This window comes from Beta vulgaris, chromosome 6 (assembly GCF_026745355.1).
Source record: "Beta vulgaris subsp. vulgaris cultivar EL10 chromosome 6, EL10.2, whole genome shotgun sequence".
NCBI classification, from domain to species: Eukaryota; Viridiplantae; Streptophyta; class Magnoliopsida; order Caryophyllales; family Amaranthaceae; genus Beta; species Beta vulgaris.
This window is the reverse complement of record NC_079207.1, coordinates 70964720-71036808: the sequence shown is the minus strand read 5'-3', so window position 1 is coordinate 71036808 and position 72089 is coordinate 70964720. Positions and strand designations below refer to the sequence as shown.

The 72089-nt window shown below is 35.2% G+C and overlaps 4 protein-coding genes, 1 long non-coding RNA gene and 1 other non-coding gene across 6 annotated transcripts; 1 reads left to right on the top strand and 5 right to left on the bottom strand.

Moving 5' to 3' along the window:
* Nucleotides 1-4436: 4436 nt before the first annotated feature.
* Nucleotides 4437-5411, top strand: LOC104897945 (hypothetical protein). The gene has a single exon (XM_010684923.4). It carries the CDS (start codon nucleotides 4563-4565, stop codon nucleotides 5082-5084), a length of 522 nt encoding a protein of 173 aa, XP_010683225.1. The 5' UTR covers nucleotides 4437-4562; the 3' UTR covers nucleotides 5085-5411.
* A 29363-nt stretch (nucleotides 5412-34774) lies between these two features.
* On the bottom strand, nucleotides 34775-34846 carry TRNAT-UGU (transfer RNA threonine (anticodon UGU)). The gene has a single exon. It is a non-coding gene; the product is annotated as a tRNA-Thr (tRNA).
* Nucleotides 34847-34915: 69 nt separating this feature from the next.
* Nucleotides 34916-36838, bottom strand: LOC130591726 (uncharacterized). The gene is made up of 2 exons (XR_008969781.1): nucleotides 36046-36838; nucleotides 34916-35939 (listed from the first exon to the last, which is right to left on the bottom strand). It is a non-coding gene; the product is annotated as an uncharacterized LOC130591726 (long non-coding RNA).
* A 1282-nt stretch (nucleotides 36839-38120) lies between these two features.
* Nucleotides 38121-41083, bottom strand: LOC104897944 (40S ribosomal protein S9-2). Its single transcript, XM_010684921.4, has 3 exons — nucleotides 40924-41083; nucleotides 40107-40488; nucleotides 38121-38573 (listed from the first exon to the last, which is right to left on the bottom strand). Exons 1-3 carry the CDS (start codon nucleotides 40949-40951, stop codon nucleotides 38390-38392), a joined length of 594 nt encoding a protein of 197 aa, XP_010683223.1. The 5' UTR covers nucleotides 40952-41083; the 3' UTR covers nucleotides 38121-38389.
* Nucleotides 41084-43792: 2709 nt separating this feature from the next.
* LOC104897943 (protein GAMETE CELL DEFECTIVE 1, mitochondrial) lies at nucleotides 43793-48429 on the bottom strand. Its single transcript, XM_010684920.4, has 3 exons — nucleotides 47740-48429; nucleotides 46720-46909; nucleotides 43793-44463 (listed from the first exon to the last, which is right to left on the bottom strand). The coding sequence occupies exons 1-3, from the start codon at nucleotides 48303-48305 to the stop codon at nucleotides 44254-44256; spliced, it is 966 nt and encodes a 321-aa protein (XP_010683222.2). The 5' UTR covers nucleotides 48306-48429; the 3' UTR covers nucleotides 43793-44253.
* A 1518-nt stretch (nucleotides 48430-49947) lies between these two features.
* Nucleotides 49948-69995, bottom strand: LOC104897942 (hypothetical protein). Its single transcript, XM_010684919.4, has 9 exons — nucleotides 69135-69995; nucleotides 68187-68273; nucleotides 67585-67674; nucleotides 66341-66421; nucleotides 65991-66158; nucleotides 63741-65894; nucleotides 59246-59392; nucleotides 58732-59018; nucleotides 49948-50398 (listed from the first exon to the last, which is right to left on the bottom strand). The coding sequence occupies exons 1-9, from the start codon at nucleotides 69180-69182 to the stop codon at nucleotides 50308-50310; spliced, it is 3153 nt and encodes a 1050-aa protein (XP_010683221.2). The 5' UTR covers nucleotides 69183-69995; the 3' UTR covers nucleotides 49948-50307.
* Nucleotides 69996-72089: the final 2094 nt, after the last annotated feature.

Sequence of the window (72089 nt, the reverse complement as noted above, 5' to 3'; positions counted from 1 at the left end):
TGAAACCGGTTTTAAGTCATCTGACTTAAAATTGGCAAAAATGATGCAAAGGTTGTATTATTTTTGGATTTTCGAAAGATTGGCTTATTTCTGGAATACGGGACAAAGGTTGGCTTATTTTTGTCAATTTTTCCAATTTTCAATTCCTAGAAATTTTTACTTTTCATGTTTTTTCATATCAACCAAACAATCACTTTTTTTATTATGAGATGGAGTCATGGAGGAAATATACATATCTTTTGTTTGAATTAAGCATTTACGTAAAAAGGTAGTGTGAACAAAAACAATCCATTTAAAAAATTTGTGAGATGGTCTTATGCTTCATTTGGAGAATTTTTCTAAGAGAACTATGGATTTATGATGTATTGTAAACAAAGTGAATCAACCGTAAGAAAAAAGACAAAGGAAAAAGAAAGAAAACCTACTTTCACGAGGTTGATAAAGCAAAGGCCACGACAAGCAAGGTGTTTGTGAGGACGCCACCCAAACAACTTAAACAAGGATAGAAAAATTAAATCTACGTGTAAGACGCAAATACTTCAACCTTATGACTCATTCCTAATATGAGTCGGTATCCAGATCCTGTCATTTTTTTTTTAATATTATTATTATTAAAGAGCATCTATGCATATTTTAAAATTCAATTAATATTTGGGTCCGGATATTATTTCAAATTCGTATTGTCTTTTTTCTATTCCCATTAAAATATATTAAGAAAATAAAATTCAGCATCATTTAAAAGGTACAAATATAATAATATAGATATTTAAAGCGGTAATTATATCATGTATAATAACAAAAAATCATGGGATCAAATCTTGCTGTGAATTAATTTTATTTTTGTCAATTGACATGATTTACATACACATTAAACAAATTTAACAGTGTGATAGAAGTATCACGTAACGTGTATATATTGTTACGCACATCTTTAAATATATTTGTATAGATAAGATTTTAGTTTCTGTAGTAATTTATAAAGTTAGTGGTATCTATCTGCCTTTAAAAAACAAAAATGATAAAGAAGAGAATGAGATCCACACTTGAGTCGAGGTGAAAGCATGGGAAAAAATGAATGTGGGCATGGTACGCTTTTCATAAACACCTCAAACGTCGGCTTTTGTCACATCTATCCCACATCGTCCCGCTCTATGGGCCCACGCTTACTGCTGATGGCGCCACGTGAAGAACCCTCTTGCTCCCTCCATTATTAACTTGTTTCCTACTATAAACTTGTACAGTTGTACCTTCAACCCTGGTTTTTAATTGCACCTTGTCAAATACTTCCTCCGTCCTTTATTACTTTACTCCTTTTGACTTTTGACTCTACTCATATACATGACTTTGACTATCTCTTGTGACTTGTATATAAGGAAAAATATAGTCATATGAGATCTTGTTGGATTCGTCTCAATGTGTATTATCTAAATATCAACTTTTTGTAATTTTTACTTATCGAAAATTAGAGATATTAAGGTTCAAATTAGTATCTCGGCAAATGTGCCCCAAAGAAAGGGATAAACTAATAGAGGACGGAGGGAGTAGTAGCTAGGTTGATTTATTTTTGGATTAAATCTGCTACCCAATGGCTAATTTTGATACTTCCTACGTTCTTTTGATGTAATATTAGCTTTTTTATGTTTGCTGATCGATAATATTTCTAATTGTATAACGGTAAAAATTATAAAAAATATATATTTGAAAAGTATATATCGTGACGAATTAAATAAGATTCAAATAAAGTATATTTTTTCTTATATATAAATAACAATTAATGGTCAAAGTGTATTGGATGAATAATGCATAAAAATAATATTTTACATCGAGAAAAATGAAGGGAGTATATAATAGAATTCAACTTACCATTGATAATCATTACTATTTTCTCTATTTTTTAATTGCACTTTGTACCATTCATCAATTAACTTTATTAAGATATCTCACATCATTAAATCAAAAAATAACATAATCAATTGGAGATAATATTAAATTTATCTCAATGCAAAGATTTCAAATATCAATTTATAATATTTACTTATATGCAATTAGAGATATAAACGTTTAAATAAGCGACTCGACACACGTAAAATATTCGATGGTGCAATTTAAAAAAAAATAGAGGAAGTATTTTTTAATAATCTATTAGAAGCGCCTAATCTACTTATTGGCTAAATATAGTTATAATTTTTTTTTTCTTCGGTGAGGCTCTAGCAGACGTAGACCTGGTAATCGGACCATTCGGATTTGGGTCGGATCAATTCAAATCGGGACGTTTTCAGATCAAGTTATATTCGGGCCAGCCAAGACCATTTCAGATCAGACCGAAATTCGAATTATGTTTCAGATCATCATCGGATTGGGATGTTTTTCAGATCGGACGATTGTGGATCGGATGGTAGATTTTGTCACCTTTATTATGTATGGAGTTGTTACTCCTTTGGTCTAATAGTTTCTTTGACTATGAGCTTCTATTATGTATATATGTAACTGTCACACTTCGTGCTTTCTAAAGGTATACATAACTAATTTGCATAGTCAGAACTTGTGCCAAAGAGTACTTGTGATAATTGTTTTTTTTTTTTAAACGAGACAAATTCGGGTACTTCGAATCAAAGCCTAATATACGTCAAGAATATCTTATTGCTTGAGATCGGGTTACCTTTGGATCGGATTGATTTAGTATCGGGAAAGATCATATCGGATCATTTGAATTTCGGACCAGGCTAGCTCGGATCAAGTTTCAGACATAGATCAGGCCGCGGTTCAGATAATTCGGGCCGAAATTTTGGATAAGAACCAACTTTGCCATGCCTATTAGACGTGAATGATTTTCCTAAATAATACTCCTAAAAAAATTAAACTTCTAATTGTACAAAGATTCTTAATAACTTCCTAATAGTTTTACCATTTTCACTACAATTTATAACTTTTTTTTTAGCAAAAAAATTGTGACACTTTCTATGTCAGTTGATCATCATAAAGGTCTTTTAAGATTTATGTATTTCGCTCAGTCCCATATGGTTTGTTGGGTCCAAAAAATGTAGTAGATTGCGAGAGAGAATAAGAGAAACTCGTAGAAGAATAAGAATGACAAGTGAAGAACGCAATTGTTGGTCTGTAGCTCCAGCGAGTGATTTCAGTTGCTAAGATAGGCCTCGAGTGTTCGGGAAATTCTGCCTCAATGTGTAAGGGAGTGCAGTATTTTGGCTCGAGCAAGGGGACGTGAAGGTGTTGGCTTCGAGATTTTTTTTCACTTCTTTGCTATGTTATTTCTTAGTTAATGTATGTGATGTTTCTTTAAAATATCTTATTTCATCATAAGATGTATATGTATTGGGAAGATGAAATATTTAGCTTCCTGCTAGGATTAGGATCTCAATCGATATGTAAAGAGAGAGAATAATCCTCGTTTATGTATATGAAGAATCACATAAAATATAGAGAAAAATTGCATATACTCTTAGGTTTCTAGATTGAAATTTTGAGATAAATTGTAATTCACATGCTTTATGAGCTTGGGGTTTACTAATATTCATTGAATGATTAGTGGACTTTTGGTGATTTTCTTCTACTTGTTACTAGTAGATTTTTCACATTGCTCTTGTTTTTTTTCTCTTTACATTGTTTATATTATTTTCTTGTTACAATGCTTCCACATAAGTCCTAATACTTGAACAACCAAAAAAGTAAAAAAAGTAATTTTTACTTTTTTTTTTAAAGCGACCACTTTCGATTAAGTAAAATTTCACAAAAAGTAATACTATTTAATTTTTTGATCTACTTAATTCTCATCCTTGTTAATTAAATAAACAATCTCCTACTTCCTTTTAGACTCTTTATATTTTCCATTTCATTTGTATCACATAAAAAAAAAGGAGTAACTTATGAAATTAGTTGCAAGATGAGATGTCAAAATACACCATACATTAAAAATGTCCGAATTTTCATTAACAACCCTAGATGTTTAGTTTAGCTTGTAACCCAAATTCCACATCCAACACACCCACCAATTCCGATCCAAAAGTTATTTCATATACGATGTTAGCTTGTAACCCACATCCACATGTAATCTTATTGTACATTGACTAATAATAACACTAATAATCAACTTTAACTTAAAGTGTACATGCATCTATCTCTTGTATGATTGATTTTGATATTGGAGACAAGCACCAATTTTTTTATTCTTTTTAACTTAAAATAAACAAATTAAAAAAAAATAAACAAAATCTCTAGGCTCACTTTTCGAATCATATTTTAATCTATCCTTGTCACAATCAAAGGGATGACCCAAACCTAAAGTGTAGTAGGGTGCATTAAATATTCTCTTGCTTTTCTTTTTTGCAACTTCAATTTGACCAAAAAACACCCTTACCCCACCCTATCTCCCATCTCTCTATATAATCCTCTTCTTCTCCACCTTCTCTTTCCTCATCCAACTCACTTCTCTCTCTACATTCTATTTCTCTATTCTCTCTAATATATATTCAATCCAGCAGAAAGAAAAAAAAAAAAAAAAAAACTCTACTTTTTTCTTTTTTTAACATAAAAAAAAAAGAAAAATGGAGGAAGTTTCATCATTAAAAAGACAAAGAGATGAAATTTCTCAAGTAAATACTACTACTATTATAGAAGAAGATGTCTTTAAACGCCAAAAGTCATACAAAGACATAATTACCCTTCTTGAAGAAGAGGAAGATTATCCAAACGAGGACTTATCTTCCTTAATCTCCACTCTCCAAGAAGAGATCTCCTCCTCATCATCACCCTCTTCCTCCGAGCCCGACCCGGCCCGAAACCCAGGCCCGGAAGACGGATCAGGGTTGGAGGAGGAGGAGAGAGAGAAGGTGATGAGGCATCTTCTAGAAGCTTCGGATGATGAGCTGGGTTTACCCAGTAGTATTAACAGTGAAGCGAGTAATAATACAACGGATATATTTTCTGATGAAGTTGTAGGAGGAGGAGGACACGTGGACGGTGGAGATTTCTTGTTTCCGTTAGGTGGTGAAGGACTATGGGAGTTTGAAGATCATGAAGCTGCTAATTATTACAGCTTGTTGCAATCTTCTGAGATATTTATTTAATTTAGTGGTTGGTCCTTAAAAGAGAAAAAGAGTTTCCCTCAATTTGCAAAGAAGTCCTTTTTATTGAGGGGTTAGGTGGTAAAAAAAAGAAATTATGTTAGGGGTTGGAAGGGGAAAGAAAAAGAGAAAAGAAAAAGAAGAAATGGAGAAAAATGAAAAAGCTGATTTTGGGTGGTTTTTTTCATTTTGGTCCCTCTTTTATCTCTTTTTTGTAAATTGTTATACTACCCCTCTTTTGTTTGGTAGATTTCGAAAGAGTAGGATGACTAAATTTAGTTGACTTGTTTATTATGGCTCCTAATATATTCTTTTGTTACCTTCACACAATTTTTTTTCCCAACTTTTTTTTTATATGATCTCATGTCATTTGTATATTTGTTCTTTTTTAATAGTTATAACTACTTTAATACTTTTATTTTTGACATTATTTATAAATTTTGTTTTAACTATTATTTGTGATTTATGGCGAAGAGAAAATATAATTACGTGAGATTTTGTTTTAATATATGTACTTTGTTAAAATATTAAATATATTATGTTATTTACAAATATAAGATTAAAGATATAAAAGCTTAAATTAAATAAATATTGAAATACAAATAAAGGTTTAAAATAGTTCATCGACATTAGTAAAAAAATATATTAAAGTAGTATGTGGTACACTAGTATCACCCTTTATATTTTTAATTAAAGAAAAGATTATACGCAGCTCTTAGGGTTCTATATAAAAAGTTAAAAATGAAAATAAGTTGCATTAATTGATCATTTATTATATCGTTTGATGTAAAAAATTTACATAAATTTACAACATATTTTCATCTTGAGTAGTATATTTATGTTTTATATGCAATTTTAAGAGCTGCATATAACATAATTTTTTAATTAATTAAATTATTTATTTGACCAGCAATAATAAATTTTGAATGTTTATCTTCTCTGTATAATTATTGCTAACATATTTCATTTATGTTTTATTTTTTTATTTTAAAGAAACTCATGTAAAGTAAAGAAATATAAATGGAGAAAAAATATTATCAGGAAAGGAAACATCTTAGGCCTTGTTTGATTGTATATGGAAAAGTTATATTTTTTAGGAAGTTATTTTTTCTATGTAGAAATTCCTAGGAAGTGTAAAATTGTGTTTGGTTGGTAATGGGAAGTAGAGCTACTTACCTAGGGGGATTTAGGTAAGTAACTTTCTCTATTTTGGAGGAAGTAAAACTTCTTAGGAAGTGCAAATTTCCATGGTTTTGCCAACCAAATAACTTCATATGTTTCTACTTCCTAGAAATTTGCACTTTTCATGATTTATTTTGTCAACCAAACAAGGCCTTAGGCTATGTTTAGTTCACCTTATTTTTGCTTATTTCAGATCTAATCAGATCAGATCAGAAAAAATAAGTTCAGATCAGATCAGTTCATATCATACTTATATTTAAAAATCACTATATTTTCATTACATATTAGTAAAAATTATAATAATTGAATATTAATAAAGTACTCATTGAGACGAATCAAACAAGACCCCACATGATTATATTTTTTCTTATATCTTGAGAAAAATCTAAAAGATAAGATCTTGTTATCAGATCAGTTCAGATCAGATCAGAAAAAATAAGTTCAAATCATATGAGATCAGAAAAAATAAATTCAGATTAGATCAGATAAATTCAGATCAGAAAATTTCAGGTGAACTATACATAGCCTTAGTTAATGTAAAATTTTAAATAAGGGGTTGTCTTTAAAAACAAACGGAAGTCTTAAGCTTATAATAGATGATTATTTGATAAGGAGTATTCTTAATTTTTTTGGTAAAACTTGGGAAATAATATGGGCTTTTGAAAAGAAGGGCAAGATCTACTTTGTGAGTTGTAACAGTGTGAAAGTTATGATAGTAAAAAAAACAGTAAGAAATTATAAATTTTACAATTTTGACTAATATACAACTTTAATTATTATGAATTTTACTTTTGAATTAATTAGTAAATACTAGTTCTGTTTTTTTTAGTTGCAACGATTTGACATAAAGTAGAGAGGAAAAATGTCTAATCGTTGTAACTAAAAAAAACAGAGGTAGTATTATATTAATATTTAGTAATTAATTATGAAATTTGCATGTGATGTAAAATGTACGGCTCACATAGACTATGTTCAGTTCACCTTATTTTTGCTTATTTCAGATCTAATCAGATCAGATCAGAAAAATAAGTTAAGATCAGATCAGAAAAAATAAGTTAAGATCAGATCAGAAAAAATAAGTTCAGATCAGATTAGATCAGTTCAGATCATGCTTTAAAGTAATAATTGAAACGAATCAAACAAGACCCAACATGACTATATTTTTTCTTATATATTGAGAAAAATCTAAAAGATAAGATCTTGTAAATCAGCTCAGATCAGTTCAGATCAGATCAGATCAGATCATATCAGAAAAAATAAGTTCAGATCATATCAGATCAGATAAGTTCAGATCAGAAAATTTCAGGTGAACTAAACATAGCCATAATCATGTCATATCAGCATAATACATTGGATTTTATTAGGGTAAGTTTATTCTCTGACTCTAAGACTTTGCTCCAAACTCCGTCACATCAGCTTTTCACTAACTTTTTACTTTTCAGACTCATAACAGATTCTCTATATTTTTATACTTTATCCCAAAACTCTAATCCAGATTCTTTAATTTAAAAAATAATGTCTTTAAATTGTACAAAAAAAAAAACTCAATAGAATTTGGACACATGTCCATCACGAGTCTTGAGTTGTTTTGATTTTCAAAACTCAGCATAAAACTCTAATAGGTCTTATACAATATTATCTCTTAAGACTTTAGAGAGTCTCAAGTTAAGACTCATCTCAAAATTAGGGATAAACATATCCTTAAAATTATGTAGTTAAGCGTGTTTGGACAAGAATAATACTGGGATATGTTTATTACTAGAAAGTCTATGTGTTGTACCTCTTTCAAAATTATTTTATTTTCATTTTTGAAAATGAAGGATAGCTCACTAGTTACAGTTTCTCATCTGGTTTCAAGAAAACTTAGGATCATATCCTTCACAAGTTTGCCTTATATCTCCCAACTTGTGAAGACTTCTTACCCAAAAAGTTTTTTATATATCCCCTCTTCCTTTTTACATTTCTTTCCTCTTTAGGGTGTATTATTTGTTCGGTCCTTTTTTGCTTTTACCCTCACAAAACACACCCATGTGACTCCCTTGACCCTATTGTTATCCTTGTACCTTGGTATGAGTGTGTTCTTCACATATTGGTGACTGTAAAACTTAGAACTTTTTTTTTTTTTTTTAACTACCTCCGTTTTTTATTCCATTTTTTATTATGTGTAATGATCTGACATAAAATATAGAGGAAAAATGTCTAATCGTTACGAAAAATCGAAAACGGAGGTAGTACTTTTTATTTTTTTTTCTACTTTGACTGTGGGCGCATGTATATATATTTATTGGATCTTAAATATTTTTTATTATATATTGGTAAAAATTATAATAATTAATATTTAATAAAGTATTCAGACAAATCAAACAGAATCTGTGACTATATTTTTCCTAATATATTGACAAAAAATTAAAAAATTTCTTTTAATTATGAACAATATCAATGTTGTCAGTGATTAAGGTAGAAGAATATAAAGGAAATATAATTTGTAAACCATTAAACAGGTAAACCATCTTCTATACGTTATTTCTTTTACGTCTCTTTCCTCTTTCATTTTTTTTATACTTTTATTACTCAATAATGATTTATATTTTTTATATTCCCTTCGATCCAACTATGTATTTCAATTGTAATTGTGGCTCTATTTCTTAGTAAAGAGAATCTTATAAATTCATTAGGATATATGAAGAAAAAATGGGTTTAATACTTGTTTTGCTCCCATCTAATTGGAACACTTTTGATTTCATGCTTATCAATACACAAGTTACACTACTTAATATATTTAGTGATGTTTTGGTAAAAATTATAAATTAAGACGAATTTCGTAAGATTTCACATGACTATATTTTTCTACACATATGAAATATAAAAGTTATATTTTCTTTTAAGGTAACGCGAAGGCGCCCTAACCGGACTGTAACCCCGCTCATGTCAATCCGACCCGAGTTTGCAGGCTAGGCTCCTTGGGAGTAGGGGGAATGGTAAGGGAAAATCCCTACCCCAAAGTGCCTATAGTGGAGTTTGATCCCCACAACCTCAAGGTTGTGAGATAAAAAACGAACCATTAGACCAAGTACTACTTGGTACATAAAAGTAATATGAGTGATTGTAGATAGTGTCAAAATCGGGTGTGGTGCAATTAAATGAGCGTGGACGAAGTATATATAATGCTTCTTTCGTTTTTTTAATAGATATAACATTTGACTTTTTACACTTGTCGAGACACGACTTCGATCCACAATATCACTAATTTTATAAATGTAAAAATTATAAGGTATACATAATTGGAAAGTGTATATTAAGACGAATCCAACAAGATATCACATGACTATATTTTTCCTTACATATAAATACTAATTGATGATAAAAAGGAGTTAGATGAATAGTACCCGAGTCGAAATGTTACATCTAAAAAAACATAGGGAGTATATAAATGAGTTGGGATATTGTTTGATTCATATCAAAGCATATTACGAAATCAAACTTTTATAATTTCTAATAATATATAGTTAAAGATATTAATAATTTATATACGTTGACAAATATGAAAATGGGTAATAAAAACATATTTTAAGATGGAGTAAATAAAAGTATAACATTACAAGAAAAATCGTTCTCATCACTACAAATTTATGGGAGTCATCATGAATCTACCCTGTTAATACATTGAAATCACAAATATATCAATGGCTATATGTTTTTTTTAGGCCTCTTTCGAAAACTCGTGGTAAGACAAAAATTCTTTGGGCTGCTCTCGCACAGGGTCACTCACCCGGAGGCCCAACAACCCCCTTTTCAGTTCTCACGAGAGTCACAACTCACAAGTATATTTCAAGCACTCTCAAATGGTAAAATATTATAAGAGCTTGTCTTGTAAGAGACCGCCTACTTTTAAATTAAAATTAGGCAATGGTAAGCCAAATATCAAAAAGAGAATTAGCCCAATAGTGACTAGGTTAATTTTTTTCGGTGACTAGTTTAATCCATTTAGTAATTAGATCTACTTTTATATTAGAATTAGACTGTCTCTTTTAATATTTTTTGAAATTAATAATGTTTTGAATTATAGGTAGCACAAGTTAGATTTAATTTACATAATATAATAATTTAGTTTGTTTATTCAAAATGAAACTCTAATTTTTCGTCATCCAAAACTTCTTTTATGTATTTAAATATATGTAAAACAAAATTTGTTTAAAATATTTAAAATAAAATTAATGACATGGCAATCCTATATGTTGCTCTCTACTTCCTAAGTTGTAGAACTATATTGTAAATGTATATTATTTCGAGCACAATTCAATGGAACAAAAATTATAATACTCATAATTACATAGTACAAGTTATATATAATTTACATGATATAATAATTTAGGTTATTCATTCAAAATTAAACTATAATTTTAGCTTATTTAAAACTCCTCATATGTATTTAAATGAATGTCTAACTCTATTTTTGTAAAAAATAAAAATAAAATTTGATGACATGACAATTCTACGTGTCATATATGATTATCATGTCACAATATATTTTTATATTATAATTTTCTTATTGTAATTATTGATAATTAGTTATTTGTAATAAATAACAAAAGGAGTTTGGTCGTTGTCGATAAACAACAAAGTATATGATTTTTGTATTTTACAAACTCACCGTAACTTTAGTTCTATGATTCGTAAAATATTGATTTCTATATCATTGGATTCTGCTTGAAATATACGTCACTATAAGACTCATTAATGATTTAACGATGTTAGAAAAATTATAAGATTATATTAGTGACAAAGTTAACGGTGCGTTAATGATAACTTTATCATAGACATTGATACAAAGTTTTGCCTCACTTCATCAGGAAGAGATTGATAGCACAAATAATTGGATGGACATTACACATTGTCTCTACCAAGATCAGTTCTTTATGCTAATTTCGTCTCAACACAGATATGAAAATGGTACTGCAAAAACCTATATACCTTGCTAGACACTTCAGTCATAAGTCGTAAAGAAGTACGTTATCTTAACTAGGTACTTTCACTATGGATGGTTAATAATGAGTTTACATGGTTGATATAATACATATTTTCTCATAATGCAAAATTTCATTGGCTATACGTGGGTGAAATTTTTTTAACCATTCTTTATTTTATCTTTTGCAGATTATCACTCCAATCAAATTTAACTTTTTCAATTTCTTCAAATACAGTTGATCGATTGTAAAAGAAATAGACTTTGGTCCCTAACAAATTAACAATGTCAACAACGATTAACAATTAAATTTACCATATTTTTAAAAAAGAAAGATGTTAATCAAAGTTACCACATTTTTTAAAAAGAAAGATGTTGTTGTCATGCGTGGTAATACCGAAGAAGAATTATAAAATTTTGTCATAATATAATACACATGGTAATATTTTACTTTTATACTTCATCGATACCGTTTTTGATATTTTGGAGGCTTGAGGGAGAATATACAGATTGAGGTCCTAATTAATATGTCCATCTTACTGTTCGAATTAAAAAACTTGATAGGTTTTCGGTCCTAGGTTTTAAAGTTTCGCTTTTTTGTCCGGGCTAGTTGTATAGACTTTTTTTTACAATAACTTAAATATATATAATTTAATTTTACTATATATTTTAATGTAACTTTTTTGTAGATAATAGTATCCAAAAATAATTTTTACATATTAACTATATTTTTCTAATACTAAATATTACACGGTTAGGATTAGAGTTGATTTAAGCTTAATCATCTTATCTATTGAAATGGTCTGTAATAAGTTATTGAGCTATTTATGTAGCTCGTTGAATATAGAATAAAACAAAAATGAATTGATTAAATCAAATGTATGTTTTTGGACGGTTTTTCTGCAAATGTGCATTTGAATTTTGATTGTGAATCAAACTTCAACAACTTTATTTTGAGTGACTAAAACTGAAATTCTAGTAGATTAAATTGTTTTGTAAGTGAAAGCTAAGAAATTTAATCTAAAACAACATTAATTCGTGAGTTTTAGCGAGTGAAATCAGATTAACGAGCGAATGTTGTTGAAAGTTATGAATTATTCTTAGAGAACGTATTGTGTCGGACTCGTCCGACCATAATCTTGGTCGGACGACTTTCAGGTGGTTCCAATTTTTTTTCAGGTAGTGTTCAGTTTTTTTCAGGTGGTTCCAATTTTTTTTCAGGTAGTCTTCATTTTGTTTTCAGTTAGTCTTCTTTGTTTTTCAGTTGGTTTTTGTGCTTCAGTTAAACTTACTTGGGTTTCAGTTGATCTTTATTCTTTTTCAGGTAGTCTACATTTTTCTTCAAGTAGTCTTCATTTTGTTTCAGTTAGTCCATTATTTCTTTCAGTTGGTCCAACTGAAAGAAAAGAAAGTCCAACTGAAAGAAAAGAAAGTCTAACTGAAAGAAAACAAAGTCCAACTGAAAGAAAAGAAAGTCTAACTGAAAGAAAACAAAGTCCAACTGAAAGAAAAGAAAGTCTAACTGAAAGAAAACAAAGTCCAACTGAAACAAAACAAAGTCCAACTGAAAATGAAAAATAGTCCAACTGAAAATGGAAAATAGTCCATTCACAGAAGGAATCAACCCTTTGGAAACTTCTTCGAACTCCCTGCATTCTTCGACTCTTGTAATGAGGGCTGTCAAACTCCCAAAGGTTCATTGCAACCTCTACCCTTTGAAGTTCATTGCAAAGAAATTGTTGGTTGTGTGGCAAATGAATCAAATCGTTCATTTGCTCTTGTAATTCCTTCATATAGCACAAATTTTGGGATAATGACGATGAAGATCCTACTTGCGAGGCCCTTATCCTGCGCAAGTGATTCTCAATGCTCGCATCGAGTGGGTGAGATGAAGATGGTAAACTGACTGAACGAGTGTGAAAAGAAGATTTTGAATTTGCCATTTGTTGAGCTTAAGAGAAAATCTGAAACTACTGAAGGTTTTGAGAAGATGTGATGTTTGATTAATCAAGAATCCTTGGGCAACCAATATATATATATAATATATATATATATATATATATAAGGTATACTCTGTATCAATGGAGGGTTCAAGAAGAGGTTTGGGCTCAGCCCGTCTGACAGTAAGTATTGGTCAGACGGTCTGACCCAATACTTTCACTTATTCTTATATTTACACATTAAGATTTATGTAAATGGTCTTGGTTAAAAATATATGTAAGACTCAAATTTCGCCTACTTACTCATTGACATTCATATCAACAACAGAGACATAGTTCATTTTCTTATTTTGTTCAATAAATTAGTCTCTTTATGATATTTTCTCAAACCCTATTATGGGGTTTTTAGTTTCTTTTTTGGAAATCTCCTTCTCCCCTATGGGAGTTGTGAGTATGGTTCTTTTGTTTTTAGGTATGAGAAATTATTCTCATTGGTTGAAGTTCGAGACTCAACATAAAGGTATTGAAATCTCGGATGCGGTCAACCTGACTCGATCAAGAATGTTCTTCCCAAACTATATCAGAATGATAGACTTCCTCATCAATAGCTGCTTGATTCAGCAAATACAAGGGGTTGTGCTGTATTGTTCAATCTGGTTCATTGTAGTTTATTCGAAGACGAATTTGATTTAGTCTTTTTTAATTGTATCTTGTTTTACTTTAATACCTATTGTAGATGTCGTTTGGCTTTCAATTAATGAAATTTCTTTTAAAAAAAAAAAAAACAACAGAGACAGAGTTTAAGTCGATAAAATCTGGTGCAAGGTTGAATTTATGGTTGATGAATACGTTGCTGATATTTTTTTGACGCGTGGACACACACCTGCAACATAAGTATAAAGTATGAGATAATAAAAATTCAGATAGAAAAGAAGTAAAAATACGCAATATACAACTTTTTTTTTTTTGAAAGGAAATTTCATCAATTAAAAGCCAAACGGCATCTACAAATGAAATTGAAAACCGAGATACAATCTAACAAGGCTAAATCAAACTTGTCTTCAAACAAACAACAATAATGAGCCAGAACATGCACTTCAGCGCAGCCCTCCTGAAATCGCTGAAACAAGCAGCTTTGAATGAGGAAGCCTATCATTGTGTTAAAGCTGAAGAAGAACGATCGTGATCGAACCCTGCAGATCGCACCCAAAAACCCAATACCATCGAGATGACGCTTGAACTCCAACCAATCAAAAACAGCGCACAAGTACAAACTATAGACAACCCAGGCGCACAGACTCAAGCCTAAGCAAACCAACACGAAAACACACCCCAACCATGGAACAAAAACTAACACAACCGTGGAGTTTATTAATAACCACCAAAAAACAAACAAACACCTGACCCGATTACAGTCGCCGCTGCACAAAGCTACCCCAGCTAGACAGTCCCAAGAAACGGTGGAAGACCCCTTTACTGACTGACCCGAAATGAAAAAACCGACACACAAAGAGGGAAGGGAAAGGGGAGGCCCTAAACAGCAAAACAAACCAATTAAAAGGAGGGGAAAGGAAGGGCGAAGCCCTACAGACCAAAAGGGGAGGGGAGGGGGGAGGCCCGAAACTTTGTTTAGTTTATTCACAAGACTACATTTAGTTCCAATCATAACTCTTATGACTTAAAACTTTGTTTTTTTTCTTGTTGAATTTTATATTATTGTCATTTATGACTTATGTCTTCATTCTAGTAGGGTTTTTCCCGTCGTGATTATGAGATTTTCGAGGCGTAAAGATGAATATACATATTGGGCCCTGAACGAGGTGTTCATTTTCTGGTTAAACTGAAAAACTTGATCGTTCTTCGATCCTAGCTAGGTTTAAAGTTTTATTTTTGGTCCGAGCAAGTTGTATATTTTTGTGTTGGAGTAACTTATATATAAATTTAATTTTACAATATATTTTAATCTAATTTTGAGTAGAAAATATATTCAAAAAAATCATTACATATTATCTATATTTTTCAATTATTAAATAAAATATTATTATAAACCTAAAATTAATTATTTTAAAAAAGAAAAAATAAATAGATCCATACCATCGTATTGGATGAGCTATACTAGTCCAATTTGCATTTTTAGAAATTTTAGCTTTTTCGATCCTCAGTCCAATCATGTACCAATGAACATCCAAATCACTAATGAACAATAACCTATTGACCCAAGGCGTGCTCTCCTTTTGCACTTCATGCGTGTTTAGAAATAGTTTCAACCTTTGCATAGTGTTCATTGTATATTCACATCTTAGATTTTGATTGCCTTTGGTGATTTCTATTTTAGAAAAACAAATTTATATGAGAACTTGTTAAATTTGTCTCAATATATTTTTTATAATATCAATTTTAATAATTTTTACTTATTACTAATTAAAGATATTTATGTCTGGAATTAGGTATCGACAAGCGTGAAAGTGCAACGAAAGAAGTATAAGATGATATGGAGATATTATTTATGTGATTTTTTTTTTTTAAAAAAATAGAAGATTACGTGACAAATAAGATTTATTTGCATAAGGCTACAAGATAAATATAAAGGATGATGAGGTTAAGTTTTTATATTTCCTCTCAAAAGATAATTTTTTTTATTTAATTACAAACTAGATGAAAAATAAAGCATTATAAATATACTTGATTATATATAGTTTTGCTTAATTTATATTGTCACCAAAAATCCTATTATAAACCATATATCCATATATCATCAGAAGAAATAATAAGCTATTTTGGGTTTTACCATGATTTCTGTTAGGTAAGGGCTTCATCATAATAACATACTAATAAGAAATTAAAAGATAGGAGTTAGCTCAAGTTGGTAGAGCGCTCCCCCTTGGCCCTTGAGGTCAGGGGGTTCGATCCTTACCCCCAACATTCTGTTGGGGTATTTCCTTAGCATGCTATACATGCCTTACCAGCCAATGTGTTGGTGTTTCTTACAGGCTAGTAGCTTTGTAGGGGTTAGCCATTGGGCTGACTTAATTTCCTAATCAAAAAAATAAAGTAAAATAATATTAGTAAGAAATTAATACTGCCTATACTCGTACCTTGAGCAAGCTTAACATCGAGAGTAAAATAAAAGTATGCCAACTAAAAAACAAGAACTAAATGATATTGTATTGTCGAAAGATCAATTCAACCAAAGTTTAAACTGAGGTCAGGGGTTCGATCCTTACCCCCAGCATTCTGTTGGGGTATTTCCTTAACATGCTATACATGCCTTATCAGCCAATGTGTTGGTGTTTCCTACAGACTAGTAACTTTGTAGGGGTTAGCCATTGGGCTGACTTAATTTTCTAATAAAAAACAATAAAGTAAAATAATATTAATAAGAAATTACTACCTATACTCGTACCTTGAGCAAGCTTAACATCGAGAGTAAAATAAAAGTATGCCAACTACTAAAAAACAAGAACTAAATGATACTGTATTGTCGAAAGATCAATTCAACCAAAGTTTAAACTGATGGTTGAATCTTAAAAATGGTTTCCACAAATTGTTATATATGGTCGATCGAACCAAATGGTGTGACCGCGCACGCGTGCGTTAACTCCATTAGTTCATTTTCAAAAGGATATATCTCACTCATTTTTAATCAAAATTGAGCTTTTGACCAGTTTTTGAAAAGCTATAGAGCCAAAATTTTATCTCCAACTTGAATCTTCCAAAATATTGATTGTTATGTGAGAAATGGCCATTTGAAGTTGACCAAGTTGTTACGTAAGAGTAAATTGATTAGTATTATTATGCTATAAAAGTAACCACATTTTTTTTATAAGAGTAACTTCTTTTATTGTTAAGAGTAAACCTCATTCGTCATAAACAACCATATTTAATAATATATATGAGTAACTCCATACGTTAATAAGAGTAAGCTCATTAGATTCCCTTTTGTTTATAAAATTAACCCCATTTATCTATAAGAACAACCGTCTTCTATTGTTATGTGCAACCTTAACTTAAAAATATTATATAAGTGGCCTTAATTATTTGTTGGAGTAATCTTGTTTAGTCATACGAGCTGAGTAGCCCTATTTAATCATAAAAGAAACCTTATTGATTTATATCGATAATCTCAATTAATCATACGAGTAATCTAAATGCTCACAAAAGTAACCACGTTTACTAATACTAGTTACAGATTAATTCATAAGAGTAAACTGATTAGTATTTCTTTTATTATAAAAATAACCCATTTGTTTATAAAAATAACCCTTTTTTTAAGAGTAACCTCATCTCTTAGGGGTAACCACATTTGATCATACAAGTAACTCATTTAATTATACGTACAACAACCCCATTTAATAATACAAGTAACACCAAAGGTTCATAAATGTAACCTTATCTATTCATACAAGTAACGTCGATCATTCAGTCATAAGAGTAAATCGATAAATATCCCCTTATAAGAGTAATGTCTTTTTATTATTAAGAGTAACCTCAATTTGTCACAATAACCAAATTCATTTATACGAGTAACTTTATTTGTTCATAAGAATAACCCTTTTTATTCACTAGTATTTTACCTATCCTTTTAGAACTTGATTATGCATCCTATTGTGTTTTTATGTTTTAGGTATTTCCTATATTCTATCATGCACAAAGCTACAAATTTGATCTCAATTGATTTAAACAAAGATAAATTCTAACTCGGATCACACTCTCATCTTCCAAAGACCTAGACAATAAACACCCCATAACTTTTTTCTTAAGAACAAAAAAAAAAAGAGAAAGAAAAGAAAGAGACCTAGACACGTAGTAGGCCTTTGGGCCATGCGAAGAGGTGAATGTGGGCCCACATATAGTATCGTGTCTGGCGTATCCTTTCAGGCCAATATGATATTTCATGACAAATTCTCAGGCTCTACACGACTACACCCCACCCAAAACTTACTTATAAAAGAAGAATTTTTTTTTTATAAAAAAGACAGGTGACCCCACCATGTATGGCATGGTACATGATATGACATCATGACATGTCATAAAACTAATAACAACATGAGGATAATTGAATGCTGAGACTACATCATAGACAAGTCACAAGTGGACTTGAAAATTGCATCAGAAATTGCCATTTACCTAAAATATATGGCAATAGCATGGCTCTTTATCACACTCACCAGTCTCCCATGACATGTAATGACTTACTCTACATGATAATTTCATAACGTGGCCTACTTGAGTAGGACTTCTATGATATTTTATTGTTCTAAACTGATAATAACTACCTTTATTTTATTGGATTTTTAACAAGAATAATACAAATTTTTGCCCGTTCTTTTGCAATAGTACAAATTTTTTGATTATTTTCTAATAATACAAACTTTTGATCTATCTAAGTTCCTCCAGTAGGGCAGTGCCGATTTTTAACTTGTTATAGGAGGTAACAAGCTGATGTAGTTCAGGTGGGTGGGGAGTTGGGGAAGGAGGGAAAAAGAAGAAAGATCATTTTGTAATTTTTTTTGACCTGTTTTACCGATTACAAGTCAATTTAACCTACTGGAGGAATTTTGATGAAAAGTTTGATATTAAAAAACAATCAAAAGTTTGTAGTATTGCTAGAGAACGGGATAAAGTTTGTATTATTTTTGTTAAAAAATCTTATTTTATTTGCAGAGTTTGACTTTTTATGTTGCATAACGTTGACTATTAACATATTTAATTATAAGTAAGTAAAAATTAACAAGCAGTAATAGTTAAAATAAAGCATCGGATAGTTGTCAAAAATTACAAAGTTGGTTAAAAAAAATGAAAGGAGTATGTGTTGTATGAGGCGACTCTTGGTTTTAAGAGCTAATACTTTCATATCTATACAAATATATTAAAAGGCGTGCGAAAACAAGAAACTGTGCCACATGGCGCTCTCCTTAGGGAGTTTTAATTCATGTAATCCATGTACAATAAAAAATTAAGAAATTGCATAGTACAGGGTTTGATCCCAATACCTCAAGTACATATATTAAAGTTTTAACCAATAGGCTAAGTTGTATTAATTTAGTGTTATTATCATAAAGCATTATATTAATAAATAATTTTTTTTCTTACCCGAGCCTAATAACTAGTTCTTAATTATTTCGTGTTAGTCAATGCAGTATCTAATACTTCCTGCATTTTTATAGTTGTTTCATATCTCTTTTACATGTTTGACAATGTACAACTTAGACCTTTAATATCTCTAATTGTACATAAGTAAACTTTATAAAAGGTTCATATTTGAAAGTAGAAAAAAACTCAAATGAACTACCCGGTGCATACTAATTTAGTGTGCACCGGATTGGTAATTGATATTAACTTCATATAGTGGGTTTTATCGAGATATAGTGTATTTATATACAATATAGTGGATTTTATCAACGAAAAACATATAATGATATTATATGCAATATAATAGATGATTTAATTTTAATATAATGTTTTAACATGCAGGAAGATGTAGATTGTATAATATATATTGTGATACATGCTTTAACATTTAGAAGATGTAATTTCTGCATGATATAGTGAATGTCTAAATGACATAGTGAGTTTTTACATGATCATAGAGTAAGTGTGTGAATGACATCCTGTATTATTTAGAAATGATGTAAATTTTGCATGATATAATATGTTTCTGAATGATATAGTGAGTTTTTGAATTACATAATGGATGGTTTAGAAATGATGTAGTTTCTGCATGATATAGTATATTTCTGAATGATATAGTTAGTTTTTGTATGATATAGTGGGTTTCTGCATGAAATAATTGGTTTTTGAATGATATAGCGAATTTTTTCGAAATGATACGTGCTTTTGGCCTGGTGCATACTAATATTAACGTGAAACGGGTCCACGTACGTCAGATTGTTGAAATTATATATTGAGAAGAATATAGCAAAGTCTCACTTAACTATAATTTTCCTTACAAAAAATAACCAAAGATGGTCAAACTACATTAGATGAATAGTAGAAAAGTCAATATCAGGGACGGGAAGAAAGCAAATCCAGATGAACTTGATTCCGTGAACAAATCCATCTTCCCTAATCGAACAGCTAAAAGAATATGAATGCAGTAGTGGATAGATAATTGGGTTATATAGTAAAACTAGTTGTTGCCGTGGGAGAATCTCCGGGTCATTGCGAATAGTTTTTTTTTCAAAATGAAATTAATTGAATTACATGCCCCCATATCAGCGTATACATTTAGATTACACTTGACGACCTCCAATAATTCATAACTTTCAATTAGTATTGAGTATCGAGGTCATAATAAATTAATTGTTATATCATTCACTTTTCGCAAAATGATGAGCCACTCTTATAAGTCAAAATGAGTCATTTTTAAACAAAGAATAATTGTTTACCTTAAATGAGTCACTTGTATATAAGTAAAAGTGACCTATTTAGGATAAAAGGTCACTCAGGTCTAAAGATTAACTTTTGTATTAAATAAAACTCCTATATAAGTGTATATATATTCAAGACGAATAGTTATTCGCTGCATAAACTCATATCTACAATGGATCGGTCCTTCAGATAGTTGATTCAACACGATAAAGTTTATAATATCATATATACATTACAAAATATACAAGATTATAATCAAAGAGATTCTTCTCTATCACACCCCCGCAGTCGAAGCGGGAGGGTGGCAGACGCTTAGACTGTCCCGAAAATCACCAAATAAAATGTGCGGAAGAGCTTTAGTAAAAATATCTGCAATCTGATAACAGGAGGAACATGAAGAACGCATGCATACTTCACCACGTTGCAACTTTGATTCTATGACAAATGGATGTCCATTTCAACGTGTTTAGTACGTTGGTTTTTTACTGGATTATCAAATAAGTAAATAGCACTTAAATGTCACAATACACTAAATTGGCTTTATTCAGCGGGCAATAAAGCTCAAACAACAAATTCCGTAACCAGCAAGACAGATACAATATTGGCAACTCCTCGATATTCGGCTTTGGCACTTGACTTAGATAATGTAGGTTGGCGTTTAGATGACCAAGAAATGAGGTTGTCGTCAAGGAACACACAATATCCGGAGGTGGAACGACGAGTGTTAGGACACCTTCCCCAATCAGCATCCGTTTAAGATATACGAGAATCCGTTGTAGATTTGTAGAGATACAAAACGTAAGTTTTTAATGCCTTGGATATATCATAAAATGCGTTTAAGAGCTTCCCTATTATGTTCCACTCTCGAGTCATGCATATATACACAAACCTGTTGAATGACTTAAGAAATATCAGGCCGTGTAAAAGTAAGGTATTGGAGGACACCTTCTAGCTGTGTGTATTTTGTGGGCTCGTCATATGGGTCACCTTCGGAGGCACTCAATTTACCATTTGTGTCGACTAGGGTCGCACACGGTTTACATTTGGACATTCCTGCTCGGCTAAGAATCTCTTCGGCATACTGCTCTTGTGATAAGAAGAGATTGTTAGGAGTACGAGTTACAATAATGCCAAGGAAGTAACTGAGAGTACCTAAGTCCTTTATAGCAAATTCATCAGCTAGAAGCTTCACGATAGACAAACGAAGAGAATTTGAGAAGGCTTTCAAAATAATGTCATCAACATAGAGTAAAATAAAAGCAAGATCCGAGCCATTATGATATATGAACAAAGAGTGATCACACAGGCTATGAGTGAAACAAATTTTAGCGACATAATCAACAAACTGTTGATACCAAGCACGAGGTGCTTATTTGAGACCATAAAGAGATTTCTTCAATAGACATACATAATCAGGAAAACTCATCTTTAAAAGCCATTGGTTGATGCATATAGACTGTTTCATTCAAATTGCCATGAAGAAAGGCATTTTGAACATCCAACTGATGAATAGGCCATAATTTTGTCAATGCAATGCTTAACACAGTCCGAATGGTAGCATGCTTGACAGCAGGACTAAATATTTCAGTGCAATCAACTCCATCTTTTTGAGACCTACCATCACTTACAAGACGAGCTTTATAACGCTAAAAAAACCCGTCAGATTTCTTCTTATAACGAAAATCCACATAGACCAAATTATATTAACACCAGATGGACGTGGTACTAGTTCTCATGTCCTATTTTTAGTGAGAGCATTAAATTCACCAGTCATGGAATGGGTCATGAAGTGCACTTACCGGATTACAAGGAATAGGAGAGATTGAAAGAGTAGGATGAGATAAGGCACTTAGATTGTGGTATTTGGGATTAGGCTTGTATATACCATGTTGGCTTCGAGTAGCCATACTATTTGGGGGGGGGTTGGGGGTTCTGCCAACTAGGGTTAGGGAGTGGAGAGGTGTATTTGGGTTTGGGAGGGGATAAATGATAAGCCTTGATCCTAGGAGAATATTTGACTTACTGATTTTATAGTAGTTCGGCAAGCTTGGATTGAAAAAATTCATAAATATGCATTACACAACTATTATTCCCTTCATTTCAATCTATAAGGCATGTAAATCAATTTAAATCCATTTTCTAATTTATTTTAGTAGTAGACCAAAAGCTAGAAAAACATGCAATTATAAAATGAGGAAAGGAATATGACTTTTGCAGGATCGTGTGCTTTGTTCTAGACATCACTGATAGAGTATAAAACTATTATTGAGACTCTAACCAGCAGTTTAAACTTGATTGAGTTGATCATTTGACATGTTATGGGAGCCAGCGTGACATAAAGGTCAAAGATTTATATCTCATGTATCTTTCTTTTCTAAGTGGAATATTTAACACCAAGTGACAGGTATAAGGAATCCATGTGCTACATCCACACTTCAAGCCCAAAGAGCTCTCGCATGAGAGGGCGTGATAGAGTATATATAACAATTATTAGAACCCCAACCATCAAATTAAACTTTTGGTTGAGTTGAATCTTTAACAAGTATCAATCTAATATGGTACAAGGTATTTGTGCCTCCGAAGGACCCCTTCAAGAAAAAGAAACAATAATATTTAAGTTTGGATGTATATCAATATACTATTTATGTGAAGTAAAAAACAATAATATGACAAATCTCATTCTAGTTAAATTTTATGTCATTAGATTCGATTTGAATCATATTCTTAAACAAGAATTGACATCCTCTTCAGAATGCTAAAGAGAAAAGGTAGACAAACCCAATGTATTTATATATACAAAAGTTAAGGTTATTGTGAAACATCCAAGTTTTAATAAGTGTTAGACTTACTGCGAAACAATTAGGATACTTTTAACTATAGGGATCTTGATTCAGAATATCCAATTCCAATTTTTACAAGATTTGTCTATCCTATGCCACAAGGCATAAAATAAAAAGTATTTATTAATCAAGAAATGTGAGTAAAGCTTATATAATGCTTCTTAAATGAACTAGTTTAATATTTTTTTTTCCTTATAAACTCTCTCTTTTTCTTGATTAATAAATACGGAGTACTTGTCATCCTATACCTTATGGCATAGAATAGACAAATTCATTTTTTGTGAATTAGAAAAAGTGTTAATTATGACTTGAAATCTTGTGAATGACATAAGGCTAACTTTGAATGCACATATCTCTCAATATATAAATGATTTTGATGTGCTTCAAACTGGAGGTGATAGCTCGTTCAAAGAGCTTTCCAACGATAGGTCATATGCCCAACTCCGATGAGAAACGAGAAAGTTACGCCCATTTTACGAAGGACTGCCGAGAGCATACCGTGACTCGCGGTTTTGAAGATAAGTTTTCGAATTAGTTTTTCTTTTTAGGGTTTTGTGCGGAGTATATTTTAGGGTTTTTGTGCGGGGTTCCTTATGCTATAAAAGGACCTCTTAGTGTTCATTATTTAGACACAACTTATGAAACACTTTTAGCCTCTAGAACCTAGGACTCGTATTATTGTCTCTGATTTTCTCCATTATAGTGAAGAAGCTCTAATCCCCCACCTGTGGACGTAGGTCAAATTTGACCGAACCACATAAATCCTTGTGTTCTTTGTTTGTTCATCTTTATTGTCTTCTCATCTTTATTATTTCATTGATTTTCGGTTCCGCAATAATCAAACTACAACACCTGATTTCCTAACAGAAAGTAAGTAAATTAAGACCCTGTTTGACACTAGCGTTTGATGTAAAGGTTAGTAGTTGGACAAGATTGAAACGCTACTTAAGAAATTATGAGTGTTTGATAAGGTAGTGATTATAATAGTAGGTAGCAATTGGAATAGATTATGAGTAGCGGTTGTGAAACGTTTACCACAAGTTTCTCATATATGGATGTGCACACAATTAATTAATTGCATAGGTCCCCGGTCCCCCATTATCTTTGAGCAGCTCTTGCTAATAATATGTGACATATATCTAGTCATGTTAGTGGTATAATATCCTCGCATCACTCGCATACAATTCAATAATTCATTACCGTTTCTATGCGCTACATCATCATAATATCCTTATAAAACTCAAATTATTGAGTAAGACTTCCTACCTAAGCTTGCTAATTTGGGTTCGTCGGTCAGAACAAAATAATAAGGGAAAAGATGATAGTGTCGTTTGGGGAATTTATATATATAAGTACATGGCGTTATCATTTTGAATTGGGAAATTTCTTGACGTATTTTTGAGGTTTGGCTTAATTTTCAAAATATTCTTATTAAATTTTGAAGTTCAAAGTTTAAGTTTTAAGGGTATCTTTATAAATTAATACACTTGAATTTCGGTGTATGATTGAATTTCGGTATATGATAAGAGTATTTTGAGCTGAAACACAAAGTTCAGGAGCATCTGAGCAATTTTCCGACTATAAAGATCAATTTGAGAATTACGTCAAACCTCAGGGTACTCGAGGAAATTTCCGTTTTGAATTTTATCCCATTAATCTAATCAACTATATAGATATTCTATTTCCACCTGAAAAAGAAAGAAAATAAAAATGTTGCTCCATAGACCATAATGAGTGAAGTATGAAATGTTGATAGTGGGCTCTAGCCTGTAGTGTACTACTGTGGTCCAGAGAGAACAAAAATCTTAAGGGACCATCATGCCACTTGCTAGGTTCAAAATTCCAAAAGGGAGAAGAAAACATGGCCTACTTACATTCTTCAATACGTAGATGACACAAACACCACAATTCAGTACCTTCGCCAGCCTGGTTTATACTATTATAAACTTTCTAACAAGATTATGCATGATAATAATATTTTGATAACGCTCTAGTGAAAAGCGATATCATATGAATAAAGAGATATATTTTATATGGTGTTTATTGAGTTTTGGTTTTATTATATTGCCAAACAACCAATAAAGGAAGTGTTTGGTGAATCAGAAATTATTAAATGCAACTGTCATATTATATCTTATGGTGTAACAATACATAAAACAACTACAATTTGTTTTGACTATAAGACTTTCCATCTAAATGTTCATCACAATTTCTAATCATTTTATAAATTACATTAGTTTGTACTATAATGATTATAAATTACACTTTGAAAATTATATTTAGATGAAATTCATGAACAAATCCAAGCAATCGATGCATACGTCGCGTAAATAAAAGCCTAGTATACCCAGGGTTGGATCTAGGATTTCAGGTTTAGTGGACCCGAAAATTAAAACAAAAAAAGATGCTGATATAATATGGGGTTTCCTCCCCAGCAGCCAAAATCCTTACAAAATTTCGGACACTGTTGTTGATGAACCGGTTCGTTCTCCTTGAGTCGGAGTGCTTGCGGGGAGGGTGGGCACATTCAAAATTTCGAGGATTTACCGATTCGGTTCTTTTAAGGAACGCAATGGTTGTGTTGTGACTTACAACATTTTTTCCACTAATGATACAGTTATAACGGACGTGAGAGAGAAACAAATTATGAATGCAAAAAGCGATAAAAACAGACAACAAATTTACGTGGTTCACCAATTTGGCTACATCCACGGCAGAGAGGGAGATAATATTTTATTATGTGAGGAAAATCAGATTACAGAGAGAATTTAGGCTAATTCGGCGTTTAAAACCTAGGTACAAATAACCTATTTATACTTAAAAACGCGTTTCCGCGTTATCCGCTGACCCGCCCGGGCGAAATCCGCCCGACCGGGCGGTCCCCAACTTTCCCAGAACAGCTTACGCGCCCGACCGGGCGAGGACGAAAACAGTTTCGTCAGTTTTTCGTAAAACTGTCATAACTTTCTGGTTTCTCATCGGAATTGGGCATATGACCTATCGTTGGAAAGCTCTTGGAACAATCTATCACCTGCACTTTGAATCACCTCAAAATCATTTATAGATTGAGAGATATGTGCATTCAAAGTCAGCCTTATGTCATTCCTTCTTCACGCATTCTACCAAACACCTTCAAGGCACCATTCAAGTCACTATTCTTACAAATCTCCACCTTGACTTGAAACCTCTCACACTAAACCAGAAAACCAGATGCATTGATCACAACGCCCAGAATCTCCCAACACCAGATTTGTCCCAAAAGACAACCAGACCAGATTAGTCCCTAAGGACCCCAGAATTGCCCCAAGAGGGCAATTAACAATCACGATCAGCTTGTAAGTCCAAGCAACCTTGGAACTTACCCTGTGGAATCAGATTCGAACAGATGTGTTCCTTATACTCTTTCCTAGCACAAGTAACACCTTCCTTGGACAGCCCAAAATATTCACCTCTCCGACATACAGTGCAAAACCCACCATGTCTTCACAACCGTCCCTTTAGGAAGAGTTCCGAAAGATTTCATGCTGACCAGGAGCCAAGTTTGACTGACCCTTTGATGACAAAGAACACGGAATTTCAGATTCAGATTGTAAGTGTTGACAGATTTCTCCCTGACGTGAACCACCACTCCAACTTAGAGTGCCTCTATGCTCCACCTGTTTCTCAACACTATCACAAACAGCCAATGTAGCAACCCCAGACTCAGATAACGTAGACCCTTGTAACACATACAATGTCTCCTGTTTAACCCCTTTCAGAATCATCTTTGAACCCCTGTAGATATACAACCCTCCACCCTCACCTTTGAAACTGAACCCTTTCTTGTCTAACAGACTAAGTGAAATCAGATTCTTTGTGACCTGTGGAACATGCCTAACATCATTCAAAGTACAGACTTTGCCATCACACGTCCTAATTCTGATGGACCCTATACCAACTGTCTTACAGACCTCACTGTTGGCCATAGTAACACTTCCATCAACCTGTTTATTGTTCATAAACCACTCCCTACGCGAACACATATGACAAGACGCTCCAGAATCTAAAACCCACACATCCCTACAATGTGACTGGCTATTAGCTACTAGGGCCAGATCTTCCTCAGAATCACCTCCAGTTTCTGCCAGAGCAGCAGAACCTTCATTCTTGTCCTCCTGTTCTTTTTCTTAGGACACCCCCTTTTCCAATGCCCCGTTTCCTTACAGTAATTACAGACATCACTAGATTTAGGACCTCTCGAAAACGGTTTCCTGGATTTTTTCCCCGAATTCTCCTGTCCATTACTACTGGCTACTAATCCAGCAGCCTGATCGCCTGTACCTGTACCAGACGCCTTATGACGAATCTCTCTAGTATGCAGAGCAAATCTTACTTTTTCTAATGACAGACTATCTTTCCCAACAATAAAAGAATCCACAAAATTCTCATATGATATAGGCAAAGATACCAACAATATTAAAGCAGCATCCTCATCATCTACTTTAACATCAATATTTCTCAGATCTAGCAAGATAGTATTCAGTTTATCTAGATGATCCCTTAGAGACGTACCTTCCTGCATACGCAGGCTGAACATACGTTGCTTCATCATCAACTTGTTGGTTAGAGATTTTGTCTTATACAAACTCTCTAATTTCAACCACAGACCAGATGCGGTTTCCTCCTCCGCGACTTCAGTGATTATGTCATCTTCCAGACACAACATAATCGTTGAATGAGCCTTCTCCTCCAGAACGGCCATCTCAGCGGTGATTGAATCCGTTGATGCTTTCTTTGCCAACGGTTCCCACAACCCCTGTTGCTTCAGTAACGCCCGCATCTTGATCTGCCACAGACTAAAACTATTCCCCCCAGTAAATTTATCGATTTCGACATTCACCCCAGACATCTTTCTCACACAGATCGATCACCAAAGCTCTTGATACCAGTTTGTTATAACGGACGTGAGAGAGAAACAAATTATGAATGCAAAAAGCGATAAAAACAAACAACAAATTTACGTGGTTCACCAATTTGGCTACATCCACGGCAGAGAGGGAGATAATATTTTATTATGTGAGGAAAACCAAATTACAGAGAGAATTTAGGCTAATTCGGCATTTAGAACCTAGGTACAAATAACCTATTTATACTTAGCGCTCAAAAACGCGTTTCCGCGTTATCCGCCGACCCGCCCGGGCGAAATCCGCCCGACCGGGCGGTCCCCAACTTTCCCAGAACAGCTTACGCGCCCGACCGGGCGAGGACGAAAACAGTTTCGTCAGTTTTTCGTAAAACTGTCATAACTTTCTGGTTTCTCATCGGAATTGGGCATATGACCTATCGTTGGAAAGCTCTTTAAACAAGCTATTACCTCCACTTTTAATCACCTCAAAATCAATTATAGATTGAGAGATATGTGAATTCAAAGTCAGCCTTATGTCATTTCTTATTCACGCATTCTACCAAACACCTCCAAGGCACCATTCAAGTCACTATTCTTACAGATACTTCAACTCCGTTCTTGCTTTTCTATTCAATATGGCTTTATCAATTGAAATTCTTAGTTTAAGGCGAGAAATCTGAAAAACTAAGCTTCCTCGTTTCAAGTAAGTGAATTGCAAATGTAAGATATCAGACCTCGAAAGTCAAGAAAAGCAGACATGTAAAATGTATAGCCAACCTCTAGTAGTACTAAAAAGGTTTGCTGCTCTTCTTATTTCTAAAAGATAGCTATTCTTCACCTCTTTCAGCCATGTAAAATGTAATGCCCCTCGTCCATATGGAGCATTTTAGTAACTAATTTAATTGGTAAAATAATAATTGAAGTCACAATTGTGACATCATTGCTTTTATGATTGACTTGATTCTCCAATTTTTCTACAAAAAAACCTCTACCTTTGCATTACTACACCCTCCCTCAATTATATGTTTTAAAAAAGCAAGTTCTATGTCACCTTTTGTATTATATATGTATTGTCCAAAATTTTAAAATTTAGTTTAACTAATACTTTTCATCTCTTTTTAATTTACTATTGTTAAATATGTTTAATCTACACAATTTGTAATTTTGTATTATGTAGATAGATTTGACTTTGACCATCATTCATGATTTATAAATCAAGAAAATGTGACCGTGTGTGATCTTATTACATCTGTCTCAACATAATTATCAACTTTTTATAATTTTTATTTATTCATAAATAAAGATATTAATGGTTGAAAAGTGTAAATTTTAAAAGAAATGGTGTCGTAATAAAAACAAACAAAGTAATACAAGTATAAAGATATTCTTTTTTGTTGTCATCTCTTTTTCCAAAATAAATCGGGAGGGAGACGAACGGATAATTACATATCTTCTATGTCAAAACAAATTGAAATTTTAGAATAGAAAAATAAAAATAATGCATATTATTCTAGAGGGAGAAAGAATTAGAGAGCATCAAGAGTAATCCACAATTATTATTCCCATTGTGTCAAAATAAGCTTTTCATTTGTTTTTCCATAATTCTATAGCTTTCAAGGCATATATTTGACTATCAATATGTTCAATAACATATCACAAATTTATATTTTAAATTTATATATTGAGAAGAATATATTTATCTAATAATATCTATACCCATCGTGATGATTCTTCGTATCTAGAATTTTTTTGAGCAAGTTTATTTGTCATGTATTAGGTTTGAATTATATTGTACATACCATATGAGTCTTTTAATAGTAAATCAATTTTATGTTTTGAAAAACATCTCACATTTTAAAATAATTTATATAATAATTATTTTTTGAGGTAAAAGAAAGAAAAAAATTAATTGTATTGTCAAATATATCTATGAGAATTTATAGTCAAATTCATTAAGATAACGATGAAAAAGCACATTAAATTTAATTTAAGATAAAGATATATATCTTTCACATGTACTGCATATAAATTGCATTTTGCACTTACCCACCGTTTCTTTTAAAGATCTATATGATTGTAGTAGACTAAGTAGATACATAGTTTAAGGCATATAGGAGAGTGTAAAAAAGTGAGTCTATTTAGTTTCGGTTTATTATCTTTTAAGAGTGATAGAAAGCATGAAAGACAGTACTGTGTGAGTTAATGATGATTAAATTATTGTATATCTTTCGTCAAATAAATAACAAAGCATAATAAGTAGATCTACAGATGAAAAACAAAAAAGGACTAGATATTGAATAAAGGGAGGAAGTACTATATAATAATAATAAGGATTTTTTGACTACAATAATACAAACTTTTGATTATTTTTAAATAATATAAACTTCACATCAAAATTCTTGCAGTAGGTCAAGTTGACTTGTAACCTGTAAAATAGGTCAAAAAATTGCAAAATGATCTTTTTTTCTTTCTCCCTTCTCCCTCCTCCCTCAACTCTCCACCGACCTAACTTACCTCAACTTGTTATCTCCTAAGATAAGTTAATAACTAGTATTGTCCTATTGGAGGAATTTTGATCAAAAGTTTGTATTATTGAAAAATAATCAAAAATTTGTATTATTGCGATAGAACGAACAAAAATATATATTATTCTTGTTAAAAAAATCCTAATAGTAATAATTTGATTAGTAACAAAAGTGGTAGGAAAAAAACGTGGCAGTTGGCAATGAGATACGGCATTGACATGGCGTGAGAGGTAGGTTACTGGTTTTAAAGTCTTTGAGGTGGAGTCCCACAGCTGAAGTCTGTGTGAGACTGAGTATGACAGACAATTTGGTTAAAATTAAAATAAGTTCATTCCAACAATGAGTTTTGATTCTTTTACATATTAATTTGCGCGACTTTTCTCTCAATTGAGTGATTATTATCAATTAGAAAAGGTAGGTAACAAAGCTTATTTAGTGTAGTTGATTTGAGATTTGTGATTATAATCAATTAGAGAAGGTAGGTAACAAAGCTTATTTGGTGTAGTTGATTTGAGATTCGTTTTATAACCTAAGGGTTATAAGGTTGAATCATTTCAAGTCCAATTGCAATACTTGGGATAGAAATTCCTGTTGCCTTTTCCTCTTAGCAAATGCTATACCAGGATATCATGTAGGTTGAAGTCTAAACAGAGTCTTTCTCCTTATTATTAAAAAAATTAACTAGAGAATTTAAGTTATGCAACAAAATTCGAAAAGTCCAATACAAATTGCACCTTGAATTGTAGTTTTTAAAACCATATCGAATTCCAATAAAAAAATTCTTTCAAATAAAAAATATGGATTACGGTTTTTGGATCTCACAAAACAAAAATGGTTGAAACTATTATCACATTTTTTTTTTGTTTATGTTTAGCTGAGTTGATGTTTCTTAATGCTTTTTTAAGAATCCATTTAATTCAACTTATTTTGTCTTATCTTATCGTTGCTAATATTATAAATTAGTTTATTATATGTGTCTAACATCTTATTTATCTTATCTTATAAGATCTTATTTTTTTTTCTAAAATAAGTCAAAATAAGTTGAACAAAACAGCCTATGTCTTGTTATTATGTTGATCATAAGGTTTATCACTTCAGGAAGTTAACTCCTAATAATATGGGTTTGTTCAATCCTTAGAATTAATGTAAAGCTTGTGGGCCACTTTTTATATAAACTAGTGGGTGACCCGGACGTTGCCCGGCCTAGAGGGATATTGTTTAATTTTTTGTATGGTTAAACCATTGTTTATCGTGTGATTTCCTTTCTGTCGTTTGTAAAACCATGTAGTTTGTAAGTTGCGTTATGTAACGGATAATCTTGACCGAAATTCAGTAGGACAATAGAGATTTGTCAAGTGCGTGTCAAAACAATAATCATTACTTTGACATTGGTTAACTAAAGACAAATTCACAACCAAAGTACATGTTATTGATTAACATAATCATAACTTTTTAACTTTTTTAATTGCATGACTTGTTTTACCCACTTACCCAACGTTTAACCCAACACCACATGATGACCAAATTGAATTACGCTACATATCCAGTTAGTTCCATAACTAACTACTTCATACACTGGTATCAGTACAACTATACAAATAAACATAAAAGTGGATTGATTTACTCAAAACGCTTGAGGTATAATCTATCTAAAAAACAAATAAAAGATAAAACATGTGTTCTTATTAAATTTATACCAAAGGAAAAAGAGAGGAAAATGAACATATTACCTTGCAACGTTGATCGATTAGGAAAATTCTCAGACAAAATGAAAAAAACAAGAAAAAACGAATCAGTTAAATAAACAAAAGAGAATTGAAAAATAAATTTCCATCTATCCAAAAAACCAAAAAAAAACTTATGCTAGCTTAACTAATACCTTCTTGAAGAGGAACAACAAAAGTTTGGAGATCATACAATGCATATATATAGAGAGAGGGGTAGATTTGAGTTATGAACTTATGCAATTACTAAATTGATAATGGAACTTCAATGTACAATGAGAATATTAACAGGATTTAGGGAGTGATTAGAGAATTAAATTATATATACAATCAATGGATTTGTGCTAAGATTAATAAGTTTAATGACCTTCTTTATGGGCGTTGCCGTCTGACATTTGAACTCCATCTCTTAATTAATCTGTATTCTCGAACAATAATTTTAAAGTTCGATTAATAGCAAGTATAATTTGTACTACTGACCTATTAATTACGAAGTAGAGGAGTATAACATTTATGGTGAATTTTGAAAGGGGAGATGGAGCAAGGGGATGACTGCAAAGAAAAAACAAATAAGAAAACAAACTTGGCTGCAAGTAGGCATTGACTGTCACATTACTAAATTATTTACAAACATATTCATTATTATGTGGAAATATGAATCATTCAAAGGTGTTAGCTCAGATGGTGAGTATTTAGAAATTCTTACATAATGTCAGGGGTTCGAGGTTGGGCTTGAGCATATGTATTTTTTAAATAAAGATCATTTGTCTTATTGTCGATTAATTATACACGTGGCAAAATTCTAGTGGGAGAAGGAGGATGACACGTGGCGCATAGACCTTGTTAAGCACACCTTTTAATATATTTGTATACATTTTATCATACACCCAGGTGTATCGTGACCATTGTAACCCAATGCTATTATTTGGCCCATTTATAGATAATTTGAAACCATATAAATGAGAAAATGTACTCAAAAACAGGATTTTGAATTAGCAAAAATTAGTGTTCGGCGTACGATACACATGGTACACTGTATGGTACATCCGGGTATATGAGTGAAGATTACATCTAGTATTTATAAGTTAATCCATTATTTTAATTTTTTTTTGTCCTAGAGTACCTTTAACTGTGAAGGTTTTGAGAGAATACCTTATAAAAAATTTGTTGTCTCAAACTACCTTACTTTACCATTTTGTTGTTGACAGCTACCTTACGTCTGTTTCCGACGTTGACTTTTTTTTTCTAGTTTTTTTAATATCACGCAATATCAAACTTTTCATCCCCCTATTTTTCCCATTTCCCTAGGCTCTATCCCTCTCTCATATCTATGTCGACAATTTGTACCACCAATCCACAATCAAATTACTCTTCTAATACTTAAACTAAAATTGAAATAATCATCCTTCTCTCAGTGTACTCGAATGTCAAGCAATTTCCGAAAGGATTTTTTTTTGTCCCACAATTTTGAACTGAAAAAAAGTCAACGCTGAAAACCGACATAAGATAGATGCCAACAATAAAATGGTAAAAGTAAGGTAGTTTGAGATAACAAATTTTGAATAAGGTAGTTTCTCGCAAAAAACCTGAAAGTTAAAGGTACGTAGTTTGGGACAAAAAAAATCCTTATTTTAAAATAAGTTTCATGGCTCATTAGGTATGAAAGAATGAATAATTAATTTACTAGATTTTATGATTGTATCCAAAATCGTTATTCTATATTTAATTGAATTTAAAGAAATTTGAAGTTCGTTTTGAATACATACGCAAATCAAATTCAATTGAGTTATTGTAAATCGAAAACGGGAATCAAATTTAGGTTTTGTTCTGTTCAACTTATTTGAACTTATTTAGAGAAAATAAGTTTAGATAAGATAAGATAAGTTCAAATAAACTTACTTTAGATAAGATAAATTTACTTCAAATAAGATAAATTTACCTCAAATAATATAAGAAAAGTGAAAATAAGAAAAGTTATGATAAGATAAAATAAATAAAATAAGTTAAATATAATTGACCCTTGTATCGTTATTCTTAACTAAAGCAACAAGAGAAAAAATAGATTTATAGTACATAATAACTCCAACATCTTCTACTACCATATCCGACTCCACAATTTCCAAACAACGGTGTCTTTGATAAGCAGTTAACCACCACAACCATCACAATGTTTAATTAATGGATTATTATTGGACTGTCGAATCAATATTTGGCAGATCTAAGCATAGAGAGGACATTTCCAAAAACAAAAAAAAAGTTCAGGTGCCCCCATGCAGGATCGAACTACAGACCTTCAGTTTACAAGACTGACGCTCTACCACTGAGCTATAGGGGCCAAGTTATACTATCTTTAACAGCAGTACAAATTTAGAAAAACATTTGATAACTACTACAATAACAAGTGTTGATACTGTCAAATTAGTTATTTACGGTCTGGTTGATTATTTTTTTTAACATCGGGAAATTGTACGGTAGATAAAGTCATAAAACATTACAATGAGAACAAACATAAACAAGAACAAAAACAAACTAATGGTCCTGCATAAGTGTGCTGGAGAAGTAGCCTGAGCAACCTCTTGACGACTAACTTTCATGATGCGACACCCAGTGAACGTTGCAACAATATTGCGGAGGTCAAGAATATTGTGTTGTATAGACACATCCGGTGCTGAATTGGAACCAATAGAACAAATGAGAGGATGCGAAGCTATATAGACCATAACATGGGAGAACCCCAAAGCTTGGGCCCAAATCAAAGCTAACAAGCAAGCCCTAGCTTGGACCTAGATAGCGGAAGCGGCCCGGATAAGTTGACCTTGTTGCACATGAGAAGCGGAACCTATAACAATCCTCACGCTCGATGCATCCTTTTGTTCCATGAACCATCAATCCTAATACAAACCGGTAGATCAAGTGGAGATGAGGAACCAAAATCCGCTATTACATATTAAGGAGGGAGAGCAGAATGTGATGGAGCACCAAGCGCCCAACCTTGATTTTGTGAGAATATGAGATGTTGTTTTCTACTCTCTACCACATTGTGTTATAGAGCCTCAATGGAAGCTCTAGAGCGACGAAACGTCGAAACACCTAAGCATTACGAGTCATCCACATGGTCCACTGTATGCCAACAAAAGAAGATAAACGATTCTTATGTTGTTTAGCAAGCAGGATGTGATGAACCAACTAGTCAGAGAAAAGCGAAGGCTGATTGTGGACCATAGTGTCAGCCATGTCCCACGAATCCCATGCCTCTAAAGCAAGAGCGCAATCCCGGAATAAATGTTGACACATTTCAGCTTCCTCTAAACATATGAGGCATAATTCATTTGTCCCAATTCCGCGATGGAAGAGATTTGTAGTCGTCGCAATGTTATTATGCCTTAGTTTCCAAAGAAACAATTTTCACTTCGGCAATGATGTTCAAACTACAGACAATGCGAAAGAAACGCAAAGGAAAAGGAGATGTCATGCTACAAATATCATTTGGCTGATGGTGTAAGACAAGCTATCTAGTCTTAATAGTGTTATCACCTGTTTTCTTGAGTGGCCCGTACATAGTGTCATAAGGAGTGGAGAAGATAGGCAGTTGCATACTAGTAATCTGCTGAGCGCTAGCTGGAACAAAGAGCCTGCGAATTTTTTTGAGTATCCCAGTCCCAGCCCCTGCCTGCAGGGAGAATAAGATCCGCAATTCGTAAATGAGCAGGCTCAATTAGAAAGATGTCATCCCGCAGGACCGGAGTGTGACCATTAACCTACTTATCCTTCAACGCCAGAATGCGACTACCATTACCAACTTTCCAGACACACTGGCTGAGTAAGGTTTTGCGCAGCCCGAAACACTCCTCGAAAACCCCATGAAGTGTTACTGAAACGATGAGGCCGAGCATGATCATGAGTTCGGGACAAGTCATAAACCTTGGAAATGAGCAACTGTGGATGATGCTGAATTCGCCAAGCTTTCAGCATTAGTAAAGCTTCATTAAGTGCTCCCACATTACGAATCCCTAATCCCCCAAGCCCTCGAGGGCGATGAATAATATCCCTTTTGCGCCAATGAATCCCTGGACCTTGAGAGTTAGACCAAAAAATCGAGCATACCATCAATCTTGTTCACAATAGTAGTAGGAATCGGAAAGAGCACCAACTGATGCCAAATGGGAGCAACTAGAATTGAATTAATGATAATGAGCTTCGTTGATTGGGAGAGTGTACAATTACGGTATGTTTGATAGTTGTTAATAAATGATGGTAATGGAAATAAATTTTAAGGTTAATGTTACAAGGAAACACCCTTAAAATCTAAATGGTGAGACAATGTCAATTCCCAAATTTGTATCCTTCTCTTCATGGGAAAGTAATCTCACCCCTAAACTTGTGATTTTTCCTCCAAGGGGTAGCAATATTTATTACCACCTCATCACCACCTACAAGGTGGTATTTGACGAGAATGAAAATTTAATAAGAAAAATAAAGACTTTACAGCTATTTAGAGTTACCATGAAAATGAACAATGATTTTCTTCACAAGTTTATTCCCATTAACACTATTTATTAGCGTTACCATGAAAATGAACAATGATTTTCTTCACAAGTTTATTCCCATTAACACTATTTATACCAACTACCAAACAAGCCATATAAGGTAAATACTCATCACATAAAGCTATTTAGAGTAACCTTGCTTTCTTTTTCTTCTACTAAATAGGAGAAATTAGCTTCACGTCTTTTGGTGAGCCGTGAGTGGTAACAAAGTCAAGAATAATGAACCACATTTTTACCATTACAACTCCAACTTGGTGTTCCAAAGTTGCAAACAATCTAATTCGAATAGAAGCTATCTTTACTGATTTGTGTGCACAATATACCTCGCGATAAAATTGTTATTTTATGCATAAATGCTGTCATAAAAATCAACCTTGGGAGCCAAGAACTTTAAACTGTGCTTTGACGTTAATCACTATTTGCTCCAGCATACCAGATTAGGTTGAAGATTTAGCAATATTTAATGATGAAACAAAGGAAAACAATTGCTTAAAAGGTTAGCCAATTTGTAATATTGGTGTTTGACATTCCCTGAAGAAATCGACGCTAGTGTAACATCATTCTATCTCCCGAAACCACATTTTGACATATTTACTTAATGTGCAGCCACTATGAGAAATTTCTGGATCCGTCACTAATAGCAAAATGAGTTCCTTCTTACCTTACAACCATAATGACCCTTCGAACAGGGCAATCTCCCTCCATTCACCACAATCATTCCTTTGGCCTCCATGGTTTTGTGTCGCTGCTATTCGTATCAATTGATGGTTAGTTTGTCTCAAAACGTGCCACATATTCGTGTCTTTCTTTGCAGAAAACTGAGGAAAGTAGTGAACAATAGTCTGCTAGAGTTTTGATGGCTAAAGAACACAAAGTTCAAGGATATAAACGAACCATCTAAGACATCAAGTAAAAGATTGCCATATGTATAACATCATTCTAGCTAGGCCTTCTGAATAGGAGTGATACAGGCAAGCTGGTACAATTCGACTTCTGATCACTCGAATTGCAGCACCACGACAAAAAATGATTGAAATAATGCCACACGTGGTATGGAAAGCCTTGTAAACAAAGGTAAATAATCTCTATTGAATCCGTAAGAACACAATACAGTAACATACGGTGAACATATTGTCATATTCTAAAGATTGAACACATAACAAAAGCAAGCACTCAAAACTTCCTAAGATATAAGAGGAACCAAAAACCAGTCAACTGAAACAAGAAAATTGGTTGATCTCTCAAGAGAATAGGGCCATATTTCAAGATTCGGTAGAGGTACTAACAAATATCTCATCAAGCCTACGCCTACAAGGGCCTGGTAATATAGCTCACTCTTCATCTTCATCGTCACCATCTCCACCAGCTGCCTTCTTTGCTGCTGCCTTCTGGTTCTTTCGCTTCACTCTACCAGGGCGGCCTCCTCCGAAGGGACTGGTGAGAGAGAAGTCAATGTGCTTTTGGGAGTCCACCCTCACCATGAAAGAAGGAACATTCACAACCTGTCTCCCAACCCTGACATAAAAATGACGTGTCAGACAATTTAACCAAACAATAATCTAATTTCTCAAATAACAAGAATGATAGGACTCTTTGACCCTAATCTCTAATTGCATTACATGTATGACGTCTGTTTCACAAATACCAGGGTTTGCACTTCGCATAACAGAACAATTTAAAGTCGGAATCACAACACAAATATGCAAAATAAATACGATACAAGTTGTTTAGCTTCTAGAGGCGGCGAATTTTTTTTTCATTGAAAGCACACGCTAAGAGTTCTGTTATGGCAGAGTTGCATACTCAGATCTATCAAGAGTAAACGGCACTGGCTCGCTCAAAAGGTAGGGTCAACAAGTGATTAGCTTCAGTTGCTCAACATTATAATACTTCTTTAGGAAAAAGAAGGTTATTCGGATCAGTGCGATGCCAGTTCAAGAAAACACAAGAATTTCCAATTTGCCAAGAATAGACACAACCCCAAAACTTGAATTTGAACAAACATCTCTCTTATGACATATTGTCCCTCGAAATGAAAATACTTCAAGTAATAGAAGTGTTCAAATGGAAACATTACAACATAATCTTTTCCAAGTATCAGTCTTCCATTATAAACCTCATAACATTTCTCCATCTCCATGTGCCTTAATAGCCATCAAAATGAATCCAACACTTAGATCAAACAATTAGACAATGGAATCCTGAAGGTGATGATCACAATATTAAACCTAAGAGACCAGATTGTTTGCCATAACATAACGCACACTCAGCAGCAAAATGTGGCGGCACAGTTGGCTTGCTAAACCCAACACAAAACCACATATGTTCCCAATTAACATGGTGATGACACAGCAAGTCAATGTAACTACTAAACAACCTTTCCAAAATGGTATTTTCTTTTCAAGTATTATATCAGAGGATCAGCCAATATACTCCACAAGTAGGTTACAAAATTGATGACCTCCAAAGATCCTCAACCCCCCCCCCCCCGCGAGATATAGAGCTATCATCTCCAGTATCCACCTTGTAACCAAACCCAATTATCATCTCAACGATGCTTTCAAGCACGCCCATCTTTTCCCATAACCAGAGAAGATACACTTCATCCCTAGAAGACCTACAAATTGAATTCACATCACCATTGTCTCATTCGATAAGATGTAATGAGTCTCGAGAAGAACAGTTTCTAATCATAAAATCTTCAAAACCATGCCCCTGCTCAGGAGAAACAAACCCATAAAGCCTGTTGGGATAATCACTCTATTCAACATCAGCAGCTTCAAATCCACCACCCTAAAGCTTCCCAAGACCATCAGCTCTATGCCAAGGTCACTACTTTCCACGAAAGAAGTAATTGAGCAACAAATTTGAGCAACACCTCTACATTCATGATTATCATTATGATTGAACAGTGGTACGAGATGAAATGCTGAGCAAATATTATCACTAAACAAATAGATAGACCCATATTACTTGTATATCAACAAGTACTGCAAAGCAGGCAAGCATAATTGAAATTAGAATATAGATAAAGAGTCGGTATTATACCTAATATGCCTCTGCCTGATGAGCACTCTAGCATGGTGAATAGACTTGGCCATACCAGACTTGAAGACGAGTGTCTGAAGACGCCTCTCCAAAAAGTTCTCAACAGTCAATGCCAACACGTAATCGAGCTTGTTCTGGCCTTCATCCAAAAGCCCGTGCTTGTTCATTCTTCTCAAAAGAGCTTCCCCTTCAAAGATACGACGAGGGTTCTTCTCATCCAAAGTAAGAAGATGCCTTGCAGCATTACGAATACGACTCAATACATACTGAACTCTCCATAGTTCCCTCTTGTTACGAAGACCATACTCGCCTACTAGCTTCAATTCAGCATCTAATCGCTCCTTCTCATAAGGACGACGCGGCTTCTTAAACGTCTTCCCATCTAAAATCATCAACATTACAACAAATTACTCATTTTTTTTACCCAGAAACATCAAATTTCCCCCTACATTCTCCACAAAGTTTCCCTCTTTCACTCAAATTAATCATGAAATATCATCATTCAACAAAAACCCATTAACATGTTCCAAAAACCCAATTGCATCACAAAATTGTAACACTTCAATAGATCATATCAAACAATAACACCAAACACAGAAATCGAAATCAATACGTCAAATTACAGTTATCAAATCATACAAAATGTGCTAACTTGCTTAAACAACTACTAATTACAAGATCAAATCAACAAAAACTTCATCAACTAATCTAAGATTCATCAATTGATATCTTAAAGCAATCTAGGATAAAAAAAAAACATTCATGTGGGTACATGAAAAGTGAGTAATAATGGAGGAGAGAGAAAATGGAAACTTACAGTTGCGATAGTAACAGACGTGGACCATGGTTGCTCACCGTCGGCGAGCTTAAAATTGTAGTGGGTGAAGTTGCGGAGGCGGCAAGTGCAAAAAAATGGAGGAGAGAGAAAACGAATAAGAGAAGATGAGTAGGGTTTCTAAAGCAAGATTTTATAGCGTCTTTATCTTAATACCAAAACCCTAGTATTCATGGGCTCAACTAGATTTGTATAAGGGTTTGTTTTTGTGTGTTGCTAATAGTAATATACTAGTTTTGGCTTTATGGGTTCAGCCCAATATGTGAAAGAATTTATTGTACAATTTTTAGAAGTGTTGTCCACTTACCATCCCCAATCATCTATTTATCGATACAAATATATTAAAAGGTCAACTAAGTGAAGTGTGTCATTATTGAAAAAAAAAATGTGATGAAGTCCGGACTCGAACCACTGACCTCATATAAGGATTTCCAAGTGATTCACCATATGATCTAACGTTTTTTTAATGATTTATGTTTCCATAAATTTAGAGGTAAGGTTTTAATTAATAATGTCAGTTTCAATACTTACTTCGAAAGTTCCACGCTTCCATTCATCCCATCCATTTCCTTTCTGAAATCTACCATGAACATTAAAGTGTTCTTCTACTTCATAATTAATGGCTTGCGAATTTTCCTTCTTCTAATCATCTTATTATTGCAGTTGGAGAATACGAAACAAGCAATGGAGTTCAAAGGTCGGACTTCAGAAGGCAACGTCATAAAGGTTAGTGAAATTGTTAATCTTAGCAAAATAAACCCAAATTAATTCACGAATCACTCTTAAATCCTCTTAGTATTCTCATTGTACATTGAAGTTCAATTATTGCATAATTTTGTAACTGAAATATTCCCCTCTCTCTGTATATAACGAATAGTATTAATTTATGATCCTTAAACTTTTGTTATTCCTCTTCAAAAAGGTATTTATGTAATCTGATATTTGTTTTTTGGGATAGATTGAACTTTATTTTCATAGAATATTTGTTTCTGGTAGAAGTGTGTCACTTATTTTGTGGCACATAAAGTATTTACTATCCATACATTCAAGACTATTTTCTTCTCATTTGAAAGTTTTTCTATTTTTTAGCTTATTTTGCACGTTGGAGTCCTCTAGATGAGTATGAGCAAGAAAATATCATTAAGTGTATCATGTTTGAAATACACCTAGGTTTTATGATAGAAGTTGCAACATTTTAATACTATGGACGCGTCCGGCAGCTTTTGAAAAAATTAATTTTAGTGTTCGATGAAATAATTTTTAGAGGTAGCTTTTGGTCCTGTTTAGCAAATAGAATTTAGCTGTTAGAGTTTTTACTTTTTGTTCAGTATATTTGACTGCTGATTTGATAAATTTTTTTATAAATGTGTTTGGTAAAAATTAACTAATTGGTAATAGCTTATTGACATTTGTTTGTGTAAAATGACATTTACAGACATTTTAATACATGTGTACTATTATTATTAGAGGCAAAAAAAATCATTAAACAGAATATGGATGTAGGACGTTAGTAAAATGGAAAGGGGAGGCGAGGGAAGGGGAGATAGAGGGAAAAGAAATGGAAAGAAATATGAATATAGTATAAAATACGTATTTAGGACATTAATATAAAAAATTCAGGTGGTCGAATAGCAATTCAGTAAATCAAACATTGATTTTCCTTCAGGTGCACCTTTGTATACCTTGCTTTGGTTATGCCTTAGCACTAGCATTGCACATGCATGTACAAGGTGGGTGACATATTTAGAGGTAACGTACAAGAGTAAAAACATTATAGGAAAGTTTTGCTACTATTAGGTTGTAATAAGAAGATATTAGTGATTTCCTCCCAACTTTTTTTGAGGGGAAGATTTCCTCCTTACTTGTTGAGGAGTATTTAACATGTATACTCTTTCTCTTAATCTATTTATATTAATGATTTTATTAAGATTTAACACTATAGTTGTAATTGTTGGACTTTTTCATCGGAGTCTTTTTAGCTAATTTTGGAACTTGTTCTGCTTATAAGGCTGAGGTATTTGTTGTTGCACTTGGGCTTGAAATAGCCAAGAATCCCTGCATCCCCAAACTAGTTTTGTAGATGGATAACCAAGCATGTATCAAAGCTTTGTAACATGCAAACCATTATAGTGGAGAATGCTATCATCTGATCAAGTCACGCCGTCCGCTGATTCATTCCTTTGATTGAGAATTCCATTTAGTTCATTGGTATTGTGAAGGAAACAAAGTAGCAGATAATTTAGCTAATGTAAGGGTGGTCCAAGCTGAGAATGTGATGTATTACAATAAGCCTCCGCATTCTATACTGTCACTTTTTCGTAAGAACATCATGGAAGGTACTATTCCCCGCTTTGTTTCTTAGTTTGTTTAGGGCTTGTTTTCACCCCCTCTTTTGCATAAAAAAAACACTACCGTTATTCACAAGTGCTTGATTTTTTTTGACGGGAACAAGTGCTTGATTTTGATGCTCATATGAAGCTCAATCAATGTATACTCCTTAGTCCTTCCACACTTGTTCTTGAACAGTCTCCAATATTCACCTTTGAGTCTTTGACTATCTACATGTTCCTTTACAAACTATAACATAATACTCCAAACCCAACTCTCCCACTAAAATATTTGTAAGTGAAAAAATATTTCATGTATCCAAATAAAATCGCAAAGTTAGTATGAAAATTGAGGCACAGCTACTGATCTGCAATGACCTATATGTCTTCGAACCCAACACCTCCACGTAAAAGAGATGACGTTAAAGACGAATAGTTCCAAAGCAATCATTTGATTCGAGTACGAAAGCAGGGATCCTGAAAGATAATTGGACAATGCCTACTCCGAATTAAGCTCGACAATCTACAATGAAACTTACCACTGAATTATATAAGCCAGCAAGAGTATCAGATATCCTAAAGATGCACTGGTTGTAATTCTTGTAAAGAGAAAAAACCTAAGCACTAGATTCTTAATCACCTATCCTTGGATGGCTGGATCAATACATATAACTCACAAATACAGAAAATTGGAATCTTCTGCCAACATGATTCATATTGTTTGGTCACACAAAGGAAGCTCGAAAGAGAACTGGGGAAGCATCTGTTGTGGACGGTAACGAAGGAGTAAGATCACATATGAGGGTCATGTGTCAGTTGACAGGGTAGTCATGCCAGCTTCAGTAGCTGCAGCAGATTACCAAGTATAATGATGCAAGCAGGACTTGGTAAGTGATGATTAGATTGATCCATGTCATTTCGTCCTAGTTTCAACATCAGGTATATGGATCAATCGACCACTTTCATGAAGATTTCCAGGGGGGAGTTATCTGGCCCTACGCGAGGTGAGGCGACCACCAACTCTTGGTGTTCTTTCCTCCGTGAATGGTTGAGTTGCAGGATCTGCAAGACCTGGTAACCTTGAAACACTACCTTTACCTTTTCTGGCGTTGGGTCCTATAACCTCGATCATGTATTTCCATCCGTCAATTGGTCTCCTCCGGCTAAATATGTGTGTCTTGATAAAACTTGCTATCTGTAAATATGGACAGAAGCAGGTAAAGTGAAATCTTGAAAAACAGATAAATTCAATCACGCAAAATAGGATGAACAATTTTTTTATGCATGGCAGGTTGTCACTCAAAAGGAGAGGTATATCAATATAATTCACCTAAAAACGTCAACTCCCTACTTCTCCAAACAAGAGGTGAAAAGAAGCAGCACCCAAAGAATAATAAATAAACAGTGGAGACCTGAAGACGTAAATTAACATGGATACTTAATCACTCAACCTAAGTTTACAAGGTGATCAGGTAAACCTTGGCTTAGAAAAGGACTCTGGAGTCTGGACATATCTCTTGTGAAGTGAGGTTCTGAAGTAAATAGAGGTACAACTTTAACTATTGCTTTCACTATTCAAGTAGCTTCAGTATCCCCTTATTCTATCAAATTTTATGAGCTACTGATCGCAGTAGTTTATATCAATAATCATTGTCAACAAACAACAAACTGACTGAACTGCATAAAAGTCATTGCACTTGGTGCGCTTATAAGTAGGTGTTTTCTTCGTAAGGTATAATTCCAAATGGGAAATCACAAACTTGGACAAAATTCTCAAATGCAGAGCCCACAATAGACCTTTATAACTTGCTTAAGAAAAGGATCCCTCAAGTGCTTCTCCTCTATCATCATAATATTGAAATTAAACACTTTCACGTCTTAATTCATCAGCACGGGCACATCTTAATTTCAGATTTGGAAAAGGTACTTTAGCAGAAGGTATAATAGTGCCTCTGATTGGGTTAGCAACAGGTACCACCTTTGACTAATGCAGCTAATAGTTTGGCTTTTTAATCGATCTTTTTTTCATAACCATTTTGGCAACTAAATACATCAGATTTCGGTATGGAGTGATGGCAGACAGATGAGCGTAGGAGAGAGAAGCTGGTAAGAGGGTGAGGAGGAAAGAGGGGGGTTTGGCGAGGCATTATTGATCTGAATTTGGTTAACTTTATTTAAGTTTGGTGGACATAAGATTCCCAATCCACTAATTTTTAAAGAGGGTTCACCATTTTGAATAGGAGTTGATGGATGCATATAACAAAATTCATAAGCTTATCTCTATTACATAAGGGAAGGGGGGGAGCAACGGTGTCCTCTTTTGAACCAACTATTTTGCCCCCCTTCCCTTTCTAAATTACAAAAGGAATCTCAATACCAAAATGGGTATGAAAAACTTAAAATTCCTTTCAAATATAATTGAAACTCAAAGTGTGAACATTTAGAAAAGGAGAAAAAATTAAAATGATGAAAATTCTTAAATATTTTGAATTTAGAAGTTAGACAAGGAAAAAAAACTGAAATTGTATTATACTTTTCGGTTACAATTTTGGGATCATAGATAAATTAGTGAAATTCATATCAAAAACTATTTTAAATTACAAAAATGAATAAAACCAAAAAAAAAAAAAGAACATGACGACATTTAGTAAAGAACATCATATTGATTATAAAAGAACATGTGCATATAAGACTTGAGAAACAAAAAACTATTCAAAATCACAAAAATGAATAACAACATAAAAAGAACATGGAAGAATCTTATTCACAAAATGGAGGTGAACTTAAAAACTAACTTGCATTTTCAGTTTGTCTACTAAGTAGTATTAGGCCTAAAAATATCATCGCACGCATCGCGTGCACAAAAGGCTATTTCCTATAAAACATAAGCTTATCTCCTATATAAACTAAGGCATTGACTAACTTAAACTCAAGTTCAGCCACATCGATATTTCATGCTCTACCATCCAACTAGACACCGAATTCATCATCTCGAGTCATCCAGAGTACAATTAGTTCACATGTGTTAAGATACATCTGGTTGAGCTCGTCTAATCAACGGGCTTAGGGTCTACCATTAAGAAAAAGCACTGGCCTTTCTTCAGAGAGGATTCATTGAAAGACTTGCGATGCAAGTGGGAGCCTTTCCTGGTTGGCTACTAATCGAGGCTAGTCGTTTGAATCAAAGCAAAAAGAGGGTAGCTGAAAATTCAAAACTGCCTCCATAGCAAAATTTAGCCACTGTACCTAATATATGCTTACACCTAAGGGACCATCGAGGATGTAGGGCATAGGAAAACTAGGTCATCACATAACCAGTGACATTCACATGAGAAGATCTCCATCAAAGAACACATCCTATTCAGAGAAAATGGTTGAAAACTATTTTCTATGTTTTTTTGCTGATGGATCACTATTTTGTAATAAAGCCATGCTGGTTATATAAGCGCACCTGAAACTTGCAAAAGGCCATTCGACGCTCAAATTCTTGCATAAGGATATCTTCTTCTCTCTGTGACATTTCCCATACATTGTCATCTTCCGATTTGGATGTTGTTTCCCAACCATCAGGCTTGTTTTTATACTCGGAAGTGCTGGGAACTTTTGTGTCATTCAGATCATTGCTAGCAGAGTCAAATATCCTGCAACGACAGCACATTCAGAAGCAGGACTCTAAAAAATAAAAGATGATTAGGCTCGAAAAGGTGCATTGTACAAGGAAATAAGACAGGAGTAATAAGTGAAAAAGTTGCACTTGAGATCATCCCATCTAGATTGTAAGACTGAATTTCAGTTCATATAAGAAACATGAAACAAATCCACTTTTGCTTTACAACAGATAAACAGATTATACAAGCTTAAAATATCCCAACATTATTTAAGATTAAAAGAAAATGAAAGGTAGAACAAAAAACTCCTGGCATGTCATACTAAGGTATATCTTATTGACTAATTGTGATGTTAATAATACTCACCTTAAGGGTGTGTTTGGTTGAAAGGAAAATCCTTTTCCACCTTTTGCTTTTTGAAGGAGTGAAAATTACTTTTTAGAGGTGTAAAATAGTTTCCTGCTAAAGAAAAGAATCTCAAACCAAACAAAAGAAAACGAAATTTCGACATTGAACATCCTTCCACTAAACTTCAAATAGCAAATAATTCACTTCAGACACTTTCTCTCAAACAGTCAAAACCAAACACAGGCTTAATCTAATGTAAATTCTCCATCACCTTCAGCCAATATCAAGCTCTTAACGAATTCTGCCATCAATCCGTACTTTATTGCATACAATAATGCAAGAGAAAACTAAAATCCCCCAGATATCAAAGCAAACATCATATAGACACCCAATTAAAAAGATGTAACCAATCCAATTTGACAAGTACCAAAGAATACTAAAAAATCTCCAAACACTCTCTCAGACATTAAAACAAACACCTGGTGTGCACAAAAAAGAACATATAAAAAACTTACTCAGAGCAGCTATCAAGCAGCCTATCAATATGATCAGCATTTCCACCACCTAATTTAGCTTCATCTAACAATTCAATCTGTTTCATCCAAAGAGCAGCATGAATTCTTTGCTTTTTCAATCGATAATCCCTCTTAACATTCTCCAAACTATACAACCCAACATTGCCATTGTTGTTATCATTATTACTTTGTTCCTGCTTTATTTGCTCGTTGTGAATTGGGTTATCTCTTTTGTTGCGGCGGTTCTCCCAATTGTCATTCATGTCCTCAACAAATGCTTTCGTTTCAGGGTCGGCGTTGTCGGGGATAAGGCCGAAATTAACGTCGGATTCCCAAGGACTGCGCGTGTTTTTGCCGGAGAGATTGTCAGGAAGCCACGCTGTTTCCCAGGCGTCGTTCCAACTGTCATCTTTGTTGCTGGTGTTGTTGTTGTTGTTGTTCGAGTTGTTGTTGTTGTTGTTGTTGTTGTTGTTGTAGAGGGAGGAGGTGGAGAAGAGGTGAAAGTGGTGGAGAAGAGATGAATTGGAGAAGAGGAAAGTGGTGGTGGATTTAGCAAGTTTTGACATTTTAGTGTTTTTTGTGTTGGGGGTGACGGACTCTGTGAGTGGTCTTCAAAGATTACAAATGGAAGCACTCATCAGTCATTAACGTCAAACGGGAAAGCGTGGATTATGCACTTGGGTGCACAATACTCATGCTCTATATGTGCACGGTGCATGTACTTATTTGCGGACTAGAGGAGGACCCAGGACCAAATCATTCTCCAAACAGGAAATTTTTTTGGTCATAGATACCATATTTTGAACACTTTTTTGAAACAAATACCTAGATTGTCTGAAATTTATATAAATATCAAGGTTGAATAATTTTTTTTTTTAGTAATTACTACTATTTAACGGAATCTTGTAAAAAGTTAGTTTTGTTCCGTTAGTGGCACATGAAATTATGATTTTTGTCTTTCCTCACCACCACCATCTCCCCTACCATATGCAACAACCATGCTTGCCACTTTTGCTGCCGCCACTACCACCACCACCAACCACCAACCTACCCAAAAATCGACCCGCCCACAACCATAACCAATTGTCCAACTATAAAACCATCACCACCTCCACTCAATTAAAAATCATCCCATCCCTGACCCACCATTCTAACCAACTACGAAACTACCTCTACACAAGAAAAAATCGACCCACCCCACAATACTAACCAACTATAAACAATCACCACTTCGTAATGGTGGTTAGGTGAGAGAAGGTGATCGCAAGGGTAGTGAGTTTCGTGGAGTTTTGTTGTTTTGGTGGTGGTGATGGAGTAGATTAATGAAAAGTAAGAAGGTAATTTCATCTGTCACTAAAGGAAGAAAAACAACGGTTTTGCGAATTTTTATCGAGTGGTAGTGATTTCAAAGTAAATATCAGAAAGTTGGTATTTATATAAAATCTCAAACAACGTAGGTATTTATTTCAAAACATACAAAAATTACTTTCAGGCCAGGGTCTACATGAAAACCTTAATCTATGTTATGCTTCCTTTCATACTCTCCCTCATCCCCAGAACCTCCATTGAATCCCCCCTTCTCATCTCCTTCTCTTTATTTCCACCCCTTCCCCTTCTTCTCCAATGAATTCCCTTGCTAAATATCAAGTCACAAGGTGGCAAAGAGATTGCTAAGATCAAGTTTAATTCGAAGCAATTGGTTTGAGAAATATGTCCATTTGTTAAGTTCAAGCTGAATATGGTTTCCATGTTATATTCAGCTTTATAAAATAGAATATTAAGAGAGGGAAGATAGGATGAAGTGAGATCGGCAAAGGTGAAGGTCGTGGTAATGGAGGAAAGAGTAGAACAACGTGAGGGTGATGGTTATGATAGAAATTCGAAGAGAGAAAGAGAGAGAAGGAACGCGCCACGTGCACGATGGTAGTACAACCGGGAGGGGGAAGCTGTGGTGTCCTCTTACCTTCGAGTTTTGTTCTTCTAGTCATTTTATAACGGGGAATATGTCAGCACATTATGGGTTTATCTTTCTGAAGGCTCATGTAGCATATGGCTTGAAGATATTCCTGAGATAATCTTGGTGATGTAGCGAACCATGACATGTATGCTGTGATTTGACACTCGTCTCGACACAACAATGGAATGACAATGTACATAGTAGAGAGAAATACACAAAAAATCTTCTTTGTAACGAACAATCTGATGCGATTGAAGCAAAAAGACATATTCCCACTTCATCTGTAAGTAGAAGTTTACAGTCATGCGTATTCTATACAAAACTAGTACTACAGTGATTCTGTAACTTTAATCGATTGTCTAACTATACAATCACAATGATGACAAAAAATGGATATCAATGTAGGAAGAAAGAGATTTAGAACCGCTCCTGAAAGCATGGACGTGTTATAGAGCATTCTGTACCTAGTTCTTTCCATCCTGTTGCTGCTCATGCTACTTTATCTGCCAAAACCAACCGAGCAACTAAGTTGGCAGATTCCAAGTGGGAAGACTGGCAGTTTGACCAGCTTTGCTTCCAGAATGGTCAGTACTCCAGATCTTTGGTGATACCTATTGGTTACGTATATTGTGCCGCTCACATACTCTGCTGCTGTTTTCAGCCCACCACTTCTCTGCTTGTCCTTCGCTGAAACGTTTGCGACTGAAAAGAATAGATGTGCTCAATGAGGAATTTTAACTAGAGTAGGGAAGGATACAAGATATGCATAATCATGCAAGTAAATCACACTGCCATTTTTTGCATCATCCACCAGTTTCCATGGTCCAAGTTGCCTCATGGAAGCATTTTGGAAGGATGCTCCCCCACCCCCTATTCCCCAAAAATACAAAAATTTAAAAGTTGAAAAAAAGCAGCCTAGATTGGTTTCATTTGCTGACAAAGAAGAGATAGAATGAAACAAAAAGTGAAAAAAGAATAAAAACTAATACAGAGATAATAAAGGTCCTTTCACCACAATAGTCTTCGCTGAGTGAAAGAAAACCCTAAAACTCCTGCCCTTAATCTTTAATTACAGAACAAGTTTAACATCAATTAAACCCAGTCCTTAGACAATTAAAAAAGAAAATATAGAACCCACTATATATCCATAAAGCCAGGTCTGATATATCTAGAAACGTGCAGCATGCAGCCTCAGCTTTATATCTAGCTCTAAGATATTATTAAGGTTGTCAATTAACCAGCCACAGGGTTACATACTCTTTCTTCTCTTTCTAAAAGAGTCTACAGAAGCATAGACATTTTTCAGAAATAACAGGAGAAGTTGGATGATATGTAGGGTCGTGTACAGTTTTCACGACTTGGAAATTTAATCATAAATCTGACCAAAAAATTAGGTACAAAATAAATTACGTATCAGGTACGGTGATTCTATTAAAGCATCAGTGTCTTATAAGGGTATTCAGGTACCTAAATCTCCCTTTTTGATCACCTTAGAATGCTATATAGATATTATTTTCCTTATGCTTTGCAACTATTTTCATAAGTTCAAAAACACCTTTAAAAAGTTCAAACAGAAAAAAAAATTGGATACAGGTACTTAATGTGGTTGCTCAATTCTGCGCAAGTGGATGTGGATATCTAATATCTCCAATTTTAAGTATCAAGTACTTAATCCGAAACCACCCCATCCGTACACAGCCCAACAACAAGAGATATGTTCAACTAACCTAAAATCTGGTGAACTGTAGCTGATCCGATTTGCTATGACCAGAAAGCGAACCAACCTATACCCAACTAACCTAAATTCTGGTAAACATCCGATCCAACCCAATCCAGAAACTTGTACAACACCAAAATAACCCAAATCTGCAACAAATTGTAACCAACGCACCCCAAATATAACCAACCCCGTTTGCGCAATTCCTGCCTCTTTTTTTTTTTTTGGCAATTTTTCTTTTTACCCCAACTTCAAATCACTACATCCATTATTAAATACCAAAACATTGTTTTAACCAACTAGGGATAGCCTTGCAATTGGACATATCAAATGGGTCGGACTAGTTCGGGTCGGGTTGGGTTCTGAATAAGTTCAAATTTAGCTGGTCGGATCGTTTTTGAGTCAGCTACCTCAGTTTAAAGGTTGAAAATGCATTTCTTAGATCATATTCAATAGTGTTTCTAGATCTATATTTAGCTTTCACCGGGTTAAGATCGAGTTGGTTCAAGTCGGGTCAGTTTTTGACAGGTCTACTTGCAATTGTCACAAGTTTTATGTAATGAATCCGGACCCTCCACCTGTGCTCACTTACACACGCCGCAAGAAGAAGGGCAAATCAGTCCAGACGCAAGGATAACAAGGGCAAATCAGTAAATCAATCGGGTTAACAGAATTCAGGGAATATAATCATGGTTGACAGGTAGTGTCATAAGTTGTTAGAGAAAAAGGAGTTTTGGGGGGCAGTGAGAGAAATAATGATTGTATATAAAGGGAAGGAAGGAGAGAAAGAAAAAAAAAGCAGAAAATTGTCATTTGTCTTTAGCTATTTTGGGAGAGTCTGAGCCTCTCGAAAGCTCAGTGGTTACTATCTTCAATATCACAAACCTTTGGCTGATCTTTGATTTGTTATTACTTGCTTGTGCTAGTTGCTGTGGTGTTTTGTGAAGCAGGATCATTTCATTTGGTATCAGAGCAACGATCATGGCGCCGGCGAACACCTCACAAAGAGTGGATTCCCTCGAGGAAAAACTATCGCTCCTGGAAAGCTCTGTCTCTGAGAGGGTGAATCAGGCAGTGGAACGCGCGGTGGCAACCATGAAACAATCCTTAGTGGAACAGATTGTGGTTAGCCAGGTTGAGGCCTCCAAGCAAAATGGAGTGGAAATTCAGGCGATGGGGGAGAGATTAGAAGAGAGAATCGCCCGATCCACTGAGGGTCAGGAGATGTCGATCAGGCTGTTAAGAGAGGGCCAAGAGAAGATTCAAAGTGAGCTGCTCTTGATAGCCAATGTCCGGCGTGGTCAGGTGGTACAACCAGAGCAACAACTTGAAAGGAGCCTGAACAGAGCAGGGAGCGTTGTGAGAGGGGAAGGAGCCGTGGGGGAACGTATGGGCGGAGGAACTGGAGGGAACGGAGGTATAGGTGACTATATCTTTGCAGATGGGGGGTCTGGTGGTGGACCTGGCGGAGGGCAAGGCTCCGGTGGAGGAAGATACAGTGGGAGTGGAGGAAATTGGCGCTATAGAAAATTGGAGATGCCAATCTTTGAGGGGAGCGATCCTGATGGGTGGATTATGAGGGCAGAACGGTATTATTCTTTTTATGGGCTGAGTGAGAACGAGAAACTGGAAGCGGCGGTGGTGTCCATGGATGGTGACGCGCTCCGGTGGTATCAATGGGAGAACAAGCGACATCCTATTCGCTTGTGGGCTGATCTTAAGTTGTTCGTATTGCGTCAATTCCGGCCAACCCACACCGGGTCGCTTTATGAACAATGGTTAGCCACGGAGCAGACGACGACGGTGGCGGAATATCGCCGGAAATTCATAGAGAGGGCCGCTCCACTCGACGGTATTCCCGAAACGATACTCATGGGAAAATTTGTTAATGGGTTGAAGGAGGAACTTAAGGCTGAGATCAGGGTCTTAAATCCCATGAGTTTGGATCAGGCCATGGAGATGGCGGGTCGGGTTGAGGAGCGTAATAGAATATGTGGACCTAAAAGGCCCAGTGCGTCATTTGTAAGACCTGGAACCCCTTTTTCATTTAACAAAGGCCCGACCGGGATAAATAACACTTATAGGGTCCAGCCCAGCAACACCGGAATTCGAAGTTGGACTCCTAACCCCAGCGAGTCACAAGGATCGATTACTTCACCTAGATCCGTTGGAAGTACACCCACCCGAAACCTTGGAGAAGTGCGTAGGCTATCGGAGAAAGAATTACAGGAGCGACGGGCAAAGGGTTTGTGTTTTAAATGTGACGAAAAGTGGGCAGTAGGTCATCAGTGCCGGAGAAGAGAACTGAGCGTCTTGTTGATGGAGGGAGAAGACGAAATTCCACCGGAGATGGAGTATGGCGGCAGTGAATCTCCGATCTCCCCCACCGAGGAGACTTCCACTGAGGTATCTCTAAATTCTGTTATTGGTTTAACTAGCCCTAAGACTATGAAACTTCTGGGAAAAATTGGAGACCGTAAGGTGGTGGTGATGATTGATCCGGGGGCAACCCATAATTTTGTATCCTTAGAAGCAGTACGAGAATTAGAGATACCTGTGTTTGGGTCAAGTGAATTCGGAGTGTCCTTGGGCAACGGCGAGGCTGTTAGAGGCGTTGGTGTTTGTGAACAGATAAATCTGGAATTGGAGGGGGGAGTCACAGTGGTAGAGGATTTTCTTCCCTTGGGGCTGGGAAACTCAGATATTATTTTAGGGGTACAATGGCTCGAGAAATTGGGGATGGTTGTGACAAATTGGAAAACTCAGGAGATGCAATTTGAATTAAACGGGAAGGTAGTAAAGTTGGTGGGAGATCCTACCTTGGCTCGATCTCAGATTTCGTTGAAAGCCATGTTTCGAACCATACGAAAGGAGGGGGGAGGTCTCTGGCTGGAGTTGAGCCAATTGGAGGGTGAAGTGGCCGAAACAAAGGCCGATGAAGTGGTGCCAGAGTTCGTACAGGAGGTTTTGGGCCGTTTTTCAGGGGTTTTTGAAGCTCCTACGGGATTACCACCCCGTCGTGGCCATGAGCACTCTATAACTCTAAGGGGAGGCAGCAACCCAGTGAGCGTACGCCCATATCGCTACCCTCAATTTCAAAAAGACGAGATTGAGCGGCTCATAAAAGAAATGCTAGCTGCCCAGATCATTATTCCCTCTACTAGCCCATTTTCAAGTCCGGTCTTGTTGGTGAAGAAAAAGGACGGATCATGGCGGTTTTGTGTAGATTATCGGGCTCTCAATAAGGAGACGGTTCCAGATAAGTACCCGATTCCGGTGATAGATGAGCTCTTAGATGAACTCCATGGTGCTAGGTTTTTCTCTAAGCTCGACCTTAAGGCGGGATACCATCAGATTTTGGTTCGGCCGGAAGATACTCATAAAACGGCATTTCGAACTCATGAAGGGCACTACGAATTTCTGGTTATGCCCTTCGGGTTGACAAATGCCCCGGCAACGTTCCAATCATTGATGAACGACGTATTCAAACCATATTTAAGGAAGTTCGTGTTGGTATTTTTTGATGATATCTTGGTCTACAGTAGGACATCGGAGGAGCATCTGCGTCATTTAGAGGTAGTCCTACAAACCTTATCCGACCATAGTTTGTTTGCAAACAAGAAAAAGTGCGAGTTTGGGCAGCAGCGGGTTGCATACTTGGGGCATGTGATATCTGGTGAGGGGGTGGCAGTGGACTGTGACAAGGTTCAGGCTATGCTCGAGTGCGGACATCCAAAGAATATCAAGGAGTTGCGGGGATTTCTGGGGTTGACCGGGTACTACCGCAAATTCATTAAGCATTATGCCCAAATTGCCCAACCATTAACGGACCAGCTCAAAAAGGACTCCTTTGGGTGGTCCTCACAGGCTACAGAGGCTTTTGAAAGGCTTAAACAGGCGGTAACCAGCCCACCGGTTCTGGCTATGCCCGATTTCCGGAAAAGTTTCGTGCTAGAGACCGATGCTTCGGGATATGGGGTGGGTGCAGTTCTGATGCAGGAGGCTCGGCCAATTGCGTTCTACAGCAAGTTGCTTGGCCCACGAGCTCAGTTGAAGTCGGTGTATGAGAAAGAACTAATGGCCATCTGCTTAGCGGTACAAAAGTGGAAGCATTATTTGTTGGGACATCATTTTGTCATACACACAGATTAGCAGAGCCTTCGCTATATCACACAACAGCGCGAAATTGGTGCGGGGTTCCAGAAGTGGGTCAGCAAATTGATCGGGTTTGACTTTGAAATCCTATTTAAACCCGGGGCGGCAAATCGTGTGGCGGATGCCCTCTCTAGAAAAACGGTGGGGGGAGTGGAATTGGGGGTGCTCGTAACAACTCAGGGAGTGGATTGGGCTGTTTTGGAGGAAGAGATTGCACGGGATCCTCTCTTGAGTCAAATCAGGCAGGAGATTGAAGGAGAGGTGAAGGTTCATGTGGGGTTCTCCCTTGCTGCCAAGAGGTTGCTCTACAAGGGACGAGTAGTTATTCCTAAGTCCTCCACCTTTATTCCCTTATTACTCCACGAGTATCATGATTCTCCAGTGGGGGGTCACTCCGGCGAAGTAAAAACTTATCTGAGGGCTGCAGCCGAATGGTATTGGTTGGGTATGAGGAGAGATGTTTCTAACTATGTTCAGAAATGTCCAGTTTGTCAACAACAAAAAGTGTCCCAACAATCCCCCGCTGGGTTACTTCAACCACTGGCTATTCCCAGCATGGTCTGGGAAGATATTTCGATGGATTTCATCGAAGGGCTGCCTCTCTCCAAAGGTATTGACACCATTTTTGTAGTTGTAGACCGCTTCTCAAAGTATGCTCATTTTGTGGGTCTCCGACACCCTTTTAGCGCTTTATCTGTGGCTGATGTGTTCATCAAGGAGATTGTCAGGTTACATGGTTTCCCGAGTTCAATTGTGTCTGATAGGGATCGTATATTTTTGAGCAACTTTTGGCGGGAGTTGTTTCGTTTGCAAGGGACTGCCCTTAAGCGGAGTACGGCGTATCACCCACAAACTGACGGCCAAACGGAGATTGTGAATAGGCGGCTGGAGACGTATCTCAGATGCTTTGTGGGGGAGCATCCTAAGATGTGGGCAAAGTGGTTGCCTTGGGCTGAATTTTCCTACAATACATCACCACACTTGTCCACCAAACTGACCCCGTTCAAAGTTGTGTATGGTAGGGATCCACCAGCACTGTTGCGTCTGGGTAAAGGCCACTCTCCAGTGGATAGTATCGAAGAGGGACTCCAGGAACGTGATGCGATACTCGATGACTTGCACTTTAATCTCATTCGTGCCCAACAGATCATGAAGCAAACTGCAGACGGCAAAAGGAGGAATGAGACTTTTGAGCTGGGCGATAAAGTTTACTTGAAACTACAGCCATATCGTCAGAAATCCGTGGCTCACAGGAGATGTGCAAAGCTGGCAGCACGATTTTATGGACCTTTTGCCATCATAAACAAGGTGGGAAAGGTGGCTTATACTTTGGAGTTACCCCCTTCGAGTCGCATTCATCCAACATTTCATGTTTCGCAATTAAAACGGGCAGTGGGAGACTACCCTGTGTCTCCTACAATTCCTGCAGACGTGGGTCCTGATCTGGAGTTACTGGATGAACCGGAAGCATTATTGGATGTGAAGCAGGTGTCGGAGGGTGAGGGGAGCAAGACAAAGGTGCTGCTGAAATGGAAGAATGTGCCGGCGTTCGAGGCCACCTGGGAGGATATGGAAGCCATTGCTGCTAGGTTCCCATCCTTCCACCTTGAGGACAAGGTGAGTCTTTGGGGGCGGGGTAATGTAATGAATCCGGACCCTCCACCTATGCTCACTTACACACGCCGCAAGAAGAAGGGCAAATCAGTCCAGACGCAAGGATAACAAGGGCAAATCAGTAAATCAATCGGGTTAACAGAATTCAGGGAATATAATCATGGTTGACAGGTAGTGTCATAAGTTGTTAGAGAAAAAGGAGTTTTGGGGGGCAGTGAGAGAAATAATGATTGTATATAAAGGGAAGGAAGGAGAGAAAGAAAAAAAAAGCAGAAAATTGTCATTTGTCTTTAGCTATTTTGGGAGAGTCTGAGCCTCTCGAAAGCTCAGTGGTTACTATCTTCAATATCACAAACCTTTGGCTGATCTTTGATTTGTTATTACTTGCTTGTGCTAGTTGCTGTGGTGTTTTGTGAAGCAGGATCATTTCATTTTAATCCATAAAGAATAATAAAACCAATTGGAGGTTTGGCTATACTTCTCCCGAAAGTGATAAGATGATCTCTTCCTCTTTGAATCAAATATGGCTATCAGTTTATTACCAAACCAAAGACCACAGAAAAATTATCCCCGTCCCCTTAGCAATTTTTTCCTTGGCTAAAACCATCAGGCGTAGTAACAGCATATTCATGAGCTAGAACACCAATATGCCCATTCAAGTCTCTTCCAATCATAAGATTTTTCATTATGAGATACTTGGCTGAACTAGCACATCTGACAGACTGAAAATATCTAATACTTCCTCCGTTTCTAGAGACATGCAACGTTTTCGGCCAACACGCTATCTAATGCAATACTTTGTTCCTTACTTCCTTAATATCTTTAATTATGTTTAGATAAAAATTAAAAAAAAGCTTATACTATGAAAGTATGTATTAAGACGAATCAAGTGAGACCATACTCAACTACATATTTTCATTATACATTTGTAAGAGAATATGAGATAAGGTTGGTAGATGAATAGTGATTCCTATATAAATGTCGCATGTATTTAGAAACGGAGGAAGTACTTTTAAATAAGGCAATGTGTATATAAACAAAGACACTTTAAATTGCATCATATTCTGTTACAGTCATGCATAACCCGAAAGCCACTCATCATATCCTGTTATAATCTGTTTGGTACAAGGCCTACAAAAAGAATGTGAAAAAGGGAGTATCTGTATTTACTTAAAGCATATAAAGTTATAAAAAAGTGTCAAAAAAACAAAGATAGAAACTATAATAAATCATTTGTTTAAGATGATAGTATAGAATCACATGCATCACCACTCACCAGCCAAAAGACTAGCTAGTATCAACGAGAAGTGCAAGCGTTTGGGTGAGCATAATGCCAACTGAGGCGAAGCAGTCACATATTCGTACTTATTTCATCAAAGAACATGTGCACATAGATTGGAAATAGAGCACAAGCATATGAAAAACATGATATGCATAATGCTACTATCCAATAATTCAGCACAACTAGTATGTCATTCATGCAGAAAGGACCTAAAGCAAGGTTTTATCTCGATGGATTTGTAACTGATGCATAGTGATGTAGCAGTACCTGAAGCGCACCCGCTTGAGCTCATGACCGCCTCCTGGCAAGGAGCAAAGAGTTATGTATACACCAGGTTCATCTTGTACAACGCACTCTGCCTTTTCAGACTGCGCACTGGTTCCATTAGTTAGTAAGGCATCCACAGTCATATTTGACTCGCTTCTAGGAGACAAAACGCTAGTTAAATGGCTCTCATCAGAAACCTTTCTAAAGGACCCAGAGGATTGTGCACGAGAGTCTAATTTGCTGCTAGCGCTGTTTCTTCCTTGTAACTCTTCAGCCATCTCCTTCAACTGCCAGAATATTTTCAAAATTAAAACATCAGCTGGAACTGTCAGAGTGTGAGGAGCATAAGTTCACAGCCAGAAAGCAACTCTTGAAAATAACCAGATTGCATATGTTATTTGTTAAAAAGATGGATGAACCAAGACTAAACTAGACAGATAAAATTTTGAAACAAGTAGATAAAATGAGTGATCCTTCTGACACTGAATATGCTAATGACATGAATGAAACTAACCTGTGCAGTCAGAGACTTTATGACTTCCTTAGCAGCTTTAGATTTTTCAGTCTCATCTACTGCTATCACCTTGGCCACCTTAAGTTGCTTTCTTGTTCTCTCCAGTTCAAATTCAAGAAGCTTATTGTCAGCAGTAAGCTTTTCAACCTATTAATTTGATCAAAAATTTGGTCAGAAATGTATCAATTTAATAAAATGGGGTTGATGCTACAATGAAAATGAAAATTAATACAATAATTACGTTTTAACAAGTAAAGTTTGGCACATGAAAACAGAATAACGATGTTCAGGGTGACCACATAAGCATATTGTTTCTGTTCTAAGCCGCTTGTGCCTAACTTTTCGTACAATTTGGCACGTCTACTAATTAGGCCCTCTTTTAACGTTAGACTTTTTTACGGTTTTTGTTTCATCACAAGGGAAATTATCACTAAATAGATTTTCACTATTCTTTTCTATTGCTTCACATCAATCTTTTCTATTGCTTAACATCAATCATACACTAGCATTATAGTAACTACTAGTTTCAATTTTTTACTTACTGTTTCATCTGTTAAACTTTGCATTTGATTCTCAAAGTCAGAAAACTTTGACCATAAGTTCTCATTAATATAAGATCAAAATATTATCATGTGGGATCTTATTAGAGTTGGATTATTTTAATTTTCAACAATATTAACTTTTTTTTTATAATGTTAACAATATATGTAATCAAAGATATTAATGGTCAAAAGTATGTGTTGGACACTATGAAAAGCAAGTGTAACCATTAAAAAGAATACACAGGGAGCACTAAATATATTCATCAAGGTCTCTCTGAAAGCATCCATTTCAAGAGCACCAAAATAATCAACAAGGTCCATCATATAAGCTTCGGAACACTACCCATTTGGCACAGCGTTTTACATGGGAGTATAAGGCGGGGAATTTCAAAAGATACTATTGAGGAAATAGAAAAAAGTAGATATAATTGAAGATAGTGAGTAATGTATTAAAGAGAAAAGAGGGAAAAAGTAGATGTGACAGAGGATAGTCTGTAATTTTATTATATTATACTCGAGAAAGGTCCCACCCAAAAAAGAAGCAAAAGTATTTTGAGATATTCCACAATGGCAACATGGGAAATGTAGAGGTAGTGTGAACTAAATTGGATCGCTTACTTCCCTTCAATCCTAAAAATAGTCATTTTGGCTAAGCTTTATTCATCCAAAATACAAGTTATTTCACAATACCAATACAACATTTTATGTCAACTATAAATATCAGTAAGATATTATAATTTTATAACATCCAATACAAAACAGAAAGACACCTCACTTTAACAAAGCAACTTTAGCCAAATTAACTTCTTTATAACTGAGCAAATTGCTAAAAAGAACCTATATTTTCGATCAGAGAAACTGAGGAAGTATCTAACTGTACTCCACAAATCCAATCGTAATTAACCATAGAGAGATTCCTAATGGTCAGAGTATTAGTAGTTAGTCTATGACTCCGTGCTTTTCAAGGGTCTAATCAGGGAATCTCTTCACAATTATATGATACAAGACTACAAGTGCAGCATATTACTCGGCTCCCCGCCCCACCTCTACATTTCATTTAGCAAACACGACTCTCAGTTTTCCATAAATCTCTGTAACCAAGCCTACAGCTCTAAGAAATCCTGTAATATCCCGTATCTCATATATACACACAGCAAAACACAGTATACCATCTATCAACAATCCAGAGTTTATAATTATAGGGTCAACCTCACAAGTCTATGTATCTAGATTATATCTTCGAACTCCCTATCACTACTTTCTCTCTCTAGATAGCACATTATGACTAGCATTTACTGACTTAAATGGTGAAGGGGTGTTCCTGCAATAGCCATCTGAGGCAGTAACCTTTTTTTTGCAGGATTTCAACAGGACTTATTCATCATTAATACATCAGCAGGACTCTTCCATCTTGGGACAAGAACACCACTGACATGGTAAGGACTCTTGGCTAGACAAACTCCCCAAATTATACGTATAACTAATATCAATTTGAAAGGGTCTTGGCTTAAAATAATTTCTCTAAATAACTTTTGATTGGACAAGGTGATTGCCAACTAACCTGCGATGCGATGTTTCTCTCAGGAATCTAAGTGACAAAACCAGTGCTTCCATAATCAAGTAATTATAGGGTATATTCCCTGCACGTATATATATCTACTTGGAGTCTTGCACATGCTGACTGAGAGAAATCTTGCCAACCAGTTTCATGCAATGAGGGAGAGATGGTTAGCCGTCTTACCATATTTTCTAGAAATGCAACTTGCAAGGACCAATGGCTCTACTTAAACTCTTGACTAACAACAGTTACATGTTTCTATTGATGAGTAATAACCAATTAGAAGGATGCTTAAGTGGGGACCATGGATGCATACAGCACACATCCTTTTACCTCACAAGTCATTAGAAGTAAAATCGAAGTAAAATGGCCTAAGCCAAAAGTATCTATGAATCTCAAGGCAAATTACTGGCTTGGAAGTACTAGCTCTGTGATGAACCCTGCTTTAAGAGGATATAACTATCTTCAGTTTGTGTCCACAGGATGTATAGAGTAGAATGATAAAGGTACGATTAGTGGAAAACCGATTGATTGTAATGATGAAAGGAAAAGGCCAGAGGCAAAACATTTGTAATGATGAAAGGAGAAGGCCAGAGGCAAAACATTATCTGCAAGTAGCTCTGGTATTAGCTGTGTCCTTTTCACCTTATAAAATGTATTTTCTAAGTAAAATAAGTTCAGGTAAGCAAGATAATATTCAGAGAAGAACTGCTAAGTTTATTTCACACCTAGAAATAAGTTTGGATCAGCTCAGACACGGACCAATAAGTTTGAATTTTGAATTTTGAGTACACTGTAGCATTAGAATTTAGAACTATCTCTTCTTCAGCTAATGAGCCTGTAACTAGAACCATCAGCAAAAATGATAGGACTCGCTGTATGAAGAGACGAGAATAGAATTCAAAAGACACTGAACTCGCAAAATCAGGCATATGGGAGAATCACGACTACAAAATATTGTGGTGGTGATTGCAATTGCGTTAAGAGGGGGTGATGAGGACTATTACTATCTTGTGGTTGTGATTGCATTTGCAGTAAATGACATGGAGATGCAGATTGGCATCTTGCAGGACTTATGATATGGCTTTAATTCTAATGGATCATTATGGCTCATACAATGATATAATGGTAGTATGGTTTCTTGATGATGCTAGTCATATGGAAATGAACATATGTTGCTGCACCAATACAGAGGTTCTTTTCCTGACAAGTACTAAATATGGGATTATTATTGGTCTGAAAAACATTAAGAGGATCTGTTGATTCCCATATATGTAGCAATTAGGATTTCAGAAAGGTCAGCAAGCAAAACAAAGGTGTCGTTGGAAATTTTCCCCTTAGTTAAATGGGTGCAGAATCCAAAAAAGGATTAAAAAAATGGTGGAAGGGGACTTTTCAGTTCAGAACTAATTTTTTTAGATTTTGGGTCTTGTAGGCATGGAATGAACCTTTATTACAGAGTATTATCCTCACCTATATTACCCGGCAGAAAAGTGTCAGACACATCAAAAGTATTTGATAAAGATGAATGAGTTTTCAAAGTTTCCAAACGTTTATAGATATCCATTGATAAATGACATATTGGCCGCCACAAGTATGTCCAAAATTGACATACAGAGCTATTTATTGGCCAATACAGATGATAACGAGCTGATGTAGCGAATAGCGATTACAAAGGGCCATATAGCAATATAAGCCAATATAGGCTGATACAAGCCATCGACCTATATAAATTTCACACCAATTCAATTTGTGACCTCTAATGTGACACTGAAATAAGGTTTCCAAAATGCTCAATCATGACCTTATTTAGAAAACCCTAGCTCAAACTCTTTGAGTCAAATTAATTGTCAGTTTGAGTTTGCCAGATACCATTTTGGCCCCTGTTTCTAAGAATGTGAAAAAGTAGAGAGAAAGAAGTGGGAGAGTAGGTGCAAGGCCCAATTTTAGAGAAATATAGTGCCTTAAAAGGTATTTGGCAAATATAAAAAGTACAACTCAAAAAGGAATATATGACAATTAATTTGAGACGAAGGGAGTATTATCTACAACCATATCCAAGTATCTATATCTGTTCAAGGTGCTAGTTAGTAGTTATCTCTCTGACAAAAATACACCAGGTAAAGTGGATAGCCAGAGTAACAAAAAGCCTGACTTGTTCTTTCCAGAGGAACTTTTTGTCTTTTTCATTTCCAAGAAAGAAAATACAAAAGCTCATATTTTCAAAGCATGCAAGTCAAATGATCCCTCCTAATATGTTAGTATTTAATTTTAAAAAACTTGCAAACTATTAAAAAACTTCCCACGGTAGAATAACACGCAAACACAAGGGTTGAAGGAATTATAACATCAGTATAACTAAAAGGAACGCTCTGCTAAGTGCTAACTGACTAACCTCTGCTCTTAATTGAACGACTTCTTGCCTCGAATAATCAATTGTATCTTTTGAGTTAGGAGCCATGACTTCAGGAGAGGTAGGAACACTAATGGAAGTGATTAATGTTGATGATCCAACTGGACTGCACCCTTGTGAAACAGGTGATGCAGCTCGAGAAGCCATTCTGGAACCAGGAGCAGAGGCTGAAACTCGTTTATCTGAGGCTCCCAATATAGGAGATGAAGTGCTCGATTGATGAATGCTTCCAGGTTGAAAGAACCCACTGAAAATAGGAAGAACAGAGCTCTCAGCTTTTCCTTGTTTGGCACCACCCTTAGAACGATCACTATCAGTTCTCTTTAAGGAATTGACAAATGATAGTCCCGCATATTTTGGAAGTAATGTCTCCTTGTCTGCTCCTTCGTTGAACTTCTGAGGACCAATTCTACTGACGGGTCTAGGAATTCGCATATTCCCAGGTTCCGTTGCTTTCTTTAGTTTCACATAACAATCATCACAAACCCGGTAAGGCTTATTCATGTTTGGAGCCAAAGAAGCTTTCAGAGATTTGCGACTGCTGCATACTTTGCAAAACACCTGCCCACAGTTATAGCAATTGTGACGTTTCCTCCGGAAACCAAATGGGTTATGACAGCCCGTACATGTAGAATGATCCGTCCCAGAAACCCATTTGTGTTGACATATTGCAGCAGTGAAATTGGATCCACATGCTACACTCTTCACTTGGTTATCCTTCATGAACTCAACAAGAGTAGGTACTTTTCTGTGTTCATAATCTCCATGACCTAATTGCCCATTTGTACCTTTTCCCCACGTGAAAATTTCTGCCTTAGATGTTAAAACTGCAACATGATGAGATCCACAGGCAATATCTTCTACATAATTGTCTGCAATCTTACCCTCGACACAAACTGGAACCCTTCCGTCAGCTTCAGGACAACCTAATTGTCCATAAGCAGTACTGCCCATTGTATAAACATGTCCAGTAGTGGTGAGAGCTACAGTGAAATCATGTCCACAGGCTACTTTAGAGAAACTTATATCCATTAGCACTACTACACACTCAGGGATCAGTCTAGCTTCCTTGTCACCATGTCCAAGCTGGCCTTTATCACCCTCACCCCAAGTAAAGAGCTTCCCTGTTGCTGAGAAAGATCTATCGAAAGAGGCTTCACTTTCCAGCATGTCAACAATCGCAGCAGTATGCCAAGCACTACAAGCAACCCTCAGGGTTCGTTGTCCTTTTAAGGCCTCAACTTCCCTTGGAACAGAATAGCTGATGCGGTCTCCATGACCTAGGACACCAAACGTCCCATCTCCAAATGTAAACAGCGATCCAGTTGATAAAACTGCAGCAGTATGCCAAGGTCCACAAGAGACATAGGACACAGGCATACCATCTAGAGGGCCACATACTCTTTTAGGTACCCAGTGACCTGCCTCACTTCCATGTCCAAGCATACTAGAATTACAAGAACCACCACCCCATGTAAAAAGATCACCAGAAGTTGTGATTGCGCAAGTATGATATTCTCCACATGCAACCAGTTCAATATTCATGCCACTAAAACGGTCAATCAGCTTTGGATTGGACACATCAACTTCTACACCATGACCAAGCCTGCCTCCTGACTCCTCCCCCCAACTGAAGATTTCTCCTTGCCTGTTAACCAATACTGCATGGCTGACACCACAAGCTATATGATGAACATCAAGGACCACTGTTGATTCTAGTGCCTTGGGCAGATTAGCATCAAACTTGCCACTACGTAAAACTCCAAGGGAGCCACCACCCATGATGCCCTCACCAACACCTTCTCCCCAAATGAAAACATCACCCAAGGAATCAAAATCATCTAGAAAAGATCCCTGACTTGATGAACTTACCATGCTTGATGAGCTAATACGTAAATTGTCGGAACTAATACGAACATTATCAGAACTAATACGAATATTATCAGATGATGAACTTCGGCCCATAAAATTTTCTATGCTGACAGATGGCGGTAAGCTAGCTGTATAGCTGGATGCCTCAATCTGACTGAAGCTGGTCGATGATGCAGTATATAGTATTATGTCGGAAAATGCCTTCCCCATGCCAGTTTGTGGAGGACTCTCAAGAGGAACTTGACAGAGTGCATTCCCAGCATCCTAACGTAATGAAAAGCAAAGATACATAAGTCATAATTGCATGATTGGTTTGTATTCCAATATATGTAACACTGCGAGCAAAGTTTTGGGACAGACAAGTGGTGTAAATGGTTGATGAATTCTCCGGGTAATTGAACCATCAGCAGAAGTACTACTCTCCCTTGCTTCATTTCTCAACTTACGCCAGCCACTAGTCCCACTATTAGAAATTAGTGCTTTAAGACCAACAAACCACACTTCAGCTTCATCCTTGTCCTTGCATATCTATCAAAAGGCGAGCATAAAGATTATAAGAATTTTAAAAACAATTCAACTCGCGTGGTGCATGTCAAAGAATCTTTTGTAGATATCTAATACTTACACTGATATAGATCCAGCAATAATAAAAGATGGATCCTCAAATTCTAAACTTGGAAAATCTTTAGCTTTCAAGATAGATGACTCACCAAATCCAAAGATCTATCATTGTATATAAGAGAAAATGATTGATACTCCTTTTCAGGTCGAGGATATCGCTTAAAAATTGTCTGAAAAATACAAAAAAGAATCAGAAACTTCCAAAATTCAGCTAAAGATGTTCAAGAAAATTGAAAACGTATAGTGAACACAAAAACCGCACCAAAAGGCCGCGATAAATATCGCTTCCTTCTCGCGCGTCATCCATTATGTAAAGGTGACCCACTGCAATAGTACTGTGTTTTGTGTTACGTCCGTTTTTTGTCAAAATTAACTAAACATATCTTAGTAATAAATAATTTGGTTACTGTAAATTTTGATCAACAAATATATGACCCACTCGTAATATCATAAGTTTGTTCATGTTATGTTGAAAGAATACTTTTTAAACTTGAGGTCAAAAACGCATTAATATGAATTTATAGAAAAAGTCATGTCGTGTTGTCTCAAACGCAATTTATCCTTGATAGTAACTATTATATCTAACAGCTTTAAGCTAACAATGACCCATAAAATCTTATGTGTACAGCAAGAATCCTGATTTATATTGTAAGTAAAATGCTCATCGCCAATCATGAACAAGAGGGGAAGGCAAAGAAAAAGGTAAAGACCATAAAGGATGATATACTTCATCTAATATTGTTTATCTGAATATCTGCAAGTCTTTTTTCTAGGAACAACAGCTCAAGTTTCCCAAGGATGGCTTCATGCTAAAATAACATAGATGGTTGGCGTTGGAGTCACCAAAAAACGAAGAAAGCATATGAGGATAAAGCCAACCGTATTCTTGAAATATTTCCCTGCCAACACTGTAGCAGTGCCCCAGATTTTCTAATGAGTTTCCTGCTGTGAGCAAAATATAACTTTACTCTTTAACTGCTAGGGGGTAATTTTTATTACACATTTATACATGATTGAAAAGATATAGACTTGTTTAATACTAACCTCCGTATCTAAATAAATGAAACACTTCTACTTTTTAGGTGAGAGCTTTTGGGGAGAAGTGTGTCACATATTTAGATACGGAGGAAGTATTTCACAAGAAATGAGACACAGTGCATGCTAAAAAATTGGACGCACCCATATCTTCCAATTTTACCTTTTTAACTAAAATTTAGTCCATTATAGTCAAAAGTTGACAAGCTCCACGGTGTCTGTTCTGTGTTGTTTAAATGTAATGCACTTATGTACTTGGAACAATCTATAAATTACACAGATGGAAGATTAGACTTACAGTTCGTTGCCCAGGAATAATCCTTGAAACTTGACTGAGTTTAAGCTGCTTCTCCTCCCTCCCAGAATACCATATCAATACAGATTCATCCTGATCATACAAAAGCAAAGGAGTCAACAGACTTTAAATGACAAGATATCCCCCTCAATCACAAAAACAAAAGCTAACAAATTATAGAACTCTGCTTCCCTAAGGTGCAAGACTTAATAGGCCAACAGGGATCTACTTTTCAACCATAAAAAATAAAAAAAAAAATTGCGAAAGGTGAAACACTGACTTTTGTGGAAGGTATGTGGAAGTAGGATATGAGGAGATGAGGTTTATAATCAATGATGTACAGCAATGCTAAACAAAGAAAATACCAGCACTGCTGGAGATACGGAAGCAAGAAAATAAATGAAGTGCAAAAGCAGCTTCAGTGCCTCACAAGAAATCTATTTACCCTGAATCTCAGATTTAATCTTATCAGCAAAATCAAACCATCGGTACATATGATTTTAATACATCAGTACTGAAACCTACAGAAACAATGAACAGAAACCTAGTTGTTTACTTTAAATCTTTGAGGTTATGAAACACAGAAGGGAAGGGAAGCAACTTACATTAGATAGCCGAAATGGGCAGAACTTAGGCTTCCCTCTTCGCCCATACTTCAGCAAAGTTGCCCCTTTCTTCAATGCGGTAAGTGCCTGAAAATTGTTCTCAAATCAGAATAAGTAGGATGAAAACAAGGTTATAAGAGAAAATAACATCAAAAAAAGCTGTATGTCCATATCATGTACAGTAGCAACAGTGCAGACATCATGAAAGGCAAATAAGCATGATTGATTTGCAGCAATAGGAATTAATAAAAAAAACTCTTAACCATAAAAATCAAAGTTAATCTACTCCTTAAGTGAGCACAAGTTACGAAAATGAAGCATTCAGGGTTTACCAGCTATACATGAAGAAACTAATTCTGCATGACACCAATCTATGGATGGAAAATGAAAACCATCTAAGAAGAGAAACATGTTTTCGCCAGACAATATATTAGCATTAATTCAGATTGTCTCCAGTCTTTTCTCTGGTCTTGCTCATAAGATACCAAATCTGTTTTAACATTTCAGCAAGACATTATATGTAATATCCCGGAGGGGCGTTACATTATATTAACATTAATGATCAAGCATCCAAGAGACCAAGACTCTTTCACAGTCTCTTCAGCATGCATTATCTCATCAGGTAAAAGAGAAAGCAACACTACCAACACTCCCTTCAGGAGATTTGTTGTGTTCTTATGCCATATAACCCAAGGTTACATTGTTCCCTCACTCAACTCCTTCTTAGACCATAGGATCAAATGTCACATACTACAAATGTCTGCCACTCGAATGAATGGGTGTTATACATATTAGTAATCCATTAACATACAAAAACATTCAATACATCAAGCAAAGAACATCAATTTGCGAAACCATGACACTATACATTGTACAATTAGCATTATCAAGGATTTACACACAATAGTTTCGAATAGCACATTACATCAAAAGGAAAGAGAAAACTACCTGTCCAATGTCCCTTTCAGCCGGGCCACTCCTCTGTGAATCACCCATCTAAATTGCGAAATCCAGCGTTGTTGTGCTCTCCCCAACCTCGAAAATTTACCCATTTGAAATACTCCAAAAACCACTAATACTAATCCTAAAACTCAGTGAGACAACTACTAACCCCATAAAAGAACAATGCCAATTCTCCAAACCATCATTGCTTTCCTACCTCAAATATTGTGTATGCCATCATCATCATCAACATCATCATAATATTATTACTGCAAACTTCATTCTTCTCCAGCTTATTTACTTTTTTAAAACCCCACACAACTCAAAATTCGCCTAAACACAAACAAATGCCTAGAAAATCAACACTTATACCCTCTCCATGAACCCTAAATATCAAATTATGAACTAAAACCAACATCAACTTCCTAAAATTCCAAATAAGCTTAAAAATTTACCTCAAATTCCACCTAAAATCCACAAATTTCTTCCAAAGAAAATCCAACGAAAAAAACAACAATTTCTGATTATCTTCTACAGTTGCTCCGAATTTGACTTTTGAGCTTCAAAAACACGAATTCGTCAAATTTGCAGAGCTTTTTAGTCCGCGATCAAAGAAAAAAAAATGAAGAAATAAAATTCAAATTAGGTTGAAGTTAAACGTAACGTAAAATCTCTCTCAATGTTCAGAGAACAGAACAGAAGGATTCTCTTGTGTTTTCTCTCTCCTCCTCTAATGGAGTTGTTATGTTGTTTGTGTGTGCAACAATTGTAATTGTAATGTAAGAAGAATTGGACAACACAATCAAAATCAACAACAAAAACAAATGCATTGAAGTGTTCGTTGCGTTGTTGGAGTTGTTAAATTTGTTGTTGTTGTTTTTTTTAATCCATATGAGTCACGAAGGTAATAAAAAGTACAAAGAACGAAAAGCGGATTCAAACATGTGAGTTATCGTTCACAGCACCTCAATCTTAACCACTCGGTCGAGATATCTTTGATAAATTTGTTGTTGTTGTTAAACTTGTTTTATTTTGTTTTGTTGTTTGTAATAAAGGTGGGTGTTATTGGGATGCCACATAAGCTACCTGGAAGTTCTTTACAAGTCACAATCTTAATATTTGGACTTCCCCAGGCTATTTTCAGTAGGCCCAATTTAGATTACATTTTTGGGCCCACTTTCACTTGCTTTTGTTTTTATTTGTGGGTTTACTGTTGTTGTTTCTTTCCTTGTTTCTCGCTTTTTTTCTTTTCTTTTCAGTTTCTGTTTTACTTTTTTTTTTTGTCATAACTCACGTTGTTCCTGCCTCCTCTCTGTGTATTCTTTAATTAAAAAACTATTTCCTCATGAGTCCGTTCGTTATCGTTTTTTGTTTTCAGTTTTTTGAAAACTAAAAACAGGAAATCAGAAAAAGTAGTTTTTCATTTTTTAGTTGTCAGTTTTCAAAATCATCATGTTCCCAATAAGTTTGACTAATTTTTTTATATCATATGACTTTGAAAATCAAAAAACCAAAAAACAGAAAACCACAACAATATCGAACGAGCCCTCAGTTTTTTTTAGGATTTGTTTACTACAATAACACGAACTTTTGTCCGTTCTCTCGCAATAATACAAACTTTTGATTATTTTTTTAATAATACAGACTTTACATTAAAATTCGTCTAGTAGATCAAGTTGACTTGTAACCGGTAAAACTGGTCAAAAAAAAATTACAAAATGATATTTCTTCTTTCTCCCTCCTCCCCCAACCCCCCACCCACATGAACCATCTCACCTTGTTACATCCTACAACAAGTTAACAATCGGTATTGCCCTACTGGAGGAATTTTTATCAAAAGTTTGTGTATGGGGGCTGACTAAGTTCCATATCGGTCTACCTAGACCGATAAGTATCGTCATGGTTAACATGCTTACTGCAGAACCGTTGACTTCATCATACCGGTTTCACTAAGATACCCAGACGGTATCCTCACTGGGCATTACCCATGGACTTGGGCTTGATCTAGTTTCTATCTACATGTGCCTACGGGCCTAAAGATAAAACCTCAATAGAGGATAAAAGTATATCCCAAAGGAATATAACTGCGTCCAACCAATAGGAGCAGAGTCCTACTTGAACAAGGACTCTTACCGGCTCCTATATATACCCCGTTGATCTGAGTCATAAGGTACGTTCACAAACACAATCATACTCTACTTGAGAGCTCTCTTTTGCAGGAAATCAAACTGGCTTATATATACGTAGAAGATATTGGTTCACACCCTACCACTTATTCCATACCGGAACAGTTTGTATTATTAAAAAATAATCAAAAGTTTGTATTATTGCGAGAAAACGAACAAAAATTTGTATTATTCTTATTAAAAAATCCTTTTTTTTAATTGCAACACTTTTTTTTCATCAACTCCAATGCAAGGGTAGGAGAGAGGTAGAGAGGGGAAAAAAGAGAGGATCCCATGTGATTGGAGAGAGATGGAGAGAGAGGAAAAGCAAAAGTAAAATGTGTTGCAAGTAATTAATTATTTACATTTTAGGAGAGTGTTGCAAGTAAAAAAAAACGGAGGGAGTAATATGAATTTATCCATCTCGCGTGAGCGGTAATGATTAAAACTCTCAATTTTTGCCGCTTTCAATCTTCTACTCTTTCTTCTCTCTCTATAGATAACTTCTCCTTCCTCTGGTAACTTCTTTCATTTTCTATCTCATAAATTAAATTCTTTATTTTCTCTCTCATAAGTTCTTCATTTTCTCTATGTTCGTGATTGTACTATATCTTTCGGTTTTTTCATTCAACTCTATTTAATTTTGAAATAATATAGTGTACTTTGAAATTATATAGTGTATTTTGACATAATAGTGTTTTGCTGAATTTTTTAGTGTGTTTTGCATGATATAGTGTATTTTGAAATGATATAGTGTGCTTGACATGATATTGTTTTGCTGTATTTTTTTGGGCAT

What these genes read in the sequence shown, in the direction of transcription:
- LOC104897945 (XM_010684923.4), top strand. Translation starts at nt 4,563, where the DNA reads ATGGAGGAAGTTTCATCATTAAAAAGACAAAGAGATGAAATTTCTCAA.
- LOC104897944 (XM_010684921.4), bottom strand. Translation starts at nt 40,951, where the DNA reads ATGGTCCACGTCTGTTACTATCGCAACT. An exon ending in CGTCTGTTACTATCGCAACT is followed by an intron (nt 40,489 to 40,923) that starts GTAAGTTTCCAT and finishes TGATGATTTTAG; the next exon opens with ATGGGAAGACGTTTAAGAAG. An exon ending in ATCAGGCAGAGGCATATTAG is followed by an intron (nt 38,574 to 40,106) that starts GTATAATACCGA and finishes TTTTTATGTCAG; the next exon opens with GGTTGGGAGACAGGTTGTGA.
- LOC104897943 (XM_010684920.4), bottom strand. Translation starts at nt 48,305, where the DNA reads ATGTCAAAACTTGCTAAATCCACCACCACTTTCCTCTTCTCCAATTCA. An exon ending in CTGCTTGATAGCTGCTCTGA is followed by an intron (nt 46,910 to 47,739) that starts GTAAGTTTTTTA and finishes CTGTCGTTGCAG; the next exon opens with GATATTTGACTCTGCTAGCA. An exon ending in TGGCCTTTTGCAAGTTTCAG is followed by an intron (nt 44,464 to 46,719) that starts GTGCGCTTATAT and finishes CCATATTTACAG; the next exon opens with ATAGCAAGTTTTATCAAGAC.
- LOC104897942 (XM_010684919.4), bottom strand. Translation starts at nt 69,182, where the DNA reads ATGGGTGATTCACAGAGGAGTGGCCCGGCTGAAAGGGACATTGGACAG. An exon ending in ATCAACCATTTACACCACTT is followed by an intron (nt 65,895 to 65,990) that starts GTCTGTCCCAAA and finishes TCATTACGTTAG; the next exon opens with GATGCTGGGAATGCACTCTG. An exon ending in TAAAGTCTCTGACTGCACAG is followed by an intron (nt 59,019 to 59,245) that starts GTTAGTTTCATT and finishes ATATTCTGGCAG; the next exon opens with TTGAAGGAGATGGCTGAAGA.